The 72089-nt window shown below is 40.8% G+C and overlaps 1 protein-coding gene across 2 annotated transcripts; it reads left to right on the forward strand.

Annotated features, from left to right (window-relative positions):
• The first annotated feature begins 8940 nt into the window (after positions 1-8940).
• On the forward strand, positions 8941-38005 carry TSEN15 (tRNA splicing endonuclease subunit 15). 2 transcript variants are annotated; one of them, XM_068986182.1, is made up of 5 exons: positions 8941-9093; positions 12457-12538; positions 12810-12945; positions 36132-36285; positions 36809-38005. In XM_068986182.1, the coding sequence occupies exons 1-5, from the start codon at positions 8968-8970 to the stop codon at positions 36827-36829; spliced, it is 519 nt and encodes a 172-aa protein (XP_068842283.1). In that variant the 5' UTR covers positions 8941-8967; the 3' UTR covers positions 36830-38005. The 2 variants fall into 2 exon arrangements, with proteins under 2 accessions (XP_068842283.1, XP_068842282.1); XM_068986181.1 differs by having other exon boundaries at positions 36132-36273; positions 36809-38004.
• The last annotated feature ends 34084 nt before the right edge of the window (positions 38006-72089 follow it).

Below are 72089 nucleotides of genomic sequence, written 5' to 3' on the forward strand. Positions count from 1 at the left end.
AGTCCGGCGGAAAGTTCCTCTAGTTCAGGTTCAGCTTGTACTGAGGTCTGTGGCTTTCCTCAGGGCTGTGAGGTGTGGCTGTGTCTGCCAATGGGCGTGTGAATGCGTGTGTGTGTGTGTGTGCGCGCGCGCGCGCGCGAGCGAGCGTGTGTACATAACGGTACGACTCCAAGAAAATTTATTCTGCTTTTGCAAACCGCAGTCTAAAGTCTTCACAGTGATGCAATGTATCCAGTTTTTCATAATGCACCTATTGACTAAATGGGTAGAGTTCTAAAATGAAAAGTCGCCCAGTAATCCATTACTATGATAAACAGGTTTTGTTTTTTGTTTTTTTTTTTGACTTCCACGAAGGCAGAATATTTGTATTTCCTCACCCTCAAGCGCTCTTTAAATTTATTTTTGACTGAGTAGTCTCCCCAATAAGATCTAGTTGGAAGACCTGAAGAATTTTAGAGCCAGAGCGAACTCTTCAAACTAAAGGAAAGCTCTTCATGGGGCATGTCCTCTACCTGACAACGCAGGGTCCTGAACTTCCTGAAAGGGTGGCAGGTTAAGGACCAGATTCACTTCTGATGGTTTTCTTTTTCCTTAATGACCCAAACTGATAAATTGTAACAGACGGCAAATCTGTACATGCTGGAAGAGAAGGGAGAATAAGGAAGAAAGAAGGAAGGGTGGAAGAAGAACGCAATTAGCAGGCAAAGTGAAAATGCTAGGAAATATACCATCAAAGGATGTTTAATTTCGACCACAATGGAGGAAAGCGAGTAAGGAAGTTCTTTCAGTTCAGTTCAGTTCAGTTGCTCCGCGGTGTCTGACTCTTTGCGACCCCGTGAATCGCAGCACGCCAGGACTCCCTGTCCATCACAAGAGGTTCTTTACTAGATTTCTTTTTTGTGTGGAATTCGTTTCTGGAAGTTGTTTGTGTGTGGAAGTTGGGGCTAAATTTTTGTCTCATGTGTGTCACTTATTCTTTGTGTGAACTTGGAGACTTGACCTCTCTGGACAATTTCTTCCTATGTAAAAGCCTTTTAAGTTCCTGCCTTATTTTCTCATTCAACAACCATTTATGAAATTACTAAATGTCTATCATTCGGGTGTTGAGTGTTTGAATCCTTCTTCTCCAGAGAAAGGGGCAGAAGGTGTCCTGCCCTTTTTATCTGGCTGGGTCAGAGTTGGAGGAGGGAGTCTTGGCTGAATCAACAGGGCTAGTTTTTCCTGCGCCAAAATACCTTTTGGGGGGCTTCCCAGGTGGCTCAGTAGTTAAGAATCTACCTGCCAGTGTTTGCCAATTGCAGGAGGCATGGGTTCAATCCTGGGTTGAGAAGATCTCCTGGAGAAGGAGATGGCAACCCACTCCAGTATTCTTACCTGGGAAATCCCAAGGACAGAAGAGCTTGGTGGGCTACAAGCCATGGGGTTGCAAAGAGTAGGACATGACTGAGCACGCACACACATTTTTTTTTCACTACTTGGATTTTTTTATTCCCATGTCTTAGCCAGCCTAAAATCCTACAACATAAGCATTCATTCAAATTGACAAGTGTGCCAATTTTAACACTAAAACACTTGAGAGAAGAATAGTAGGCAATAGCTTTGGTATTCCTACATTTGTGTGAATTAAATCTGAGTTTCTAATCTCAATATCTAAACTGAGGCGCACTGTAAGAAGCTTTGAAGGGAATCCATATATGGAGCAAGGCACTGCTTTTGACAAAGCAAGTTCTGTGGATTTCTGATATCTGGGCTTGTGGACTCCAAGTCCAAGTAGGGAAAGGATATGGAGGGTAGCGTGAGAAAAAGAGCAGTGGCTGAAATGGGAAGGGATAAAATTAAACTGTGCCACTTTCAAAGTTTTGTCTAAACTCTGGCCTGTATCCAAGCACTATATAATAGTTACCATAGAAAAATGTTTTTCAATTCCAAACACATTTATACAAATTTAAAATACATTCTTTTTATCTCGTTTAAAAAAACTAGATATGTTTCTCAAATTGTCTTCACTTATTTGTTTCAACATTTTCTCAGTGCCTACTGTGCCAAGGCATGGGTGCTGGAAATGCATGGATAATTAAGATATATTGAATGAATGAATAAATACCATAAACTGGTAAGAAAAGAGGATAAGGAAGGGAAGTGGGGATGGTTAGGAAATGCCTCATTAAAGAAATGCCTTTGAACCGAGTATTGAAAAATGAGGGGCATATTTTAGGAAAATGTTAGAGGGTTGGGAGAGGTTGGGATTTCAGGCTGATGGAACTATAAAAGCAAAAGAATGAGAGAACACAGAGCATGAGGAATGGCAACGAGAAGAGCATGACTGGAGGGCAGGATCGGAAGGGGGAAGAGAGAAAGCTGGATTATTTTATGACTTTCATATAGTTATATATATAACCTTTTACAGAAAAGCTAAAAACTTTGTTAAAATGGAAAAAATGAGCTAAATATCTGATGTATAGTTGGCTTACACAGTGCTTTCAAATGTCATATCGAATATATGAATATATGATATTGAATGGTCACAACCATATGGCAGAGTTGCAGGCTCCAGGTGATTAAAGTCTCAAAAGCAAAATTTTAGTTTAAATATACAGATTGTCAAGCTCAGTAATTTTGAATTTATATGGTTAAATATCTTATTTTAAAGTGATAAAAACCATTCTACTTTATAATTAAGGGCATATAAAAGCATATAGTTCTTCCCAGGTGGCGCTAGTGGTAAAGAACCCACTTGCCTATGCAGGAGACATAAGAGACGTGGGTTTGATCCCTGTGTCAGGAAGATCCCCTGGAGGAGGAAATGGCAGCCCACTCCAGTATCTGCTTGGAGAGCTCCATGGACACAGGAGCCTGGTGGGCTACAGTCTGTGGGGTTGCAAAGAGTTGGACATGACTGAGTGACTAACACACACACACACGTACAACTTAATATCAAAGAAAAAAAACCAACCTATTTAAAAAATGGGCAGAAGACCTGAATAGACATTTTTCATAAAAAGACATACAAATGGCCAACAGGCATATGAAAAGGTACCCAACATTGCTAATTATCAGAAAAGTGCAAATCAAAATCGCAAAGAGATATCATCTCATACCTGTCAGCATGGCTATCAAAAAGTCTGCAAATTACAAATACTGGTGAGGATGTGGAGAAAAGGGAACCCCAGTACACTGTTTGTGGGAATGTAAATTGGTGTCGCCATTGTGGAAAACAGTATGGAGGTTTCTCAAAACACTAAGAACCACCAGACGATGAAGCAACCTGACTCCAGGGTATATATTTGAAGAAAATGAAAACACGAATTCAAAAACATACATTTACTCCAATGTTCACAGCAGCATTATTTACAATAGCCAAGATATGAAAGCAATATAAGCATGCATCCACAGATGAATGGATAAAGGAGATATGGTATGTATATATACAATGGAATATTACTCAGCCATAGAAGATATATAGAAGATAATAGTTTGCCATTTGCAACAACATGGATGGACCTGGAGAGTATTATGCTTAGTGAAATAAACCAGACAGAGAAAGACAAATATTGTATGTTATCACTTATATGTGGAATATAAATGAACATAACAAAATGGAAACAGACTCACAGATAAAGAAAACTAACTATAGATTACCAGTGGGGAGAGGGAAGGGGGGAGTGCAAAATAGGGATATGAGATTAAGAGTTTCAAACTACTATGTATAAAATAAATAAGATACAAGTATATATTGTACAGAACAAGGAATTATATCCATTATTTTATAATAATTTTAAATGAAGCATAATGTATAAAAATATTGAATCACTATATTGTACATCTGAAACTAATATAAAATTGTAAATCAGCTATAATATAAAAAGGGACTAAGAGAAGAAATTAGACTTTATGGTGCAATTAGCGATCCAATTTCTCTTTATACCTACGTGTGTATATGTGTACATACATATACATGTACACATACTCATTGCCTTAACTCTGCATTACATCTGTAATGTCATCTCTGTCCATATGTGTGTGACTTGCTACTTGATTCCATTGGTTTATTTATCTACCCTTGTAGAAATATCACATACTCTTAATTATAGACATTTATAGTAAGTTCTCTCAGTTTATTCATCAGAAGGGTCTTGGTTATTTTTGGCCCTTTGGGCTGCCATCTTTGGGGTCCCACAGAGTCAGACACGACTGAAGTGACTTAGCAGCAGCAGCAGCAGCATGCTAACATTTCGGAATCAGTTTATCAAGTATTAGGCAAACCCCTATTGAGACTGTGATTGAAATAGCTAGAACTTACAGATCAGTATTGTAAAGTTGGCAATTTCCTCCAAGCTGATCTATAAATGTTATCAAAGCTCATTAGAGAAGTCCTAAATTAACGGATAGACATACTTCTCTAATGAGCTTCAGTAACATTTATTATGTTCTCCATAAAGGGTTTGGTCATCTTTATTCTAGGTACCTTATTTTTGTTGTTGTTTTGTTCCAAATGTAAGCAGTATTTTTTAAAATTAAATATACTATAGCCTGATTCTTAAAATGGGGAATTTAGATTGCATTCTTAAATTTATGAGAAATGGAGAGAAGATATTTTGATTATTCTAAATTCTTTTCTATATGTATGAGGTTCTTCAAACATATTCATGCATATGAGTAGTAAAATATCATAGCATCCTAAATATTTTACTAAAAGTATAAACATCTTACCTATTCTCTGTGAAACACAGAGAATGGGAAATTACATGCTTTGTGTACAAAAAAGGAACAAGATACATATGAACATTCTTACAAGCAATGAATTAAAGCTGATCCAGAATGCTAGCCTACATTTTTCAGCTTGAGATCACTGTTGTATATAACACTGTGTAAAAACGTTTTCTTTTTAACACATTAAACATTCACATCACAATCCAAAGTTTGTTTTTTCCTCTGGAGACTCTAACTGAATTAATGTCTCGGCCTGGACTTCATAGACTTTTTTTGTGGGAATAAAATGGTCTGTCTCAGCTATCAAGATGGGAAATCAGTAGAGCAAGTGCCAGATTACTTGGAATTTGATATCACCCAGTATACTCAGGAAGAATTTTATTTGTTGTTACTTATCTAGCTTTTTTCCTAACCACTTTGGTTCTCTGATATATTAAACCATGGGAGCATTTATAAAAGGAGAAATTCTTCAGTCTATGAGAAGTTGAAACTCTAACCTGTTCTTGCGTGTATTTTACTCTGGATTACCACACTAGACATTGTTCACTTCAGTTCAGTTCAGTCACTCAGTCGTGTCTGACTCTTTGTGACCCCATGGACTGCAGCACGCCAGGCTTCTCTGTCCATCACCAACTCCCGGAGCCTACTCAAACTCATGTCCATCGTGTCGATGATGCCATCCAACCATCTCATTCTCTATCATCCCCTTCTCCTACCAGGCTGTTTAAGTAGTCCCAAATCTTTTGTTTTCTTTCTTAGCTACTCCAAATCACCAAGATTTACTTATAAATAAGTTTCCATTGCTTAGTATGGAAGCCAAGGGACAATCTATTTTCATTCTTCAACTTTCTGTAATAGACAATGACATTAAAAGTCAGAAACATTTAATATTCATGCTAAATAGATCACATTTTTTCTAGGCAATAGAACTTCATTTATTTGCCAAAGGCTAGCATTAGCCTGTTGCTTTTTTTTTCTTTTTTCAGTTGAAATATCTTTCTGTATACTTTTGGGATTCTCTAACCTCTCTGCCCCATACATCTTTTTTTTCTTCCCCTTAAGCTGAAAATCTTCCCCTGAAGATGTCTAGACCTGTTCACCTAGTACCTATTCCATTGGATCTCCTTATTTATAAAACTTCCCCTTTCCTCATATGAGCAACAGAATGCTCCTAAATGCTTCTAAATTCCATCACCTGAACTGATTGGGATCTTTAGACCTCTAATTACTTGAATTACTGTCAATGAACCTACTGCTGCTGCTGCTAAGTCATGTCAGTCGTGTCCGACTCTGCGCGACCACATAGACAACAGCTCACCAGGCTCCCCCATCCCTGGGATTCTCCAGGCAAGAACACTGGAGTAGATTGCCATTTCCTTCTCCAATGCAGGAAAGTGAAAAGTGAAAGTGAAGTCGCTCAGTCATGTCCGACTCTTAGTGACCCCATGGACTACAGCCTATCAGGCTCCTCTGTCCATGGGATTTTCCAGGCAAGAGTCCTGGAGTGGGGTGCCATTGCCTTCTCCCAAGGAACCTACTAATTTCAGAGTTATTTGCTTCTTTAGGGCTTAGCAGCTGTTTGAAGCAGAGAAGGCAATGGCACCCCACTCCAGTACTCTTGCCTGGAAAATCCCACGGACAGATGAGCCTGGTAGGCTAGAGTCCATGGGGTTTTGAAGAGTCGGACATGACTGAGCGACTTCACTTTCACTTTTCACTTTCATGCATTGGAGAAGGAAATGGCAACCCACTCCAGTGTTCTTGCCTGGAGAATCCCAGGGACGGGGGAGCCTGGTGGGCTGCCGTCTATGGGGTCGCACAGAGTCGGACAAGACTGACATGACTTAGCAGCAGCAGCAGCAGCAGCAGCTGTTTGAAGAGGTAAAAGTTAATAAGTTCATTCAAATTTAATACATTCTAGGGCAATTTATGAATCTTCATGTGTGGTTTTTACATCACAGGATACATTTCTCTCTATACATAATGCATTTTTTTAATGCATTCAAGCTTTTTATCTGGCTTTCAACACTTTGACGTCAGCATGGACTTCACTGTGTCTATTTTACCTGGTATTCATTTAGTATTTCATACCTGTAAATTTCTTTCATCAAACTTGGGGGATTATTAACTTCTTCATTTTTTTCTGTTCCATTCTCTTTCTTTCCTCCTTCTAGTATTTCATTTACATATATGTTGGATTGTCTGATATTATGTAGCAGTTCTCTGAGCTCTGTTTATTTTTTTTTAATCATCTTTTCTTTGTTGTTCACTTTGGATGATGTCTTGGATGACTTGCTGTACCTTCAATTCATTTATTTTTTTCTCTGTAATTTCCATCTGGCTGTTAAGTCCACCCAGTGAATTTTGTATCTCTGAAATTTTAATTTTTAGCTTCAGAATTTCTATTTGATCCTTTTTTTCATTTTCTCTGATGAAGTTTGTTTGTTTGTTTGTCTCCTGAGAGTTTTATTCACTGAAAACATGTTGTGTTTTACTTCATTGAGGATAGTTATAATAGTTGCTTTAAAGTTTTCCTCTGTCAATCTCAACATCTGATTCATCTCAGGGTCAGATTCCAGAAAATGTGATCCACTTTCTTGATTTTCGTATGTCACTAGTTTTGAATTGTATCTTGGACTTTTATGAATGATGAACTGTGGATGTTCTGGATTGCATTATTTTGCTAAGATGAGTATTATTTTCTTTGCATTAGCAGGTGATTCTCTGGACTACATTTAAACCATAAACTCTCTTTCTTGGGGGACAACTCTAGTCTCAGTTCAGATCTTTTGTTTTTAACCGAACTGCTGGGATTTTGTTTCAGGATCTGTTCAGAGATGAAAGCAGAGTTTGGGGATCCTCTCTCTCTGGCTCCTACCCTTTGGGGATTTCTTGATCTCTTCAGCTTTCAATGTTTTCTGGCTTCACTTTTTGCTTCTACAGATAAGAAAAACTGAGAGTTTTCCCACATGTGCCCCTGCTGCTGAAGAGCCTGCCTCCCAGACTGTACTTTATTTTTGTTGTTCAGTTGCTAAGTCCTGTCGGACCCTTTGCAACCCAGTGGACTGCAGCACACCGGATTTCTCTGTCCTCGACTGTCTTCCAGAGTTTGCTCAAACTCATGTCCATTGTGTTGGTGATGCTGTCTAACCAACTCATCCTCTGCAGTCCTCTTCTCCTTTTGCCTTCAATCCTTCCCAGCATCTGGGTCTTTTCCAATAACTTGGCTCTTCTGCATTTAGCTCAAGCTAACTCCAAGAAAAGGGAAACCTTCCTTGTGGGGCTTCATCGCCCTACAAGCAAGCTTGCCCTCCTGACTAGGCTCGGGTGCTTCTGTTCGCATTCCAGGGTATTCTGGAATACCTGTTTTTGTGTTATGTTCTTTTAGGTATGTGTCCTAATATCTAGTTTCTATTTTTGTATTATGTCCAGTTTTTATAGATGTTTTCTTCTGGGGTATAATCTCAGTCTGTCATATTTGGAAGCAGAAGTTCTATCCCTGTCTGGCACTTTGACTCTTGAGAGAGTCATTTCATGCCTTGGTTAACGCAATACCTCCTAAGCAGTCCTTGCTTCCACCCTTGACCCCTAAGATCTAGTCTCAGCACTTCAGGCAGAGGGACACAGAAAACATAATGGGAACTTCTAGCGTCCTCCTATTTCACTCACAGTAAATCCATAAATGCTTAAAATGTCCTACACTGCCTGTCTGAAACTGCTCAGCCTTCTTGACTTCCACGTCACATGCTTAAGCTGGTTTCCTCCTGCTTTTCTAACCACTAGTATTTACATTCAACAACTCGTGTTTACTCTTGCTCCTCTAATCCTAAGCGGTCGGTTCACCCTAAAAATATGTTTCTTGAAACTCCGGTCTCTCTCCTTTCCGCTTTCTTCTCTGGAGATCTCATCCACTTCCACACTTTGAGCTGACACGTCAGGGCAAAGAGGCCTTAAGGAGCCCCCATTTTCTCAATAGAGTTGTAAATGGCGCTGATGTAAGGAGAATTAAGAGCTTCTGATCCTTCTTCACGCTAGCACCCACCCAGATCTGAATAAGCTCAGCCGGAGACGGGAGGGCGTTCGCTCAGGTTAAAGTTCTGTTGGTCTGAAGGTGGGGCGGATCCTCCCAGCACCTGAGCTCTCCCGCGCCGGCGCAACACACGACGCGGAGGCGGAACCCAGACGCGCGAGTCTCTGCTTCTGGCCGGGCGCGGAGAGCACGGCGCGGTGCACCACGGGCGCGCCGCAAGGCCGGGTATGGAGGAGCATGGCGAGTCCCAGCAGACCGCTGGCTGCGGCGATGAGCGCCCGGGCGACGATCGCGGCGGCGGCAGCGCCCACCCGTGGGCCCCCGAGGACGCCTGGATGGGCACGCACCCTAAGGTCAGCAGGCGCGAGAGGAGCAGGGCGCCCTGCCCAGGCCTGTACCCAAGGCGGGACCCCCGGGCCGTGCTCCCCCTTGGGCCCTTGACTCCCCACCCAATGGGATCGCAGTTTTCCCGCGAACCTCACGGAAAGGGGATTCTTTTTGCTCACGGCCCGCTGCAGTCAACATTGTTTTTGTTTGTTTCAATGAGTTAAACTATTGTTCTGACACCGCCCCCTTCCGCCTCGCCTCCCTCGGACCGTTTTTAACTGGAGGGAACATCGCCAGATTACAGCCACACCATTAATCTGAGTTTTGCTGTTTAGGGTCGTTTTTGGGGATGGTCTCATTTAATCCTCATAGTAACCAAGCGGAACCCACGAACTTTTCCCAGTTCGTGGGCCTTGAGTGAGCTGTAGTAGTCTACTATGATCAAAGTTTTAGGCACAGTCCTCATTTGCCTCTTGGCAAATTGCTGCCTTTTACCAGCTATGGCCCAAGCAATGAATGAACAGTGAATGGATATGAGTTTTGCAGAAATCTCAGAGACTACGTACTTTGGTCTAGTTGTTTGAATATAATTGCAGTCTTCTGCTGGAGAGCAGTATTTCGTAGATAATGATCTACAAACATCCCAGAAAAGGAAAAAAATGGAAGATCTTTTCATCTTCTCTTGCTTGATTTTATCCTGCTCTGATCCCCTTACACCGTCTCAGGGTGAAAAAAACGAATGATAACATGGAGATATTATTCAGTGCCATCAAAGAACCAAAGTATGGAGAAGGAGCATGGTGGTCAGGAGCATACATTCAGACTGCCTGAGTTTGAATCCTGGTTCTGTAATCAGCTTTGTGATTTTTCTTTTTTTTGGGAGGTGGGGTCGGAAGAAAAATGTTTTATCTCATTGTTCCTCAGTTTTCTTTTCTGTAAAATGGAGATAAGAATAGTACTAACTTTATCGGGTTGTTAGAGGATTAAGTCAGTTAATATTAGTAAAGCACTCAACCTATGGTAGCCACTACCTAAATATTTAAAATAAAACACCAATAATAAGTTTTAAAAGCTATTTCTAGATATGATGTTACTATTTAATTTTCATACTTGCAGGGTTTTTTTTTTCTTTAAAGTCAAATGCTCTATAGGCTGGAACCATCAAATCTTTTCTTTCAGTCTTTTTTCTTGAAGGATCTAATTGAGCTTAAAAAAAGAAAAGATATTAGTTGTTTGATTTTCAGCTCTGCATTTGCATTATTCAGTTTGAAAATTACTTCAGTTCAGTTGCTCACTCGTGTCCGACTCTTTGCGACCCCATGAATCACAGCACGCCAGGCCTCCCTGTGCATCACCAACAGAGTTTACCCAAACTCGTGCATCGAGTCGGTGATGCCATCCAGCCTCATCCTCTGTTGTCCCCTTCTTCTCCTGCCCCCAATCCCTCCCAGCATCAGGCTCTTTTCCAATGAGTCAGCTCTTTGCATCAGGTGGCAAAAGTATTGGAGTTTCAGCTTCAGCATCAGTCCTTCCAATGAACACCCAGGACTGATCTCCTTTAGGATGGACTGGTTGGATCTCCTTGCAGTCCAAGGGACTCTCAAGAGTCTTCTCCAACACCACAGTTCAAAGCATCAATTCTTCAGCGCTCAGTTTTCTTCACAGTCCCAACTCTCACATCCATACATGACCACTGGAAAACCATAGCCTTGACTAGATGGACCTTAGTCGGCAAAGTAATGTCTCTGCTTTTGAATATGCTGTCTAGGTTGGTCATAACTTTTCTTCCAAGGAGTAAGCATCTTTTAATTTCATGGCTGCAATCACCATCTGCAGTGATTTTGGAGCCCCCCCAAAATAAAGTCTGACACTGTTTCCACTGTTTCCCCATCTATTTGCCATGAAATGATGGGACCGGATGCCATGATCTTCGTTTTCTGAATGTTGAGCTTTAAGCCAACTTTTTCACTCTCCACTTTCACTTTCATCAAGAAGCTTTTTAGTTCCTCTTCACTTTCTGCCATAAGGGTGGTGTCATCTGCATATCTGAGGTTATTGATATTTCTCCTGGCAATCTTGATTCCAGCTTGTGCTTCTTTCAGGCCAGCATTTCTCATGATGTACTCTGCATAGAAGTTAAATAAGCAGGGTGACAATATACAGCCTTGACGTACTCCTTTTCCTATTTGGAACCAGTCTGTTGTTCCATGTCCAGTTCTAACTGTTGCTTCCTGACCTGCATACAGGTTTCTCAAGAGGCAGGTCACGTGGTCTGGTATTCCCATCTCTCTTAGAATTTTCCACGGTTTATTGTGATCCACACAGTCAAAGGCTTAGGTCAATCCAATAACATAGGATTAGATTTATCATCCTTAAACAGCACTTTGGTTATGTAATTCTCATATTTAGAGAATTTCCTGAAGGGTAAAATTCATCCTTTTACCCTGGCCATCAAGACCTCACCCCCTGGTCCCCAGTTGCTTTTTTGGTGTCATTTCCAAACTCATGTGAGGTTGAGGAGGACAATTAGTAGCACTCCTCTTTTCCTGCATCTGTACACACTTTGGTGGATGCTGATGGAAACTGTGACTTTAGTACACCCAGGTGGGTCTGCAGATGCCTCACCTCTGCATTGACCCTGCTCCCCACCCACCTAGTCATTGACAGAGCTGCAATACCTCAGGACTCTCCTGCAGGGGCAGGCCCTGAGGAATGTTTGCTCTGTGCTGACCAACGAGTCTGAAAGCTGCAGCAGCTTCCTTGATCCTTTCTTTGAAACTCAACAGTTAACGAATTCCCTACTCTTGAGTGAGCAGGGGTGGGGAGAGGGGCCAGGAATGCTCTTCTAGCACAGCTTCTCCACCGGCAAATGAGACCAGGGAATCAGAGGCTCCCGCTAACCTGCCCCGACAAAAGTCCTATGAAGATGTCTCTACTCCTGGCAGGTAGGTTTCTTCCTAGGCCCTTGAATCCATGTTGCTTATTTCCACTTTCATGTGATTACTCACACTGTCACTCTTTCTCTGTTTACTCAATTCATACATGTCCTTCAGGGCCCAGTTTGCATCCCACTTCTGCCAGGAAACATTTACCAGCCAAGCCACCTGAGTGCAGCTCCTTTGACCTCTTGTGTCATTTTTTTTTTTTTCCATTCGCTTGGTTTTTAGCCACTTACTGTAACATATTATTATTTATCTGCAAGTGTGTATGTGTTTACCCTAGCAATCCATAAATTTTTTTAAGAGATAGGGGTCAGGGCTTAATTGCCAAGTAACTCCCACTATACCTTTAAGAGAGTCTTATACATTATCTATTGACTAGTTGTTAATTGAAAGAAAATGCTAAGAGATTCTTCCTTCTCTCTTTGACAATTGCATTTTGATTTTCAGTATTTAGAAATGATGGAATTAGATATAGGAGATGCCACCCAAGTTTATATAGCATTCTTGGTTTACCTGGACCTCATGGAGAGTAAGTAATTTGTTTATTATTGTTTTGTTATTGGGGCTGTCGTGGGGGAATGAGTTGGGTCGGGATATAGCATTTATGCATTTGCTGTTAATTTGTCAGTGTTGTGATTTCTTTATTCATTAACACTGGGAATTATGAGTAACAGAAAATACTAGAAAGATAAAGGGACATAGCATTATAAGTGATGTTTGCTCAGCTGAGTATTAGGTAGATGTTTAGACCTTTTATTATTTTGATAAATATTGTTGTCCATTCGATGATACACTTCCAGGTAAAAGCTGGCATGAAGTAAACTGTGTGGGACTACCAGATCTCCAGCTCATCTGCCTTCTTGGTACTGAGATAGAAGGAGAAGGGTTACAGACTGTGGTACCTACACCCATCAGTGCTTCCCTCAGCCATAACAGGTGGGCAGCTGATTTTGATTTTTGTTTAGCAGGTTAGTTCCTTTCCTGCATAAAGCGCTGCTGCTGCTGCTGCTAAGTCACTTCAGTCGTCCAATTCTGTGCAACCCCATAGACGGCAGCCCACCAGGCTCCCCCGTCCCTGGGATTCTCCAGGCAAGAACACTGGAGTGGGTTGCCATTTTCTTCTCCAATGCATGAAAGTGAAAAGTGAAAGTGAAGTCGCTCAGTCATGTCCGACTCTTCGCAACCCCATGGACTACAGCCTACCAGGCTCCTCTGTCCATGGGATTTTCCAGGCAAGAGTACTGGAGTGGGTTGCCATTGCCTTCTCCAGCATAAAGCGCTGCTGCTGCTGCTGCTGCTAAGTCGCTTCTGTCGTGTCCGGCTCTTTGCGACCCCATGGGCGGCAGCCGACCAAGCTCCCCCATCTCTGGGATTCTCCAGGCAAGAACACTGGAGTGGGTTGCCATTTCTTTCTCCAGCATAAAACACTAGGAATCCTTAAATTAGAGTTAGTAATATATTTTAAAGGCTTCCCTGGTAGATCAGGGGTAAAGTATCTGCCTGTAGTACAGGAGACACGGGTTCCATCCCTGGGTCAGGAAGATCCTCTGGAGGAAATGGCAACCCCCTCCATTATTCTTGCCTAGAAAATCCCATGGACAGAGAGAATCCTGGTAGGCTACAGACCATGGGATCACAAAGAGTCAGACATGACTTAGTGACTAAACAGCAGCAACAATATATTTTAAAAGGAGTTTGGGGTATAGGAATCATGGCTTTATTCTTGGTAATTTGAGAACTAAGTTAAATATGAGTGTTGAACAAGTGTTTATTTACTGTAAAATGTTACTGTATTTTTCATGCTCTTTGGGAGTGGCTTCATTTTAGATATTTTTAACTTTGTAAAAAGGCATGTAATCTTTTGAGGCTTGCTTTATATTGTTCAGGTTATATTATGGTGTCTTTTGGCCAGGAGAGTGGGCTGCTGTATAGCATTCCATCATGTGATTATACCATAGTTTTCACATCTCTCCTGAGGATGGAGTGTTGCTCATGTTTGACTTCAGGGGATAGTTTCAAACTATTTTCCAAAGTGGTTGCCTCAGTTTACTTTCCCCTGCACAGTAAATAAGATCTTTGGAAGCTGTATGGTCTCTGACATTTACTGTTCTCTGACTTTTCAGTTGTTGTCAGTTGAATGGCTCGTCTAATTGTGGTCTTAATTTGCAGGTCTCTGATATTGAACATTTATGTATATATGTATTATTTCCTCTCTTGAAAAATGCATTTTCACATCCTTTACCTATTGGATTATTTGTAGTTTCCTCATTGACTCCTGGGAGTTCTTTATATATTCTTGATAGTAACCCTTTTGGTTGTGCTTCCCAGCTCTAAAAATCTGTCTTTCAGGTATCTTTTGATGAATAGCAGTTTTTAGTTTGAACATAATCATATTTATTAATTTTAATAATCAATATCTTTATATCTAATATATAAAGATATCTAATATATAAAGATCTAATATATTCCCTGGTGGCTCAGAGGTTAAAGCATCTGTCTGCAACGCGGGAGACTTTGGTTCAATCCCTGGGTCGGGAAGCTTCCCCTGGAGAAGGAAATGGCAACCCACTCCAGTATTCTTGCCTGGAGAATCCCATGGACAGAGGAGCCTGGTGGGCTACAGGGTCGCAAAGAGTCGGACACGACTGAGCGACTTCACTTTCACTTTCACTTTATATCTAATATAAGAGCTATTTCCTAAGTAAAGATTTAAAAGAAGTTCACCTGTATTTTCACTAAGAGTTTTGAAGTTGCTCATTTTAATGTTATGAGAGGAAGGCTAGGGACCCTGTTTTCAGTTGGATGACCATTTTTCTCTGCCTCCAGTTACTGAATAGTCCCTCCTTTCCTTATTATCTGACATGCCATCTTTGTGGAGCTATGCTTTGATTTGTTTCTGGCCTCTCTTTATATTCTGTTAGTCACCATATTTATTCTTATGCCAGTACCAGGTTTTCCCAATTGCTTGCTTCGTAAGAAGACCTGGTATCCAGTTAAAAAGCCTCCTTTTCTGGTTTTCTTCCTTAGAAGCTGTGGCAGGCAGCTTCTAAGATGGCTTCTTGTAATCCAGCCTTCTGATGGTCACACTTGTGTAATTCCCTTCCCTGGAGTGTGGGCTGGAATTAGTGACTTGCTTTTTTGTTGGGGAGTGGGTGTTGTGCACTGAGCAGCTTGTGGGGTCTTAGTTCCCCAACCAGTGATCAAACCCGGGTCCTCGGCAGTGAAAGCATAGCATCCTAACCCTTGGAGCACCAGGGAGTCTCCATTCCATCGTGTGATTATACCATAGTTTTCACTATTTGACTTACTGTTAATACATAAAACTTGGCAAAAGTGATGAGATGTTACTTCTAAGATCAGATTATAGAAGATGTAGGGCTATTTGGGGTCTTTTGTGTTTCCATACAAAGGAAAATTTTTTGTTCTAGTTCTGTGAAAAATTGTTGCTCAGTTCCTGAGTCATTATCCAATTTTTTGTGACCCCCGTGGACTACAGCTTGCCAGGCTCCCCTGTCCTTCAGTATCCCCCAGAGTTTATTCAAACTCATTTCTCTTGAATTGGTGATGCTATCTAACCATCTCATCTTCTGCCGCCCCCTTCTTCTTTTGCTTTCACTCTTGGCCAGTGTCAGGGTCTTTTCCAATGTAAAAAATGCTCTTGATAATTTGATGGAGACTGCACTAAATCTATAAATTACCTTGGATCATATGGTCATTTTAACAGTATTGATTTTTCCTATCCAAGGACATGGTATATTTTTCTTTCTGTCTGTGTCATTTTCGATTTCTTTCATCAGTGTCCTATAGTTTTCAGAGTACAGGTCTTTTGCCTCCTTAGGTAGGTAGGTTTATCCCTTGGTATTCTATTCTTTTTGATGCAATGGTAATCTTGAGAAAGAAAAATGAAGCGATTCTTGAATAAATCTTGTGAAATGGAGTAAATCTTAAAAAAAGAAGAATGGAGCTGGAGGAATCATGTTCCATGACTTCAAAATATACTACAAAGCTATAGAAATCAAAACAGTATGGTAGTGGCACAAAAGCAGACGTATAGATTGATGGAACAGAGTAGGGAGTGTAGAAATAAACCCACACACTTATGGTCAATTAATCTGCCAAAAGAAGGCAAGAATATACAATGGAGGAAAGATAGTCTCTTTAATAAGTAATGTTGGGAAAATTGGACAGCTATATCTATTAATAAAAGAAAGAAATTAGAACATTCTCTAACACTGTATACAAAAATAAATTTGAAATGAATTAAAGACCTATGTGTGAGACAGAGTATTATAAAACTCCCAGAAGAAACTTAGGCAGGCCATAATAAATCACAGCACTATTTTTTGGATCTGTCTCATAGAGCAATGGAAACAAAGGCAAAAATAAGTAAATGGGACCTAATTAAACTTAACTTTTACATAGCAAAGGAAACCATAAACAAAATGAAAAGACAACCTATGGAATAAGAGAAAATATTTGTAAGCATTCAACTGACAAGAGCATATCTATCTATATGTGTGCGTGTGTATGTGTATATATACACACATATATACATGTGTTGGAGAAGGCAATGGCAACCCACTCCAGTACTCTGGCCTGGAAAATCCCATGGGCAGAGGAGCCTGGTGGGCTGCAGTCTGTGGGGTCGCACAGAGTCCGACACGACTGAAGTGACTTAGCATACATGTGTGCCCAGTCTCTTCAGTCATGTCTGACTCTTTGCAACCCAAAGACTGTAGCCTGCCAGGCTCATCTGTCCATGGGATTCTCCAGGCAAGAATACTGGAGTGAGTTGCCATGCCCTCGTCTAGGGGATCTTCCTGACCCAGGGACTCACACAGACACACACATACACACACACACGCTGTATACCGGAAACATTGTAAATCAATGATACTTTGGGGAAAAAAAACAGTGGCTTCTGTTGGTCACTCTCTTTCTGACTTGTTTGTTCTGAGGTAAGCCAGCTGTGCTGTGAACTGTCCTAGAGAAAGGCTGAACATTGAGAAGTGAAGGTAACGAGTAATGGAGCCAAGTTTCTTGCAAGATGGGGAGGGGAGGATTCAGGAGACTAGTTAAAGAGATTAATCCTGAGCTGGAAGAGGAGCACCTGAACCTCTGAGGCTATGGGGCAGGTAGAGAGGACAGATAAAGACATAGGTGTATTTGAGTGGGTGTATAAGTAGGGAAGAGGGCTTGGAGCTGTTGTTCAGTCACTAAGTCATGTCCGACTCTTTGTGACCCTATGAACTGCAGCATGCCAGGCTCCTCTGTCCTCTAGTATCTCCCAGAGTTTGCTCAGATTCATGTCCATTGAGACAGTGATGCTGTCTAACCATCTCATCCTCTGCTGCCCTCTTCTCCTTTGCCTTCAGTTTTTCCCAGCGACAGGGTCTTTTCTAGTAAGTCAGCTTTTTGCATCAAGTGGCCAAAGTACTGGCGCTTCAGCGTTAGCAGCAGTCCTTCCAATGAATATTCAGGGTTGATTTTCTTTAGGATTGATTGGTTTGATCTCCTTGCAGTCCAAGGGACTCTCAAGAGTCCAGAACCATAATTCAAAAGGGAAGAAGGCAGAGCACCTTAAATTCCAACATGAAGCATTTTGATGAATACCTGCTTTTTTCCTAATTCTCTAGAGAATTAATACATATTGATTTAGGAGAAGGACCGTGGACTAAAGCCAGAAGACCTGGATTCTGGTCTTGGTACAGATTTTTGTTTTATGACTGGAGACACACAATTCTTGAGTTTCACTTTGTCTTTTATTGAAGGTTACAGGTTATCAGTAGATAATATGTGAGATCCCTTCCAAATCAAAGCTACCATAATTGGTTATTTTTTCATTGTGCGTATTCCATAAAATTATATTAAGCTAATTTTTAGATTTCTATTAAATATTTCTGGTATGTATGATTTGTTATGAGAATTATCTTTTGATATTTCAGGCTATTTATACTATTCTTTGAGAGGCTTCTTACTGTGAGATTTTTCTGTGTGTTTTGAGAATCAATACACAACAATTTAACTAGCTTTATTTCCAATAATGCTTCTATCTAAGAGACATAATAATTCACTCCTTCAGACTCTCCCTTTGTGTCTTTAAATTGCTGTAACAATGTCATCCTAGCTAGTATTATTGTTATTTATTTGGACAAGGAACTCCCATGTAGAATTAACATATTTAATCCTAAAAACAAAATGAATATAGTCTGTTTGAATCAAAATCATTTCATAAATCTAGAACTATAAATTTGCCCAATTAATTTCTAGTTTTTCCCTAATTGTGATCATTGCTTTTCTAGCTTTTTGTTTTCTTCTTTAAGTAGAATTAGTTGGAAGTTTAACTTAGTAATCCGTTTTTGTACTCTTGTATTTAATAAAGCAGAGAGCTTAGTCTGTGTGTCTTATTTTTATATAAATATTCATGATTATATTAGGCAGTGGAATGAGAATATAGAAAATAGCACAAATGGGACCCAGTACACATTAGATTTATTATGCTTTCTATGGCATAAAACGTTCTCACCTCAAAGATTTGTGTGTTTGATTTCATTCCTCAGGTTCTAACAGGAGTGATATTTTTAGGTAATAGGCAAACTTTAATCTATTTTTACTCCCATGTGTACTTTCTATATAAAATGTTACATATATAACAGTAATAGTGCAATTTCAGACATTCATGGTTAATGTAGGAATTTTCCTTCATTAGTAACACAAAGAAAATTATTGACTTTGAATCTCTGGCCGTCTTGTATAGGGAGGAAGTTCATTAAGACAAGTCCTAAAAGTATTTGGGTAGGAATTCATGAAGGTAACTCACCTTAAAAAAATACATTTTTTTTAAATTTAAGAGAATAAACAGCTCTTTATTTGATAATAAACCATCTATAAAAAGAAATCCCTGGGTTCACTTTAAAAATTATTATTGTCAGACAATATTGCTTGGATTTTTTAGTCTTTACCTAGCAAATATTTATTGACTTATGTCAGGAGGTGGTCTGTGTTAGAGATACTGTGCTGATCAAGACAGCCTATTTCTTTTCTGAGGCATAATTGTTATGCACCATTGTATTAGGTTCAGGTGTACAACATAATGATTTGACATTTGCATATATTGCAAAATAATTACCACAATAAATCTAGTTAACATTGGTCACTGTATATAATTAGAGTTTTTTTTCTTGTGATATGAACCCTTAAGATCTACTTTCTTAGCCACTTTCAAATAATGCAATATAGTATTATTAACTATAGTCACCATGCTGTACACTACATACCCATGACTTATTTACTTTATAACTGGAAGTTTATACTTTTTAACTCTTTTCACCTGTTTTACCCTCTGCCTCTGGCAACCTCCTATCTGTTTTCTGTGTCTATGAACTTTCGTATGGGTGTGCGATTCTACATATGCCTGTGACCATATGGTATTTAAGACTTTCTCTTGAAAGTAATGTTCTAGCTCTAATTGTTGGCTTGGAAAATACATGTTATTTCATTTTTTGGTAATTGTTAGATGAGATCTAGGAACTAAAGTTGTCCTTTGTTCAGAAATTTAATTAACAGTAATTTGGGACCACCTCCACTTAGTTTACTATTAGGTAATTGAATAACAGGGCTTCCCTATTGGCTCAGTGTTAAAGAATCCACCTGCAATGCAAGAGATTTGGGTTTAATGCCTGGAGAAGGAAATAGCAACCCTCTGCAGTATTCTTGCCTGGGGAATCCCATCGACAGAGGAGCCTGGTGGCCTACAGTCCATGAGGTCACAAAAAAATCAGACACAACTTAGCGACTAAACAGCAACAACAAATTGAATAACAGGAGTAGTGGGGTATACTGACAAGCACTTTACTTAAGGTTGTATCAGGACCCAGAAGGATGGGAAAAGCCTCCTGAAAGTGCTAAGAAACCATGTATTAGCAAGACAAGTGGAAGTTGTGACTGCCTACCTATTATGGAATCTGATTCAGAGTAGGTGCTTTATGGCATGGGCTAAGGCCATTAATGAACAAATGAATAGAATGCATGGGGAAAGAGGGATGGGTGGGAAATGAGGGAGGAAGTGTTACATACATCTTCAAGGACATCACTGTTTATACTTTTTTGCTGTTACAAATTATACTGTAATGAATATCCCATGTAAGTATATCCTTGTTCTCATGTATGAGAGTCTCCCTAAGGGAGAAACCTGGAGGTGAAATGGCTGGGACATACAGCATTTACACCTGCATCTTTACTGCTTATTAGTAATCTGCTCTCCAGAAGGTTATCAGTTCATAGTCCCACTGACAATATAGAAGTTTCCCTAGACTAGGAGAAGAGATTTACTGATGTATAGCTGACAAAGATTCAATCAGAATATGTAAATAACTTCTGTGACTTGAGGGAAAAAGCAATCCAGATGAAAAATATGGGCAAAGAAAATGAACAGCAGTTCACAGAAGAGGAATTAACCAGGGAGGTACAGACGTAAGATGTGCTTGTTCATGTTTTAGCTTACTGATGCAGAATCCTTTCAGACAGTTTATGATGTTAAATTTGACAAAAGGTAGATCTGGGACGATGTTTGAACAGGCCTACAAGCAGTCCATTCTGAAGGAGATCAGCCCTGGGAAGGAAGGAAGGATGCTAAAGCTGAAACTCCAGTACTTTGGCCACCTCATGCGAAGAGTTGACTCACTGGAAAAGACTGATGCTGGGAGGGATTAGGGGCAGGAGGAGAAGGGGATGACAGAGGATGAGATGGCTGGATGGCATCACTGACTCGATGGATGTGAGTCTGAGTGAACTCCGGGAGTTGGTGATGGACAGGGAGGCCTGGCGTGCTGTGATTCATGGGGTCACAAAGAGTCGGACACGACTGAGCGACTGAACTGAACTGAACTGAACAGCTAGTTCATGACTTGCTTTGGAGCGAATTAGAAAAAAGGGACTCCCTTGGACATACAGAAAAAGTCTTCACCAGGATTCAGGTTTGGCAAGCTCCATCAAACAGATTTCAGACATCCTTTTACCTAGCACCTTTGTGCAAGGTCCAGTCTGTACAATATACATGATTCCCTACCCCTGAAGCATGTCTGTTGAGTCCTAGGTTTCTAGAAGGAGGTCTTAAAATGTACTGCTGCGTGGATGGTGTTGTGGAAGGACTTTCTGCAGGGGAATGACGCAGTAGCTTATTCCATGTGGTTATAAGAATATTTTGCATTGGTAGAGAATGTTACAGAATTGTAGAGCACCTTCACTTGTGTCATTAGACCTAGAACCCTTAGTGGTATACAGAGTTCTTGTTTTATCCAAATTTCATATATAAAAAGCTGAGCTTAAAAAGGTGTTTTTATTTATGCTGTACTATTTCCAAAAGATAATAAAGGATTCAATGAATTGCACCAGAATCTCCTTGTAGATAACAAAGTCTCATAGCTATCATTCTTCTTACTTTGCTGGTGACTTTTAAATCTCTTATTGGGGAATAAAAAGCAGAAAGCAGCACAGTATAAATGCATAGGCTACGTTACAAAGAGAACATTTTGAACACTTGTAACCACCACCTAGTCAAGAAAGGAAACCTTTCCAGCCATCTCAGAACTCCTTCAGTGTGCCCTGTGCTAAGCATAACCTTTTCCTTTCCCATTATTCTTACTTTTATGGTGATAACTTTTATTTTGGTATACTATTGGATGGTATACTCATGGTGCATTTTAATGTTTCCCTGTCCTCCGTATTTTCTGCAAATTGGCAGCTGGAATCAGGGCTTTGATTATTATCATATTAATAAGACTAGAGCTGGTGGTCTGTTCTTTTATCAGGAGGCATGTAATGCCCTTTTATTTTTTTCTGTACATTTAAAAATCAATTTAATTTCTACAAATAAAGCAGTTCCTTATTTGTATCTCATAAATTTTGCCATTAAAAAATGTTTGTGGTTATATCCTGTAAAACTCTGTTAATCTGCCGTAGAGATCAACAAGCTATCCATAAAGCTCTAGATAGTAACTATTTTGAGATTTGCTGGCCGTTTGTTTGGTCTCTGTTGCAACTCCTTAGCTCTGTCACATTAGGGGGAAAGCAGCCCTAGACAAATACATGAACAGATGGGTGTGGCTATGTCCCTATAGCTTCATTTACAAGAACAGAGGGCATCCAGATTGATCCATAGACTAGTGGCTTACCCACTCCTGATGTGTGGGTTCTGCCTCTATCCTTCTCTTTTCCTCACAATTTTTCTGTTAAAGAACCTAGGCTGTTTGACATACATACTCTCCCGTAGTATGGGTTTGTCGATTGCTCACTCATGGTGCATTTCAACATGTTTCCCTGTCCTCTGTATTTTCTGCAAATTGGCAGCTGAAACCATGAGCTTGGTTAGATGCAATTGCATCAGATTCTAGCTGGTAGTCCATTCTTTCATCAGGAGACATGTAATGTCTGGTTTCCTCTCTGTGTGATCTTAGTAGCTACTGATGCTTAATGCCCAGCTCTGACTGGTGGTTTTAACCTTTATTTTAACTTTTATTTCACCTTTATTGTTGTCCTGACCCATGATTCTAGTCCACTCTCCTTGAACTACAGTATAGATATCCTAGAGCTTGAGTTTGTATATTGTTCCCAGGACCTCTTTGTATTGACTCCCCACTCTGACTCTCACCCGAGAAAGCATAGTAGAATGTGAGTGGGTGAGAATGGTGATATATTATGGGGAATATTAATTTTATGTTAAAATATAGCCTGCCAACTTTGAAGCTTTGTTGTTAGAAATAAATTACCATACACTTGTACGATCAACCTGAGCACACCAGCTGTAAACCACTATCCTAGACTGTCTTGCTTAGCTGCTTGATTGTGGTGTTTTTCTTTATTGTAAATGTTCTATATTCTTCACAAACTTAAAATGACATTTTTATTACTAGGGAATTTGGGTAGTATACAAAGCCCAAGAGCCAGAGGAGTTGGCAGTTGCAGTGGGTGCAACTGCATGTTATCCACAAAGGGTACAGTGTACCTAAGGCTTGTTAGCTGTTACCTTTACTGAAGGCCCAAGTTTTAGAATCTTTTGTTTGTAATACTGGACCACACTCTGTCATTTTCATAGTTAATTAAACTTAGTTATGAACTATTTCCCCAGTGATAATAATCTCACCGTAGTCCTTAAAACTATGGTAGTAACTGTCTTGCAGCTTGACTACTGAGTGAGAGAGTGGCATATATATTTGAAAAGCTTATTCTTTCCATTATTTATATTATGGTGTATATGTTTTGGTTGGCCAAAAAGTTAATTCAGGTTTTTTTCAATAAAATTTAATGGAAAGCCTCCAATGAACTTTTTGGCCAACCCAATTATTTGGTGACTCCTTAAAAGGTAACAGTTCTAGGCAACATTTAATGTTATATCTATGTCAGTTTCTCAGAATGCCCAGACAGTTTTTGTATCCATTTCCTACTCATTTTCCCAGGGTTGGCCCCTGTTGGTTTTATGTATGTAGTTTTTGGCAAGAATACAGACAGATTCCATCACAGACCAAATGTGTTTGAATAGTGAAGTCGCTCACTCGTGTCCGACTCTTTGCGACCCCATGGACTGTAGCCTACCGGGCTTCTCTGTCCATGGGATTTTCCAAGCAATAGTACTGGAGTGGATTGCCCTTTCCTTCTCCAGGAGATCTTCCCAAACCAGGGATGGAGCCCGGGTCTCCCACATTGTAGACAGACACTTTACCGTCTGAGCCACCAGGGAAGTCCTGTGTGTTTGAATAGCAGTGAGTTAATGCAGTACTTTGAGCAAAAGTGCAGTCTGTGGTCGTTGTTTTCTCTAAAGCACTTTATACATGAAATTAGTGTGTGTGTGTCCTCTGTTGCCTTCCAGGCTCCTCTGTCCATGGAATTTTCCAGGCAAGAATACTGGAGTGGGTTGCCATTTCCTACTCTAGGGGATCTTCCCAACCCAGAGATAGAACATGTGTTTCTCTTTTTTTTTTTTTCAAACTTTAAGCTTTTTATTTTATATTGGAGTATAGCCGATTAACAATGCTGTGGTAGTTTCAGATGAACAGGAAAGGGACTCAGCCATACATATACATGTATCCATCCTCCCCCAGTCATGACTCTCATCCAGGCTGGCACATAACATTAAGTAGAGTTCCATGTGCTGTACAATATTGCGCTTCCCTGGTGGCTCAGATGGTAGAGAATCTGCCTGCAGTGTGGAAGACCTGGGTTCCCTCCTGGGTCAGGAGATCCCCTGGAGGGGGGGCATGGCAACCCTCTCCAGTATTCTTGCCATCCTAACATTGATATTTGTTGTCCCTAAATGGATGAAGTCTATTACAACAAAATTAAGGTAGTTTTATAGGCTTCTGTAATAGTACTAGTATTATGGGTAGTTGTATATGGGAAAATACCTTCCTTAAGAAACTTACACAAGGACCCATAGCAAATTGTGAGGGGAAAAAAAATATTTTTGTGTTTTTTAGCTGTCAGTTTTATTTTATTTTTCCTGGTAGAACTATGTCATCTTCCAATTTCCATATCAATTTAATTTCCTCAGTAAAACATGAGAGAGGTGCTGAAAATTCAAACCCCATTTGCCATATTTTAAGCTTATCTGTTTTTATATATAAGTTTTTTTAAAAAGCTGAGCAGATAATTGTTTTTAAACAGCTGAGCAGAGTATTTTTTACAATTATGAGATCCAGGGACAGTTAAGATACTGTTTTTTTTAATGCTCAATAAATCTCTTTTGTTACAAAGGGCTATAGTTCCTTGCTGAGTAATACCAATGCATCATTCATCCTTTTAAACCTGACTAAATTATAAATGACTCTCTTCTCTCAGTGCCAGAGAAGGATAGTGGACAGCTTATGTGAGGATGGAACCTCTCCGATGACCGTTTTATCCCTCCACTTCCACAAATTAGTGGCGTTTCTTTTGATGTATGGTGATTGATAACCTCTCTAAAATGGGTACCTTCTCCCAGTTTATCTGAAAGGCAGTTTTTCCAAATGTTCCCTTTCTTAGCATCTTCCTGTCTGAACATCACTCTGGAAATTAGGGGAAAAATAGCCTTTACCATTTCATATACCAGAGTGGTTATCTGCTAGTTGGGCAGCCATAAGGCTAAAAGTCTAATAACTTTTGCCATTTGATTTGATCAGAACTCTTTTGGTGAGATCTTTATATAATTTATGCTTTAAGAGAAGTGAAAAAATTCATTATACATAAAAATAGTGTCAGAGCCAAAGTTAGACTAGAAATCCTGTGAGTTTTTAATCTGATGCTTAGCTTATTAAACTGTATCAACCTGTTTCCTGCAATGTTGTTGTCAAGGTTTTTAGTGTTTCAAAAGAATGCATTCTTCCTGACTGCAGTTCTTTTTACTTTGTCGGAGTTAATGTAGCTTTTAAATATAGTTTTTAAGGCCCGTAAAGAGTAATTTTTCTTTTTTTAAAGGACATAATTATTTTAAAAATATTTTATTAGCTGTTTATGTGTTCTCACAGCAGTAACCCAAATAATAAAAATGGACCAGTTGTTTATTTTTAAATCCATTGTACCCAGTGTTTTTTTTTTTTTTTGAGGAAAGAGGAAAAAACCCATATTTTAAAACACAGATGTGTAGGAAAAATAAAAATTTTATTTATTCTTCTTATACTAAAATAGTATAACTTTCAGTAAAAAATTTTATGAATATCCATAATTATACTTTCTCTTGGAGCATTAAATATGAATAGAAATGAATATTAATAGAATTATAGACCATCTAGAGTCAAAGAAGCATCTTTTTGTTTGAGGGGAAAGATAAAAAAGTAAATTGCATATTGCTGCCTCATATTTTAGGTTGCTTATTCATTTATTAGGCGTCTGTTGTGTGCCGGGTTGCCTTTTCGGTTTGTTTATGATTTCCTTCGCTGTGCAAAAACTTTAGACAATTAACCTATGGTTACCAGTGGGGAAGTGTTGTGAGGCAGGATGGTCAGGGAGTTTGGGATTGACATGTACATACTGCTATGTACTTAGAATATAGCAATTGGATAACCAACAAGGACCTACTGTAAGCATGGGAAACTCTGCTCGATATTATGTAACAACCTAAATGGAAAAAGAATTTGAAAAAGAATAGATGCATGTTAAAAAAAAAAAAAAAAGCTCTTTATTTGCCTTCTTTCATAAATGGCAACACTATGCATTCTGAAGCTCAGGCCAGAAACCTTGCAGATAGTTATCACTTTGTATCTATCTATACTTTATCTTTTAGAACAATTTTAAATTTACAGAAAACGTGAGTGGATAGTACAGAGGCTTCCCACTTAAGTTTCAGTCCAGCACAGCGTTTATTAGTTATTATTGTCTTGCTTTAGTGTGGTACATTTGTTGTAATTAATGAACCAATATTGATATAGTATTATTAAGTAAGGTCCATAGTTTTACGTTAAGGTTCAGTTTTTATTGTACAGGTCTACTGGTTTTAACACATGCATAATGTCACATATCCACCATTATACACAATAGTTTTATTGCCCTAAAAATCCCGTGTGCTGCATATAGTCATCCCTTTGCCCCCACTCTGAACTGCTGGCTGCCACGGAACTTTTACCTCTCTCAGTAGCTTTGCCTTTTTTAGAATGGTGTATAGTTGAGAGTTTTGATTAGGATTGTGCTTAATTTATAGATCGCAATGGGAAGAATTGGCGTCTTAATAATATTGAGTCTTCCTATCCAAGGATATGGACTGTTTCTCCATTTATTTAGATCTCTTGTGATTTCTTTCATCAGAGTTTTATAGTTTTCTTTAAACAGATCCTGTGTGTATTTTTCTTAGTTTATACCTAAAGTATTTAACTTTTTGGATGCTAACGTAAATGGTGTTGTGTTTTTCATTTGAAATTCCAATTGTTCATTGCTGGTATATAGGAAAGCGACTGACTTTCATATATTAACCTTCCTAGGATAATCTGATTAGTTTTAATCCACCTGTTCTCAGACCTCCAAATTAATTTGTTAACAAATTCTGTCACTTCTCCCTTAAAAGTTTACCTAAAATCTGACCATCTCTCACCTCTTTTGCTATACCATATCATGCTGGTATAAGCTACTATCGTCTCACCCTCTGTACTATTGCAACCTACAAAGTGGCCCTCTTTTATTACCACATTTATTGCTACCCAGTGTATTATATATTATTTACTTTCTTCTTCCTCCCACTTCCTTGATGGAAACAGGCACTCTGTTCTGTTCATTGCTATTAATACTTCCCCTGTGCCTAGCCTAGTACCTGATATCTGGTGTCAAATAGGTATTTGTTGGATGAGTGAGGGAGATGACTCAATTTCTGCAAAAGAAAGTTGCTGAATAATATCTTAAAGAACATACGGTTGCTCCAAGCAACCTTACAAGAGTTTCTAAAAAACTAGAGTGTCTACAAAATTCATCTGTTTGCAAGATTTTCCCACACTTTACATGGTAACTGAAACTGTCTACATCTGAGGAGAGAACAGTCACAGATCTGGAGAGTCCCTCTGCTGATGCTATGAATAGACTCCTTACCTTTTAGTTAAATTGTTTTTCATCCATATCTTCACCGCTCAACACGCCCTTCTTTTGCCTAAGTGCCTTGGAAGAAGGACTTACAGTAATGGTGGAGTAAAGGGTTAATAGAACTAACAGATCCTCCTTTAGAACATTTTTAAAGATGTTAGTTATAAGATTTAATTCTGAAGTGCTACATATTTTTTGAAGGATACTCCATTATTATTTCCCTGTAAAAAATATTCCTTCTCTCCAAAAGTACATATTCTTTATTACAAATTCATTAAGTGATCATTAATTTATATGAGGCCTAAAGTCTAATAACTCATGAAGTGACTTCTGGCGTTTGTCTGCCTGCATATCAGGATGCGTGTCCTCATTCGACCTCTGCTAGAAATCTGCCTCTGGTGAAACCACCCATTCTGGCAGCTTCTTTCAACTAGCATAGCATTTTTTTTTTTCCTTACCCTCAAGAAAAAAACAAAAAACAAACTTGCAGTTTATTTTAGCAGAATGACTTCCCACTGGGGCAAATAGCCACACAGGCACTTAATTGTTGAGTAAACCCCCCTGAGACTGTAGCCGCCTTGATTTTTTATGAGGAAGGCATTGGCATGATCCCTTAGCGGGTGGTCTGTTATTCTTGAAACTTTGAGGGTTGAGCCTGTGGATGAGTAAGGCCCCGTGGGCACCAATTTAATCTTGCATTGTGTTTCAGAGTTGCATTATGGTGTGTCCTTTCAATATATCATAATGAGGCAGATCAGGGAGTTAATGTCTTTTATCAATACTAAAGCATGTATCAATTTGGCCACATTGAAGAGGACAGAAGAACTTATTGCCTTCTGTGGGGTGAAATTAATAATAATTTTAACCCATGATGCATTAAGATTGAAGTTAAAATTAATGTTGTCTTCAACTTTTTTGCCTTTTGTGCAAATTTCCAGAGATTACTTAGTCTCTATTGTAGGGTTCTTACCAAAAAAAACTATATATATATATATATATATATATATATATATATGCTAAGATTTATCGAAAGAATTTAAATAGCTTGGAGAAATGGCAGTAGCCAAATAATGTTCTCTGTGTGTTTGCCTCAGATACGTTCTCAAGTTAGCTTTGTTAAACTTCAGAATCACTGTTTTCAGTATGCTGAGCTCCTCTCTAAACACTTATAAGAAAGAAAAACCTGTTATAAACATCAAATTCTGTTACTGTTGATCAACAACTATGATACTGATTTATCTCTTTCTTAGGTGGGATTTTTCCCTTAAAATGTAATGAACTCAAAAATCTGAAGATCTTATTGTTAATACATAGGTTATATTTTACATATGTGAATTTCTATCAGATATGAACTATAAAGAGTTTTATTATCTAAATTATTATTTGAGATCTGTCTGATGTAACATCTCTACAATATCTTTCCAAAGAACTGAGCTTTTAAAAAATATGCATATAAGGAAACTTCGTTCTGTGGTTTCTAAATTAAGATTTCAAACTATGAGCTTGTTAGAGGTTAAATGAGACTATAGTATTTTAGTGATGCTTCATTATCCTCAGCATCTCTACAATCATGTGTGATTTTTAAAATAGAACTTTGAAACCTGTTGTTGTTATATTGAGAAAGCACAGTCTATTGACTCAAACGCAAAGTAAACATCTTTAGGAGTTTATTAGTACCCCATAAGGGAACAAATAAGACAATTCTCAAATAGACAAAGATGATGTGTTACAAATTGCCATTGACTATAAGAGATCCTGAACAAGAATCTTTGTGAGACTTCCCAAGAGTGCTTTGAATAACAGAGGCAGAGAAATGATTTAATTCTGTTATTACTGAGAAAATTCATTGGTAATTTCCCACCCTCCCCCCCCACACTTCCACGGAGGATAAACAGAGCTGTGAGATGGGAACTTCCATTTCATTTTTGACAGTGATTTCCCTCAACTCTGAAGACAATACCCCATTTACAACTCTGAGCTAATTTTCAAATGTGAGGGTTTCCCACATGGGTGTTTCGAGTAAGTCTGAAAATGTTTTGCTATTTATATCAAAGAACTCTGGAAACAAATATGAATGAGATGGAAATTTCTATCCTAAACTTCAGTATTTGAGCTAGAATTCCCACGCAGTTTACATTAGGGGAAAAAACCACATTCATGCACACACACATACACATACACATTTCTGATTTAAATCATGTTATATTGGGAGAAAAAGGAAATAGGTAAAAGTTGTCTTAAGTTGTTTTTCTCCCCTTCCATCTGTGTCCCATCTTCATCATACCCTGCCAGTTAGGGATATTTAAAGAAATTTATTTGTAAGTTTATGTACATTGCAGTAGCTTCAGAATGTTACTTTCCATTAGTGCTGTGTAATAACACTTCTGATTAATATTTATGGTTGCTTCATCCAAATATCTCTTTATAAAGTAAACCTCTGATATGAGCAGTAAGCTAGCTAATTATCATACCATTCAATATAGGTGGATATTGTTTTTTAAGAGCAAGGTAAGGTAAGGTAAGGTAAGGTAAGGTGAAGTCGCTCAGTCGTGTCTGACTCTTTGCGACCCCGTGGACTGTAACCTACTAGGCTTCTCCATCCATGGGATTTTCCAGGCAAGAATACTGGAGTGGATTGCCATTTCTTTCTCCAGGGGATCTTCCCGACCCAGGGATCGAACCCCGGTCTCCTGCATTGGAGGCAGACGCTTTAACCTCTGAGCCGTCCCAATTTTCAAAGAAGGAAATCTGGTGTAGATAGTTGATAAAAATACTGTATTCAGTGACTACCAGTCAGTTTGTAAAGCCTTTTCATGTACGCCACCCCACTGATTATTATAGTAATCCTATTTGTACACATCGAAGTATACTATCTTCAGATTATAGCATCATTTGTTAAAAAGATTTTCTTCATTGAATTGCCTTTGTACCTTTGTCAAAAACCAACAGATCAGACTTATAGGGTATTAAGAAGTAATACAGATGATAATATTAACACAAAGGATGGGGCTGTAAAGAAGCAAGAAATGACATCAGAGAGTAACTTGAAGAAATATTAATACTGGAAATATTAAATATGTAGGTTAATGTATTTTGTATCCTTTTTCCTCTTAACTTTTTTAAAGATACAAGATTGTATAAAGTAATAATGTAACACTGTACTGAATTTATAGTATATAGTCATAATATATATGACAATAATAGCACAAAGGAGGGAGAAAGGAATGAAATTATATTGGAGTTTCTCTATTTGTTTTAAAATTGGATTAGAATTATTCTAAGTAAATTGTGATAAATTAAGGTGCATATGGTGTGATCTCTAGAACCACCACTAAGAAACTCAAAAAAGTACAGCTGACCCTTGAACAATGCAGGGGTTAGGGATGCCAGTCCTCTGCATAGTTGAAAATCTGAGTATGACTTTATAGATGACCCTCTGTGTCTGCACTTCTGTATCCACAGATTCAATAAACCAGGGATCATAGTACTATAGTATTGAATACATATTTATTGAAAAAAAATCTATAGATAAATAGACCTGCACAGTTCAAATCTGTGTTGTTCAGAGATCAACTGTATAGTTAAAAAAAAAAGCACAAAGTAATCAGAATAGTATTCTAGAAAATATCAAAACAAAAGAAGGAGGTAAGGAGGAACAGAGGGACAAAAAAAGACGTGATATACAGAATGTGGAAGTGAAAATCACTCAGTCGTGTCCAACTCTTTGCGACCCCACGAACTATACAGTCCGTGGAATTCTCCAGGCCAGAATACTGGAGTGGCTAGCTGTTCCTTTCTCCAGGGGATCTTCCCAACCCAGGGATCGAACCCAGGTCTTCCTCACTGCAGGCGGATTCTTTACCAGCTGAGCCACCCAAAACAAATAGCAAAATGGCATACGTAAATCCAACAATATTAATACTATTTTAAATGTGAATGGATTAAACTTTCCAATCAAAGGACAAATTATAAGACTGAATATAAGAACAAGATCCAACTATATGCTGTCTGTAAGAGAGACACTTTACATTCAGAGACAACAATTTTGGGAAAGTCTGAACTATTTCTTCTACACTGCTGTAGTCTAAATGTGTCCCCTATGTTTCATATGGTGAAATCTTTAGCTCAGAAGATGATGGTATTAGGAGGTGAGATCTTTGGAGGTGCTTAAGCAATCAATGATGGTAGAACCCTCATAAATGGAATTAGTGCCTTTAAAGAAGACCTCACAGAGGTCTCTTACCCCTTTCACCGTGTGAAGATGCAGTAAGAGGGTTCTGGCTGTGAACCAGGAAGAGGACCTCCACCAGAAAGACACCATGCTGGTGCCTTGATCTTGGACTTTTCAGCTTTCAGAACCCTGAGAAATAGACTTCTGATGTTTATAAGCTGTGGTATTTTGTTATAGCAGCCTGAACAGACTAAGATACACACTATTCTCTCCTCATTTTCTTTCTGTAATTTACACGTATATTAGACTGATATTGCACTAAAGGCCTCTGATGTTTTATTTAAAGAAAAAAAAAATGTTCTCCTTGTATTATACTTCAATTAAGTTTTTTGTGACCTGTGTTTAGGTTCACTGAATTCTTTCTTCTGTTGTGTCTAATCTGTCATTGAGCCTAGTCAGTAATTTTGAAAATATATTTTTAGATTCTAGAATGTTCATTTTCTTTAGAATTTTCATTCTTTTGCCTAAATTTTTCATCTTATCACTCATTTTGTCTGTGTTTTTTTATCAATACCATAGTATTTATTGTAGTTATTTTAGAATCTTAACTCCAGCATCTAAGTTTTTCAACAGCCTTAGTTTTCTGATGGTCTTCTTATATTGATTTTTTGCTGTTGATTATTAGATATATTTTCCACCTTCTTCACATAGCTTTGAGTTTTTCATGGGATGCTGGCCATTGTGTATGAGGAAGAGACTGAGGTTCATAGACTGATGTGGATGCTACCTATCTGCCCCCGACTCTGCCCCCCAAAGAGCTCATCCTTTCCTCTATCTGGCAGGTAGAGGCAGGGTCTTTATTTAGTCATTCAGATCAGAAGTCAAGAGGAATCACAGCTGAGTTGCAGCTTTATAGTGATCAGTTCTGTTCTGGTTTCAAATGTGTTGAGAATGGAATCAGGCCTCTCTCTTCAGCAGGGCCTAGTGATTAGGGCTTGCCTGCCATTTTCTAGTCCCTTCCCCAGCTTTTCATGCTGCTGCTTAAGCACAGCAGAAGTCCCATGAGTAAGAATTGGTGAACTGGAGGGACTCATGTCCCTCAAGATTCCAGTCCCCCACACCAGTTCAAGTGTGGCTTTTGGATGCTGTGCTGTTTTCTCCTGGTCCCAGGGAAGTCACTTTCCTATGACTGGCTCACTCCTCCAGCCACAGTGACCAGGCTTAGCAGTTGCCCTTGAGGGTTAGAAGTGGCTGTGTCTTGGTCTCTAGTTTACCCAGGAAGGGCTTATTTCTCATTGGAATTTAGCTCCTTTATACCTCTTTGTGTTTACCTCTCTTTTATGGCATTAAAGAAAAATGGTATATTTTTAAGCAAATGAGGTATTTTCTCTTTATTATCATAGGAATGGTGGTCTTTTGAGATCTTCTATATCCTACTTAGAAGTGAAATCTCCGGCTCTGACTTTTGAATATGTAATATTGAAAAAGAGGAACACTGACTTGGTGATCATATCTTACAATTTTTATTCTTAACTTTTTTCATAGTGTAGAGTAGGGGTCAACAAACTTTTCTTAAAGGACCAGGTAGTATGTTGGGCTTCATGGGCAGGGTGGCAAAATCAAGGCTATTTTGTAGGTACTTATATGACCATTCAAAATGTACCATTTGAAGATATAAAGATCATTCTTAGCTCATGGGCTATAGAAAAACAGGTGTGCAGAGTTTGGCAGGTGTAGAGACAAATGATAGAGCAATTTGAATGTTGTGATGACATGTAAGAGATGCAGGTTTGAACCCTGGGTTGGAAGATCCCCTGGAGGTGGGCATGGCAACCCACTCCAGTATTCTTGCCTGGAGAATCCCATGGACAGAGGTGCTTGACAGGCTACAGTCCATAGGGTCGCAGAGTCAGGCACAACTGAAGCAACTTAGCATGCATGCCGGGTAAAGAAAAAGCAAGCAACTGTCAGATATTTTGAAGAAATTACTACAGATACTGGGCAGCATTCTACTACATATTATTAACAATTTTTTTTCTTAGAAAGCTTTGACACTCAAAATTGGTACAAGCCAGTGGAAGCAGACACAGGTGTGTAAATACAAGGTAGTGATTACAATAATGTAGGTTTGCACAAGGTGTCTCTATAGGATTGGGGAAAGAAGATGATGCTTTGCTGACTCTTGAAAAGGAATTAAGATTTTTTTTCAGGCAAAAATTTTATTTATCCAATATTACCATGCTGTTGAATTGACTCTCTCAAGGTCATCTTAGAAATGGTTTGACTATGAGGTTTGACAAACTTAGAAACTCATTCTCTCCTTATGTGATTATATACTTGTGAATATTAAATGACAGGTAGTAGGTAAGCAGCCTTTTGTGACTGTTTTAAGAAACCAGTTATCACTCTGTAACATATTATGCAGTGACTAAATGGTAGTTTAGCAAGAACAATTCAGTTTCAGCTTTCCCAGAGGTTTATTGCTGCTTTAAATCACTTTTAAAATCTTGTCTTCTCCACAGGTTTTTAAAAAAGTATTATAATTACTGTAGGAAGACTATTTCAAAGCAGAGACTTCTTTTTAGGTGGTTTATAAATTAAAGAGCTAGTAGGATGGGTGAAGAGTCACCACAAGAATTTTTACTTCGAGTTGGGAGTAGAATTTAAGGGGACAAATCAGGCTTTTGCTAAAGAGAGTATAGTGTTATTGATGTATTCAGTTGTAGCATGTTATATGCTAGTAAATCTTTTTCCAATTCCAGAAAATTGGTTAGTGTAATGAAAAAAGCAGCTGATCATTTTTTATTTCCCTTTTAAGAAGGCTCCCCTGGAGTTTACATTTTCCTCAATTACTGAACACAGGTTTTGTTAGGTAGGTAATAAGGATTTTTAGTTCATGGTAAGCAAAAGCTAACAGTGCTGTGAAGATCTTGCTACTGGATTTACTAGATTATTTTCCACAGCAAGCAAACCAAAATCCTTCATAACATTGATACTTGACATTTAATTTTATAAAAAAATTTTTTCTCTCTGTATTTTTCTTTTTGCTTTTATTGAGTATCAGAATACATGAGAGCCACAGAAATATCTGTATTCATATCCAATAATTCTGATACTTGGAAAGATCCAGCAGAATTATTTAAAAAGAAACTACTACCTGCAGAAAGATGATTATCACAGTTTATCTTTCTTAGCACCATCCTCCTCACAAAAAAGAAACCCTGAAAGAACATTACAGCAATAGGGGAATGATTGGATAAATTGTGAATCAATAGAATATTATATAACCTTATAAAGACTGTAATTTTGAGCACCATGTAGAAATAAGGGGAAATATTTATTATAGTCTATTGAAAAAAAAACAAAACCCTGAATACCAATTGTTTTGCTGTAAGACACCAAATTGGAAACTTGGAAGATGAGTAACGGAAATTTTTAGCTAATTTAGATGCACTAAAAACTGTTAGTATTAGTAAATACTATTAGGGAAATAGACGGGGAAACAGTGGAAACAGTGTCAGACTTTATTTTGGGGGGCTCCAAAATCACTGCAGATGGTGACTGCAGCCATGAAATTAAAAGACACTTACTCCTTGGAAGAAAAGTTATGACCAACCTAGATAGCATATTCAAAAGCAGAGACATTACTTTGCTGACTAAGGTCCATCTAGTCAAGGCTATGGTTTTTCCAGTGGTCATGTATGGATGTGAGAGTTGGACTGTGAAGAAAGCTGAGCGCCAAAGAATTGATGCTTTTGAACTGTGGTGTTGGAGAAGACTCTTGAGAGTCCCTTGGACTGCAAGGAGATCCAGCCTGTCCATTCTGAAGGAGATCAACCCTGGGATTTCTTTGGAGGGAATGATGCTAAAGCTGAAACTCCAGTACTTTGGCCACCTCAAGCAAAGAGTTGACTCATTGGAAAAACCTTTGATGCTGGAAGGGACTGGGGGCAGGAGGAGAAGGCAACGACAGAGGATGAGATGGCTGGATGGCATCACTGACTCAATGGACGTGAATCTGGGTGAACTCCGGGAGATGGTGATGGACAGGGAGGCCTGGCGTGCTGCGATTCATGGCGTCGCAAAGAGTCGGACACGACTGAGCGACTGAACTGAAATACTGTTAGTGTCCCTTTCTGAAGGTTCCCTAGATACAGTTTGATTCTCTTAGGTATGATGATCGGGAGAGATGAGTGAATACAAAAAAGGAGGACTGAAAGACAGTAGATAATGCTTATTTGTGGGATTTTCTGTATAAAAAGGTAACTTAAATGTTTATATTTGAGCCTTCAGACATTTCCTGAGTCAGCGTTATGGATATAATGTTATTGTGTACCTTGTCTCCAAGATTTTACAGTATTTCACCTTGTTATTAACTGAGTGACTGTGAATCCTAAATGTGTTATGACTCTATTTTCAGGATAAGGGAAATCTTGAAGGCATCGCGAAAATTGCAAGGTGATCCCGACTTGCCCATGTCGTTTACTTTGGCTATAGTGGAGTCTGACTCTACAATAGTCTACTACAAACTCACTGACGGATTTATGCTGCCGGATCCTCAGGTCAGTTTGGAGGTGACTATCAGTAAAACAGTGAAAAAAGAAGAAAATTATGACATGATTTTAAGTGTGAATCAATGCATTCACAGAACCATCGCTTCTTTTGCAATATGAAAATTCAAGGGAAAAAGGAATTGATGTCTCATACCTCAGAAAACTAGCTATGTTCTGTTCAAAGTAACATGTTCCTAGTTGTTTTCACAAAAAATTATTTGACTTCCTCACTCTACAGAAAATTTTATAGTTTCCAAGAGTCCTTCACCAAGTCATGATGCATTTAATTATTTGATGAGTAACTGGGGTGGAATATAAAGGCTTATAATAGTTTTAACCAAAAGAACATTTAAGGAAATGTTAAATTGGTTGGCATTTTGACAGGAACAATTTAATACATAAATGTGTTTCATATGATTTCTTTACATACATTGTTAGCATAATTGAGATAATCACAATAAATATCTTTCGAGTTTTGCTTTAAATTACATTATCTTTTGGGGAAAAGGTCCATCCTGATCTTTTTCTTTTTTTTATGTTGCAGAATATTTCGCTTAGAAGATGACACCTATCCTTCCCGATGCTTACTTTGTTCACACAAGACTGGATTAAGAACCATCAACCTGGTTCATCTTTTATCTCAGACATAGTCAGGGCTGACTTAGCTGGTCCCATTCCAGAAGTTTTCTTTTTTGAAGAATAAAATTTTCCCATATAGAAGAATTTATTTTGTTAAAAAAAAAAAAGATAGTTGCTCTAGAACTTTCTCACCTGGAGACAGTTTGATTATAGTCATATGCAAGTTTATGCCTATGATATGTTCAGAAGGATAGGACATTCTTGAGACCACCATCTCTTTCCCTTACTGAACTCTCTCTGTGCCTTTTGGTCCCTACAGCTAGTCTGCAGAAATGGAGAATTTACTTTAGTCTGCTTTTTCATCCCCAGTAGAAAGTGTTCTTTTGATTGGTTTTCATGGTACAATTAGTGTTACTTCCTTCTTTGGTTAACTTTAAATCAAAATTAAAAATATGCTCATCCAAAGTATAAAATTGCATATCTAGATTAATAGGGACCAGAGAAGTGTTAACCTACAAGAGCACTGGGCCTTTTTTTTCCCCATTCTTACTACTACCACCATACTGTATCATAGCTAGACTGTTGTAGGAGAGATATTAATGGTAGCGGACAGTGTGAACCTAAAAAACATCTTTCTTCAGTAGACCTAGTTTTTCTACTTTTTCTTAATTAATTGTTGCAAAGAAAGGTATTTGAAAAGTTAAAGCAAGAGTCAGAAAAATTTTTCTGAAAAGTGCCAGAAAGGAACTATTTTAGGTTTTTCAGGCCATATAGATTTTTTTACAACTTCTCAGCTATGCTGTTTGTAGAATAAAAATAGTTGTAGACAGTATGTAAATGAACGGATATGCCTGTATTCCAATAAAACTTTATTTACAAACACATGGCGATAGTTTGCCAACACCTGGTCTGGGAAAATAGTCAATAAACATACAAAGGTAATGAATTGTGTGTTATGTACCCATTAAAAATTAGAAATGAGTATACTGTAAAACATGAGAAAATGCTTAGTAAAAAGAAAAAAGCAAGATACAAAAGTGTATCAATGGGTATGATTATGGCTGTAAATAACACACCAAGTGTATAATAAAAAAGAGGACAAAATAAATTCCTAACTGTGGTTATAATAGGAGGGCAGGGCAGTAAATGGACGGCTTTGTCTTTCTTTCAGATTTTAGTTTTTCTCTGTTGCTATTACTTTTATAATAAAAGTGTTTTAAAGTAAAAAAATGTATCCTGAGATCTATATTTGTGATTTATTTTTGTATATTACCACAAACTTTGCAGCTTAAAAATACAACACGTTTAATATCTCGACACTGGGTCCTTTGTATTGTAAGGCTGTCACGGCTGTAGTCTCAACCTGAGGCTGTATTGGGGAAAGGTCTCCTTCCTCACTCCTGTGGTTGGGAGCAGCCTTCTGTTCTCTGCGGGCCCTTGTACTGAGGACCTCGGTTTAGTGGGCTGTCAGCAAGAGGCCGCCCTCTTGGTCGCATGAGCCTTGCCAGCGTAACTGGTTGTTTGCTCGAAGCCAGTGACAGAGTCAGCAAGGTGGACCTTGTAATCTCACATGATTACATCATGGATCCTGTCACCTTTGCCATTTTCTGTTGGTTAGAAGCAAACCAGGGCTTATTACGCTGGAAAACAGCAGTAACAAGAATGGGAACTTGGCCAAAAGAAGGAAAATTGTTTAAAGCATCATTCTTGAGCCACAGTAGTTCCTGACTCCTTTCCTTTGGTGTTATTTGAATTTGACTTTTCTTTTTGATGGAAGGTCTTGGTCTTTCCTTCAGGCTCCTCTGCTTCCCCAGAAGGCCTGAAGATCCGCCAATTCAGAACAAAGTGTGTTTCTGTGACCCCAGGTGGAAATGTGCAGACTTATCGATTCGTAGGGTCTTTGCCATTTGACTCCTTTTGAGGCTTTTCATTGCAGTGTTAGGAAACAGTCTGTATTTTCAGAAAGATATGTAAGACTAAATGAACATTAAATTTATGTGTCAGGCCTGGTGACCGGTGGGCCCCTAGGTAGCTACAAGGTCAGAAGTGCCTTGGAGTTGACTGTGAAAGGAGCTTTCTGTGAGAAAGCTCCAAAACTAGGTTTCAGTCTCCATGTGTGTTCTGGAACGTTTACTCTTTTTTTGCAATGTTCCCTATGTACTTGACAGAAGTCGCCCTGTCCCAGGACAGCCAGATACCTGCTCATGTGAAGAATGGTCCAGAACAGGTTGAAAATGGAGACAACTCAGCTCTGTTGGTCTCATTTTAGTGAAAAGTAGGTAAACTGATTTCTATAGTATGATCAAGTAATTAACCTTTTGTTAGATAGTTGCATTTACATCTACTTCTCTTGTTAGACAATGGGCTCTTTAAGAACAGAACAAAGAACTGTGTCCTTAAAATTTTTTAAATTAAATTGTAGTTGATTTGCAATATTAGTTTCAGGTATATAACCTAATGATTCAGTATTTTTATGGATTCTACCCCGTTTAAAGTTACTGCAGCATAATGGTATATTTCCCTTTCTGTGCAGTGTATCCTTGTTGCTTTTTATTTTGCACATAGTAGTTTGTGTCTCTTAATCCCCTACCCCGGTTTTGCCCCTCCCTCCTCCCTCCTCCCTACTGGTAACCTCTTATTTGTTCTCTGTATCTCTGAGTCTGTTTCTGTTTTGTTAATATTCACTAGTTTGTTTTATTTTTAGATTCCACATATAAGTGATAACAAACTATGTCTTTTAAAATACATCTGTGTAGCTCATCACCTTTCACAAACTGGCATATACTGAGCACTCAATGAATATTTCGTGAAAAAATGAATGCTAATTGTAGACTTGTTTAGTTGTATAATGGTTTACTTTTTGCCCGAAGGCAAACTAAAATGATCAATTTGGACACCAGAGGGCACTGCTAAATAAGCACAAAATTTTCAGACTTTAGAAATGAATTAACTTGAGAAGTGGTACTCCTGAAAATTTATTTTCAATCGGTGGAAAATAAATAAAAATATAAATAAGTTTTATGTGCTTACCTCCCCCTGCCCCTTTTTCTTCCTGGTATGACTCCAAAATTACACTCTCTACTGACATTAAATATGTGACTTGATTCATGCATTACTGGAAATATAAATCTATATTTAAAAATAAAAGCTTGTTTGGGGCAAGAGTGGGTGGGTGGCTGTTTTTTTTTTTCCTCGAATATGGTTTTGTTCATATTCGTTTGCCATGATGCATTTCATTTTTTCCATTAGAAGCCTAATACATTAAATAAAATTTTCAAGAGCAGATCAGGTAGCAAAAGACACCAGCTCTAAAACACTCACTGAACTGGCTAACTCCTGGTGGTGAGATATGTAAATTGCTACTGTTACACCTATAAACTTGTCCACTAAAGGGACGCCCTCTCTAGATGGGAGCAGGATGGAGGAAAGGGTGTGCGGTGGTTTCCCTCTAGTACTGTCTTTGTATTTTGGGGTTCCTCCTCAGTGCACCTTCTGTGCTGGGACGGCTCAGAACACTGAGTGATCTAGGTCCTGTGACTCCAGACTGAACTTACTTTGCTTCCTTACCTGGGCTGTCTAGGAGAATGCGGTCTTAAACACTGCATATCTCTCATGAAGAACAGAGGGTGGAGGCACTTAGGAATTCTAAGCTACAACTAGAATAGAATAGTCATCCACAAAGTTCATGGAATCTGCAGTTTGAAAAAAAGCTGAAACAGCTTTACACTTTTATATGCCTGGAACCAAGTGACTTAATCAAAACTTCATGGTGTTTCATCTTCTCTCTCCGAGCGTTTCAGTTCTGAATTCCTCGCTGAGGTCACTTTTTCCATTGCAGCCCCAGCAGGAGGGCTTTCACTGCGGCAGCACTGTGGTTCCTGCCAAAGTTTATAGTTCTTCTAGACAGAAGCTCTTTATCCATCTGCAGTATGTTACCTTGACTGTTTACATGTGCGGAATAATGTCGTATTCTCTGAACAATTAGTACAATTTTCCCTCCTCCCAGACCAAGAGCTGTCCGTTCCTTACCACCCCGACTCCTGCAGCTAATCCCCTTAATGATCTTTGAATAAGAGCTTACTTAGGTTCACAAAGGAAGAAGATGGGAAAATCACATAACTTATTGGATGGGTCTACTTTTAAAATGTTTAGATGATTCTGGAAGATAAACCATTTTAACGAAAATCAAACAAAGATTGGCTTTTTAGATTTCAGGATACTAATTGGAGGTAGTAGTAGGTATTTAATTAAAGTTTATTAATTTATTAACATTTAATTTATCTTCAGACATTAACTGGACTTCTCTGTGCTTAGATTAGTGAGATATGACCTGTGCTCTTAAGGAGCGCAGATAGCATATTACGACTCTCCTGGCCAAAACTCTAAAGAGTGTTGCTGGTATGAGTGAGGAATACCTATCACACAGCATATGAAGTATGAAGTTTATACTGTTTACTTAATGGTGAAGGGGTTCCACAACTGAACAGTTTTCAGAAAATCATTGCATATTTATTATTTGTCCCAAACGACTGAACATTGGACAAGATACAGAGAAATATTGCCTAGGGCACCTCTCAAAGACTTTTGTCTGACTTACAAGGAGAAAAATCTCTGTGTACAGGTAATCTGAGAATGTTACAAGGCAGTATTACATATAAATGCTAAACAATAATTGTAGTCTTTTATTCACTACCAAGAGCTTCAGTACTGTTTATTTTGATTCTCACAGCAGAGCTGATATTATTTACTTGCTGTGCTGTGCTAAGTCGCTTCAGTCGTGTCTGACTCTTTGAGACCTTACAGACTCTGGCGCTCTAGACTCCGCTGTCCATGAGATCCTCCAGACAAGAATACTGGAGTGGGTTGCCATGCCCTCCTCCAGGGGATCTTCCCGACCCAGGGATCGAACCCATGTCTCTTATGTCTCCTGCTTTGGCAGGTGGGTTCTTTAGCACTAGTGCCACCTGGGAAGCCCCGTTTACTTGCTTTTATTACTTTATGTGTAAAAGTATATGCATGTATATGTATAAAGTAATAAAAGTTAGATGACGCTTTCATTGTTGGATGGTATCACTGACTCGATAAACATGAGTTTGAGCAAGCTCCAGGAGTTGGTGATGGACAGGGAGGCCTGGCATGCTGCAGTCCATGGGGTTGCAAAGAGTTGGACACAACTGAGCCACTGAACTAAACAGATGCATTGGCAATGTATTGATAAAGTTTTATCCCAAAGAATAAATACATCCATGTCCATGCTTTTATGTAAGCAAACCTAAAACAATATTTAAGGTTAAATGAGAAAGAAATCAGAAAGGTTCTTTGCTTATTGGAGCTAAATTTTGTGCTGGGACAAAGAGTAGACTCGGGGAACTTCTAAATGATGTTTTCACCCTCAATGAGAAGGGTCTGGCACCCTAGATGTCCCCCAGATATGCTTGCTACTGCTTGAAATCCTACCATAATTCTATTCTTGATCATGAAGCTTTGATCCAATTTGACAAGCATTTTTGCAGGACCCCATGGCAAGGCACAATGGTAAGATTCTGGGGAACTATAAGCCCAATTATTTTATTATTAGAATCAACAGATAAAGTTAATCAATTGAACTGTTGTATGAATTTCTAAATGTTTAATTTCTATACTTACCTCATTACAGACCAGAGATATTTTGTGGATAGATTTCTGTATTTGGAACACACTTTGAGTAGCATGTGTTAGAACTCCTGGTGGTTCAGCTGGCAAAGAATCTGCCTGCAATGCAGGAGACCCTGGTTTGATTTCTGGGTTGGGAAGAGACCTTGGTGAAGGGGTAGGCTACCCACTCCAGTATTCTTGTCTGGAGAATCCCCATGGCCAGAGGAGTCTGGCAGGCTACAGTCCATCGGGTCACAATGAGTTGAACACGACTGAGCGACTAATATTCATTGCAGACCGGAGCTGTTTTGTGAATTGATTTCTGTTTATGGACCACACTTTGAGTAGCATGTGTTAGAACTCAGATGAGAAGTGATGAGAGCCAGAAAACCAACAGTAGCCCAGGTATGTCCGGATAGACAAGATTCTGATGCTGCTGATTCACAACCTTGGAAATTTCCCAGGTGAAATATGAAACTAGCTCTTGTAGCGAGGGCAAGGAGAGACTGAGGAAACAAGCAAGCCACTTAGATGGGTAGGTGGCAGTTTCAATAAGCAAGGAAACTGACATACAAGGCTGATCTTGGGCAGCTAGAAGAAAGGCAGATCTCTGCACCCACCTTCCAGAATGTTAAAAGTTTATATTCCAGTCCTTAACTGGATTCAGCCATGTATTCAGTGTAAATGGTCTCAGCAACACATTACTATCTCAAGGCTGCATCCTTGAAACTGCTCACACTGTGGGAATGGTGGGCAGAACATACCTTTGAAGGACAGGGAAGGGGTCAGGAGCCTTCAATTGCCCTGGTCCAGCTTGTGGGTCAACTGGGGGTCACATGCTCTTGATAACCACTTCCAACAGATTCAGTTACAACCAGTGAGTTAGTTAAACCAATGTTTATTTCTTGCTCACATTACAAGCCTCCTGTATGTAGATGCGGCATCCTCACTCTGGGAATCAGGTCCACAGGGCCTCCCACAGCTGAAATGTTGGTTTCAATGACAGGAAGAAGGAAGCACTATAGTGTCTCGTGTTGCAATGAATACTTCCAGGAGACCTTCCCTGACGGTCCAGTGGTTAAGAATCCTCTTTCCAATGCAAAGGACGCAGGTTCAATCCCTGGTCCAGCAAGATTCCACATGCCAAGGAACTATTTAGCCCATGTGCCTTAGAGCCTGTGCTCCCCAACAAGAGAAGCCACTGCAGTGAGAAACCAGTGAACCACAACTGGAGAAACCCCGAGTGCAACAACGAAGACAGCACAGCCAAAAATAAATAAATAAAAATTAAAAAGCAAAAACAAAACTTCCAGGAGTAAACATGTGTCATCCCTGCCCACATTTTATTGGCCAAAGCAAGTCATGTGGTTGACCGTGATCAAGCTCAAGAAGGAGAAGGAAGTGCATGTCCACCGTGTTCCTGTACTGAGGACAGGGGATAATCAGAGAAGAGCACTCCCAGGTAATGAAAAGGAGAGGCAAGATAGCAAGGAGACAAATATAACAACTGGTTAGCTGTCAGAGCGGAGAAGGAAAAGAAGTTGAGCCTCAAGCTATTCTGAGTCACTTTCCTTGAATGTGACTATTTCAGATTGCAATGGAGAGACAGTGAGAGGACTTTACAGGAGGGACACAGAGGTGGGAAAAGGGCTGATCTACGGGCTTTGGGGGAGAGGAGAGTTTGGAAGACAAATTTTCCCCTACTTTTGTACTCAGGTTCTAGATTTAACATCTGAGCTCAGAAGGGAGATCTTTTATGTAGCAGGAACCCAGGATCGCTGTAGACCTTACTCTTCTGTCGTCTGGTGTACTGTGGGCTATTACACAGACTATGTTGTCTGGTCTTTACTTCCTAATGGTGTGGGGGTGAGGGGAAGTGTTTGTGCCTGCAGTTTAGGGGAATGAGTTGAAACCTGCAAGAGTATTTCTGAAGGACGCTGGTTAAATATGGATGCCTAGGTAAGGCTGGGTTTGTGAGGAAACTGAGGGCTTTCTTTTGGGGGGTGGATCATTATCTAATGGGATCACAAACCTAGAGTATTCACGTAGGTCTAGGAAGCTTTCCGAGGGTAGTATTAGCTTGGGCTAGGGAGAGAAAGTTGGGGGTAGACACCAGTCCTCAGGGAGTCCCATCAGTCCCCATTGGATTGGCTGAGCTGAGCATAGCCCTGCAGCGCCCCTGTTCCACCTGTCAGCACTGTGTCCGCCTAACTCCTGGACACGAGATCTCTCAGTACTCTCTCAGAACTCTTGGGCACTTGGAAAAATACGTGATTCTGACCCTGGACTCCATGGTGTGTGGGGACATGTGCAGGCCATGTTGGGTCCCCTCCATCTAGATACACTTTCCTGCTGGACTTTCTTCTCTGCTGCTCAGTAGAATTCTGGACAATTAGAATACAAAAGTTCTTCAGATTTGTGGTTGCCAAGGGAGAGGTGGGGGGTGGGGAATGGATTGGGAGTTTGGGATTAGCAGATGCAAACTACTATACAGAGCATGGATAAATGACTAGGCCGTGCTGTGTAGCACAAGGAGCTATATCCAATATCCTGTGATAAGCCACAATGGAATGGCATGTGTATGTAGAATGGAATCACATTGCTGTACAGTAGAAATGAACACATTGTAAATCAACTGTATTTCAACAAAATCTTTTGAAAAAAGATAATAAATAAAATGCTGGGGGCATGACCATAAGGGTCTGGGGTCTGTGAGGTTTCACCTGAGCCTGGAGGCAGCAGCAGGTGGTTGGCGGAGGGTTGAGGGGATGCAGCGCTGCTGTCCGCAGATTCTCATCGTGGAGAGAGGACTCCCCCTCGGGTGCCTGTTGTCTCTCCTCTGCAGCAGGATTGCAGCCAGAGGAGCTCAGGGCAGGGGGGCCCATTCAAGCGTCTACCTCTTCTGCTTTGCCCTCACCTCTCTCCATCACCAGTTGTGTTTCCCCTAGTTTTATCTTACTTAAGGCATACTGCTGCTGCTAAGTCACTTCAGTCGTGTCCGACTCTGTGCGACCCCAGAGACGGCAGCCCACCAGGCTCCCCCGTCCCTGGGATTCTCCAGGCAAGAACACTGGAGTGGGTTGCCATTTCCTTCTCCAATGCATAAAAGTGAAAAGTGAAAGGGAAGTCGCTCAGTTGTGTCCGACTCTTCGCGACCCCATGGACTGCAGCCTACCAGGCTCCTTTGTCCATGGGATTTTCCAGGCAAGAGTACTGGAGTGGGGTGCCATCGCCTTCTCCAACTTTAGGCATAGGAAAATACTATCTATTTTTCTTCCAAATATATTGTTTTTGCCAAGATTTCAGGTTTTGAAAAACTCAAAAGGCAAGAAGTTGCCTCCTTTGTTTTGTAGTATAATCCCATCCCCCGGACACTGTGCCAGGAAAGCCTGTTTGGGGAAAGGTTCACAGGTAACAGGAACTACAGAGAAGGGAAAACATTTCACTTAATACATCAAAATATTCTCCTGCTACAAACGTAAACAGAAAGTGTTAATTATCATTAACGCATATTTATGCTCACAAGAACTATATGATTTCTTAGTGTATATCATATCTTACCAATCAGACTCTAACCTACCTATTGGTAAAACAGTACTTGACACAGAATAAGAGCTCAGTAAATGCTTCATTTGATTACCTTCAAACGTTCATAAATGGACTACTCCTTACTCAGTCCTGTCCCTGCCACTCTAAGGGACAAAGCTGCCTCTCTACCCTGTCAGCCCTGTGTGGAAAGGGGAGCCCTATGATCCTTGGACCACATGAGAGATGCCACATGCTCTTCTAAATGTGCTCATGCTATAACATCCATTATATTTTGATCTTTTGCCTCAGTGGTTTTAAGGAATCAAGACAGGTTTCTAAACAAAATTTATCCACTTAATATTTTATTACACGTTCTTTTCTATACTAAACCAACAGTTTTGTGGGGGGATGTAGACATGTAAATATTGCTAAATTTGGAAACTCTACTTAGAAATGGCAATTCCCTACTCAAAATTATTAAATTATGGTGATTATACTTCTGTTGATGATCGCAGATGGGACAGTGTGGTTTTATAAATGCGAGAAAAATTGTTCACCTCTTCTTCCATCTCAAGTAAGACCATTAGAAAACTCGGTTGCTGTAAATGTAACCACATAGGAGTGAGTACTTTTCTTGAATTATAGGTTCTCACCCCAATCCTTTAGGTTTAAATGAATGTAATTCACCCACGTTGGTAATTACTGTTCCACTTCTGTAAAGTGAAGGAGTTGGTGCAGACAATCTGAACTCCATTATATCTTAAATGTTGGTCCATCTGTAACTGAGAGATCTTGCTGGGACTTCCCTTGGCAGTCCAGTGGTTAGCACTCTGAGCTTCCACTGCAGGGGGCACAGGTTTGATCCCTGGTCAGGGAACTAAGATCCCACAAGCTGTGTGGTGCAGGAAAAAAGATCTTGCTGTATAGATCTTCCTTCTCAACAAAACTTTCATTTCTCTCTTCCCATGTTCATCGTCATATGAAAGAAAAAAATTTTTCCAATCGTGAGTTTTGATAATCAATCGTTTGAAATGCACTCATGTACTCTTCTGAATTTTTGAAGCTCAGGAGGCCTGAAAGACAGAGTTTTGACTTCTGAAGTGACATGGGAGAGGCAGGTAATCTCTTGGAGCCTCAGTTTCACATCTGTAAAATGATGGACTAAATATGTTCTTCTAGGTTGTATTTTCCTTGCAAGATGAAATGATTGTGTGGGGAAAAGCAAAGCCTGGCACATGATAAGCTACCAGTGTCTCCTTCTTTTGCAGCCTCTAAGCCCTTCTCATTGATGTGCAAGTTGCCACCTTGAGAGGGAATACATTATAATCAGCTGAGAGCCAGGCCTCCAAGTGGGCCCTAGATGCACACTCAGGTAGGAAGAGGACACAGGAGGACACTAAAGATAAACTTGGCCCCTTGACAATTTTATCAGGCCTAACCCTGAGGCTGCTGTTGCTGCTGCTACTGCTGGTGGTGTTGATGATGATAATGATAAAATGTTTTGGTCTCATTTGGAGGAACCCTTCGAACTCAGATAAATTGCACAGGAATGAGACAACTACCAGCCATGTAGTTGGCAGCTCACATCAAGTAAGGGAAATTTCCACTGCAGAGAAGCTGTACTGGGATAATTCACTGGGATTGAAAACAGCCCGGTTAAACTTAGCTCAGCACAGCATAAAAGCACATTGAAAAATTCCCTCTAAATAGAAGCTGGAATGTTCAGGGTGGGTTTAAGTCATGGGACCTGGCATGCAGCCTTCTGTTGATGGTAGGGATTGGGTCTCTTCTTGAAAAAATGAAAAAGTAAAGAAACATGATATAATGACTAACAAATTGTATTTGCAGAGCCTGCTTACATTAGTGTGGGGGACGTAGGGACTTTATTTTGTTTTTCTTTGTGTCCCCAGAGCTTAGAACAGTGCCTGAAACATAGTGGGTGTTGCCTAAATATTTGTGAAAGGAGGTAAACGAATACATATAATGTTGAGTGGTGATAAATGTTCTGAGGAAAGTAAAGCAGGGTGCGAGGATAGAGTGCCACAGGGATACAACTCTAGTAAGAGCGGTCAGGAATGCTTTTCTCTGCAGATAACATTGGAGCGGAGACCAGAAGACAGTGAGGGAATGAGCCTTGCAAGGATTAGTCATACAAGGATTAGCCTTGTGAACAAAGGAAGCTGCAAGTGCAAATGTCTTGAGAACATTATGGGATCTTAGATTCTACATTTTCAACAAGGTTTCAAGCAGTGCTGATGCAACTGGTCCACAGACCACACTTTGAGTAGCAAAGGTTTGGTCTAGAACCTAAACATGGAGTCTGTAGTTGATATGAGGAGGTCAAGGAGCTGAGAGGCAAGATCACTGCATGAGAAAAAGATGAAAAGCTGCCTATGCAAAATAATATTATTATGTAAAGTGGATATTAAAAATATCAGTAGTATTTTCCTCAGTGACATCCCATTTCAGCTAATTTAAATCCCTTTCTTTTTATTTAGATTGTTCCAAAATTTCCATTGTGTGTATCAGAAAAAAACTTCATTTTAAAAAGTTAATTTTAAAACAGAATATGTTTTTACTTAAGACACTGAGTTCAAAATGTATGAAAACATTTCTAATTAAAAATTTTTTACAGACATATGGAAATCGACTGGGGTTTGTTAGAAAAAGCTTCATAGAGGGGATGGTTTTGAAGTGAATCTTGATGTCTAAGTAGGTGAAATCAAGTTGGAGCTCTTAGCAACTTCTTTTTTATGTTCCTGTCCTCAGGTGGCAGTGGGGAGGCACGGAGGGCATGAGTGGAGTGCTAGTTATCTATTGCTATATAACAGATTATCCCAAAACTCAGTTGCTGAAAACAACATTGTCTCACAGTTTCTGTGGTTCAGAAACTTGGGAGCAGCTCAGCTGGGTGACTCTGACTCATCTTTCTGCTGTATTCTATTTATTTAGTCTCTAAGTGCAGTCCATACTCCAGGAGAGGGGAATTAGAGTCTACCTTTTAAAAGGAGGAGTGTCAATGGATTTGTTCATATATTTTAAAGCCATCATAGGAGGAATGGTGTGTGATAGTTCATGGACATTCTAATTTTCACTTAAAGTGGGCTGTTAACATTATAAAATAAACACAGCTTGCTCTGTTAGACACTGAGCATACCTGATGTTTAGCAGAGTGTGAGAGGGAAAAGATGAAGGGTAAGAAGACGTGATAAGTAAAATAGGGACCTTGGGTGGAATCTACAATGCAAACAGTAAGTCCCATAAAGGATTGAAGCTGAAGAGTAATAGGATCATGCCTCTGTTTAAGAAATCACTCTGACTGCCAGTGGTGAGAACCTAGAGGGATAGAGTGGGTAAGACTGCACTTAGAGAGACATCTGGAATAGTCTGTGTAAGAGATTGAACTAGGTTGGTTACACAAATGATGCAGAAGAAGGAATGTGAGAAACATAACGTTGGGGTATGCTGCACAGGCCTAGACTGTGCAGGCCTGCAAACCTGATGCTTGCCCAGCCTTATGACCAAAGAGAGAACCCAGAGTCAATGACAGAGCCCTCAGTGGTGTCATGGATGGGGAGCTTATCTATCTGAAGCCAGGTCCTGGAGCAGCCCTCTCCCCCAGCTCCACAGCAGAGGGTAGGCAGACCATGACACCAGTCTTCACTGATGGTGGGGGAGGGGAGATTACCAGCTAAAGGGGAACTGAGTTCGGTTCTTCATTGTCCGCGAAACCTGAAGAGGGGTGTCCTCCTGACTGCTCCTTCAATAAACTATCAGAGTGGAGATAGCTCTGATCTAAAGATTTGAACAGCTGGGGCCAGGGGCAAGTACTCAGGCATTTACTGATTAGGCTCTGTGATGTAGAGGGAAGGTCAGTCAGGTGAGTATGGTGTAGGGGAGGCAGGGACTGGTTGGGCAGGGGATGTACAAAGAGCAGCCATCTTGGAAACAGCCATTGAGCGGCTTCATCTTACACACGGTGAGGAGGCGCTTTGTTCTTGGTTCAGTAATTGCTTGGATGTGGAAAAGCAGTCAGAAGACATGAGATCAGAAGAGAGGGAAGCTAGAATGAGTCCAAGGTTTCTGGCTTAGGTGATTGAAAGGATATAAAAAGGAAATACTGGACACAGAACATATTTTATCCCGGGAGGATGGTAAGGGAAGATTACAGGTGTAGATTTGGAGAAGCTTTGACTGAGGTGATTGTGGAGACAGAGGTGGAGAGAGCTGTGGACGGCTGGATGGGTGGATCTGGAGCTTAGCAGAGAAAACTAACAGCAAGCAGAATCGTCACAGAGCTTCTTCCATGTAACACCACCGGGAAACACTGTGGAAAGTTCCAGGCTTCTCGGTTGCTTACTCTGGAAGCATAATAAGCTGAAGAGGAAGGAGCAGAGAGCCTCTTCAGAAACAGGCCTGGGGGTGCCTGCCTTCCTGGCTCAATGACCTGGTCACTTGAGAACAAGAGAGATGCCACAGGAGCCACACCGAGTGGGCACCTTAGAGGGGCAGGAACCCCTCGGCCTGAATATTGTACTGTCTCTTTGAGGGGGAGGAGGAGAAGGAAAGTGTTGGATAAGATATCAAGTTAACAGTCCCTGTCTGGAGTGTGGTGGTTATCTCGGACATCGTCTCCACCTCTGACGGCACGTATCCTGACAGTGCACTGTGTTCAGCCGCTTCTTTCCATCACTAGATGTGATGCCTTGATGCCAGGGTTGAAACACAAAACACTTACAAGGTAGCCAATGAGCGGGAGCCAAGCCAGTGCAGAGAGTGATACATTTGGCCAAAGGAAGCAGTTGCCTCTCACCTCCCAGACCTTTTTGTGAGGTGGCAACGTGGGCCTGGTTGCCAGATATTCTTATTTTGTGTGTGTGTGTGTGTGTGTGTGTGTGTGTGAATTTTTTGGTGAGGTTTTCACACTTTTAAATGTTGGGTAAATTATATTTAAAAAACAAACACCAAATAAAACATGTCTGCAGGCTTTAACCAACCCCTAGTCCGCCAGCACTTGTCATTCGTCTGAATGCCTTATTTGTGTCCTTCTATATCATGCTTAATTGTTCTTTCTATTTATCTTTCCTACTGTGACCACTAGCTTTGTGTGAGTAGCTTTTATGTGTTTGCTTTTTTGTTTTTATTTTCTAAGAAAAGGATAACGGGTCAGACCCTATATATTTATGAATCTTATTTCTGGAAACTGAACAGAACGGTGTGAGGTACTGAAACGCTTCAGGCTTTCAGGGACCTAAAACAACAGACCACACAGAAAACAGCATATTCCTCTGGCAGGTTCGGGCCTCACAGTTGAGGTGGGAGAGAAATAGCCAAGATGCACTTGGCCACATCTTGGTGATGACTCTTCTAATAACCTCACAGATTATTTAAAGTAGACCCTGTATTAACAGCAGAATAAAACATCAAAGTCATTTTGTGAAGGTAGTAATTCTCATGATGAAAAAACACTCTTTCCAGTGCTCAAGGCTCTAAATATATATAAGTTTAAATTGAATGAGGAATGAGGTAAGAGAAAATACAGGAAGAAAACTAATGAGGGAAAATAGAGAAATACATGGGATAAAATGAGTGTAATATGCATTACCCATGGATATTATGGAGCCATATGTCTTAGATTTATAGAAGAGAAGCACAGTCTCTCTCATCATATTCTGCATTCCTCTTCTTTCTTCCTTATCCTATGGGGCAGAGTTGCTACAGATTCTAGGACACTGGACCATGTTTGCCAGTAGGTGCATTAAAAGATCATGGACTGTTCATTAAAGGATTATGGACAAGGTCCATATGAGGAATTGCATATAAATGTTCATAGCAGCTTTATTCATAATAGCCAAAACTGGAAACAGTTTAAAAAGTCCATCAGTAGGTGATTGGATGGATACTCAGCATCAAAAAGGCATAAACTGCTGATATACATATACACAGGTAGGCTTCCCTGGTGGCTCAAATGGTACCGATTTTGTCTGCCAATTCAGAAGACCCAGATTTAATCCTTGTGTCAGGAAGGTCACCTGGAGAAGGGCATGGCAACCCACTCCAGTATTCTTTCCTGGAGAATTCCATGGACAGAGGAGCCTGATGGGTTATGGTTCATGGGATCGCAAAAGAATCAGATATGACTGAGCAACTAACACTTTCATGATTCATAAAACATTCTGTTAAACAAGAGAAGTCAGAGTCCAAAGAGTTCATACTATATGATTCAATTCCTGTGAAACTCTAGAGGAGGAGAATCTAATGTATAGGGACAGAAACCAACCAGTGCTTGCTTGCGGCTTCTGGTAGTGAAAAGTGAAAGTGAAAGTCGCTCAGTCATGTCCGACTCTTTGCAACTCCATGAACTGTAGACTGCCAGGCTCCTCCGTCTGTGGAATTCTCCAGTCCATAATACTGGAGTGGGTAGCCATTCCCTTCTTCAGGGGATCTTCCCAACCCAGGGACCAAACCCAGGTCTCCCATATTGCAGGTGGATTCTTTACCGTCTGAGCCACCAGGGAAGCCCCGTGCTTCTGATAGGGGGCATGGAATGCAAAAGAGCATGAAGGAATTTTCAAGAGGGATGGGTTATATCTTGATATTTGCAGTGGTTACCTGTGTGATTATAATTTCAAAACTCACCACACTTACACTTCAAATAGGTATGTATTATTTTATGTAAATTACACCTCCATACAGTTGACTTGAAGCAAAGGTCTTGAATAATGATTGCATCTCTGGTGCTCTCCTGTACCTCTTCACCTGTGCTGCAGAAGCGGTTGTTAAATCTAGCTCTCCTTTCTGCTTCCGTGTGGCCTGAAGGAGGGGAAACTCAGGGCCTTCCAGCTTAGGACACATCCAGCTAACCTTTTGCTCATACCCTGCATCTTGAAGCTCCATCTGTTTGGGTTTTTGTCTTCATTTATGGCAGGTGCGTGCCTGCATGTTCAGTTGCTTCAATCATGTCTGACTTTACGACCCCATGTACTGTAGCCTGCCAGGCTCCTCTGTCCAAGGAATTTTCCAGGCAAGAATACTGGACTGAGTTGCCATTTTTCTCCTCCAGAAGATCTTCCTGACTCAGGGGTTGAACCCACATCCCTTGCATCTCCTGCATTGGCAGGTGGGTTCTTCACCACTAGCACCTCCTGGGAAGCCGTTATGACAGGTGAGGTGTGGTGAAATCTTGAAGTTGACTTTGGACTTTTGGCGAGAAAAAGCGTTCCCTTTCTAAGCCTTCAGACTCACGCAGGTGCCCCAGCCCAGCTTACAGAGGCCCTGCATTGGGGTAAGAGCCTAGATTTAGCTGAGACTAGAACCCTTTCTTTGCTTTCTTTTACCATTGTTCAGTAGGTACACAGCTCCTTCAGGGATGTTTTGGAGAAAGACAGCTGAGGTTTAGGACTTGATTTTGGTAATCCTAAAACTCTTGGATAAATACTATCTAAACATCATAATTATTTCTAAAATAAGTCTTTCTTAGGCTTCCTGTGCTCATTCAGGCCTCAATGCCTTTGTACATATCATTGCTACAAGCAGGAACATCATTCTCCAGCCTGAATACATCTCTGACTTGTCAGATGCTTATTTTTCAAGAATATAGTTTGAGTCATTGTCCTTAATCTTTCCCACCCACCAGTCTGAAAGCAGGTTATTTCTTACTCCATGGTACAAAAGAGAAAGCTTGAGTGTCATACAAATCTGAGCTCAAATCTTGACCTGCCACTTAGGTTAAAGTTATTTAACATCTCTGAGTCCCAGTATGTGTGTACATACATATACATATATATATATATTTACATATATGTAGCCACTGAGGTTTACAGATTGGTATACATATTTATGGTTTCAGTGTGTCTGCTCTCTGATGCCCTCTTGCAACACCTACCGTCTTACTTGGGTTTCTTTTACCTTGGACGAGGGGTATCTCCTCACGGCCGCCCCTCCTGACCTTGAACGTGGAATAGCTCCTCTCGGCCCTCCTGCACCCTTGCAGCCACCACTCCTTGGACGTGGGTTTGCTCCTCTCGGCCTTTGACTGTGTGAATCACAATAAACTGTGGAAAATTCTGAAAGAGAAGAAATACCAGACCACCTTATCTGCCTCTTGGGAAACCTGTATGCAGGTCAGGAAGCAACAGTTAGAACTGGACATGGAACAACAGACTGGTTCCAAATAGAAAAAGGAGTGCGTCAAGGCTATATATTGTCACCCTGTTTATTTGACTTATATGCAGAGTACATCATGAGAAATGCTGGGCTGGAAGAACCACAAGCTGGGATCAAGATTGCCAGGAGAAATATCAATAACCTCAGATATGCAGATGACACCACCCTTATGGCAGAAAGTGAAGAGGAACTAAAAAGCCTCTTGATGAAAGTGAAAGAGGAGAGTGAAAAAGTTGGCTTAAAGCTCAACATTCAGAAAACGAAGATCATGGCATCTGGTCCCATCACTTCATGGGAATAGATGGGGAAACAGTGGAAACAGTGTCAGACTTTATTTTTTGGGGCTCCAAAATCACTGCAGATGGTGACTGCAGCCATGAAATTAAAAGACGCTTACTCCTTGGAAGAAAAGTTATGACCAACCTAGATAGCATATTCAAAAGCAGAGACATTACTTTGCCGACTAAGGTCTGTCTAGTCAAGGCTATGGTTTTTCCAGTGGTCATGTATGGATGTGAGAGTTGGACTGTGAAGAAGGCTGAGTGCCGAAGAATTGATGCTTTTGAACTGTGGTGTTGGAGAACACTCTTGAGAGTCCCTTGGACTGCAAGGAGATCCAGCCAGTCCATCCTAAAGGAGATCGGTCCTGGGTGTTCCTCGGAAGGAATGATGCTAAAGCTAAAACTCCAGTGCTTTGGCCACCTCATGTGAAGAGTTGACTCATTGGAAAAGACTGATGCTGGGAGGGATTGAGGGCAGGAGGAGCAGGGGATGACAGAGGATGAGATGGCTGGATGGCATCACCGACTCGATGGACGTGAGTTTGAGTGAACTCCGGGAGTTGGTGATGGACAGGGAGGCCTGATGTGCTGCGATTCGTGGGGTCACAAAGAGTCAGACATGACTGAGCGACTGAAATGAACTGAACTGATACATATTTATGCGTTTTTTTCATTTCTAAAATGGCAATAATTCCTACATTTTAGGCTGTTGTTTAGATCAATAAATTGATTGATAGATTAGATAGATGATATGAAATAAAGTACATGATTTGCCAAATGAAGATGCATAAAATATTCTAGCTATTATTATTAGACAACGGTGGCAGAAACACCAGGCTGTTCCTGCCTCTGGGTGTGGACATATGGCCTGGAAACAATGAAATGTGAGTGCTGTGTGTCACTCCTGGGACAAGAATTTTAGAAGAGCGCGTCTCTTCTCCATCTCTTTTTCCCCTTCCGCTGGCTGGAGGCAGAAGATAAAGGGACTCTAGGAGATGGTGGGACCACAAGCTAGATGGAGCCACAAATTCTTAAATCACTACCTGGAGGAAAGCCATCTCTCACTCAGCAACATCTGCATTGGATTATATAAGGAAGAAACAAGCTTAATGTGTACTGGGTCCCTGAGACTCTGGGGATTATATATTATGGCAGCGTGTGTTAATTACTCTTGTGAATTTAGGAATGGGCACTTTGAAGTGAAGCTGAATGTAAGACAAAACTAAAATATGTTGCCTCAACTCAGCAGTTGGAGGGTGGGTGGCACAGGCACTGGTGTGGAAGTCTGGGAAGCTGGATACCAGGGAGGTGATGGCAAAGCATTTGGTAAATCTGCTGCTACTAATGATTTAAAAGGCAGGCCAAGTGCCTGATAAGCCTTTGTCTCCAAGGGAGAGATTGGTTATCACTTACTGCATTTAACAAGGTATAACAAGAGAGATCTCAGATAAGAACTGGTTTGTGTATGGGAGCAGAAATGAAAGGGAGCAGATGGGGTCCAGAAATCTGTTGCTTAATAGGGCTGGAAGAGAGAAAGCTACTCTTTGGCTCCAATGAGTAGAAGATACAACTGAAAAAAGACTTTGAGCAAGAGATGCATTTAAAAATCTCAATTTAATAGATGCCATGCTAGCTTCTATCAGTTCAGTTCAGTCGCTCAGTATTGTTCGACTCTTTGCGACCCCATGAACTGCAGCACGCCAGGCCTCCCTGCCCATCACCTACACCCGGAGTCCACCCAAACCCATATCCATTGAGTTGGTGATGCCATCCAACCATCTCATCCTCTGTCGTCCCCTGCTCCTCCTGCCCTCAATCTTTCCAAGCATCAGGGTCTTTTCAAATGAGTCAGCTCTTCCCATCAGGTGGCCAAATTATTGGAGTTTCAACTTCAACATCAGTCCTTCCAATGAACACCCAGGACTGATCTCCTTTAGGATGGACTGGTTGGATCTCCATGCAGTCCAAGGGACTCTCAAGAGTCTTCTCCAACACCACAGTTCAAAAGCATCAATTCTTTGGCACTCAGCTTTCTTTATAGTCCAACTCTCACATCTCATACATGACCACTGGAAAAACCATAGCCTTGACTAGACGGACCTTAGTCGGCAAAGTAATGTCTCTGCTTTTGAATATGCTGTCTAGGTGGATCATAACTTTCCTTCCGGAGTAAGTGTCTTTTAATTTCATGGCTGCAGTCACCATCTGCAGTGATTTTGGAGCCCCAAAAAATAAAGTCTGACACTGTTTCCACTGTTTCCCCATCTATTCCCATGAAGTGATGGGACTGGATGCCATGATCTGAATGTTGAGCTTTAAGCCAACTTTTTCACTCTCCTCTTTCACTTTCATCAAGAGGCTTTTTAGTTCCTCTTCACTTTCTGCCATAAGGGTGGTGTCATCTGCATATCTGAGGTTATTGAAATTTCTCCCAGCAATCTTGATCCCAGCTTGTGCTTCCTCCAGCCCAGCGTTTCTCATGATGTATTCTGCATATAAGTTAAAAAGCAGGGTGACAATATACAGCCTTGATGTACTCCTTTTCCTATTTGGAACCAGTCTGTTGTTCCATGTACAGTTCTAACTGTTGCTTCCTGACCTGCATACAGATATCGCAAGAGGCAGGTCAGGAGGTCTGGTATTCCCATCTCCTTCAGAATTTTCCATAGTTTATTGTGATCCACACAGTCAAGGCTTTGGTATAATCAATAAAGCAGAAATAGATGTTTTTCTGGAACTCTCTTGCTTTTTCCATGATCCAGTGGGTGTTGGCAATTTGATCTCTGGTTCCTCTGACTTTTCTAAAACCATCTTGAACATCTGGAAGTGCACGGTTCACCTATTGCTAAAGCCTGGCTTGAAAAATTTTGAGCATTACTTTACTAGCATGTGAGATGAGTGCAATTGTGTGGTAGTTGGAGCACTCTTTTGCATTTCCTTTCTTTGGAATTGGAGTGAAAACTGACCTTTTCCAGTCCTGTGGCCACTGCTGAGTTTTCCAAATTTGCTGACATATTGAGTGCAGCACTTTCACAGCATCGTCTTTTAGGATTTGAAATGGCTCCACTGGAATTCCATCACCTCCACTAGCTTTGTTCGTAGTGATGCTTTGTAAGGCCCACTTGACTTCACATTCCAGGATTTCTGGCTCTAGGTGAGTGAATCACACCATCATGATTATCTGGGTCATGAAGATCTTTTTTGTACACTTCTTCTGTGTATTCTTGTCACCTCTTCTTAATATCATCTGCTTCTGTTAGGTCCCTACCATTTCTGTCCTTTATTGAGCCCATCTTTGCATGAAATGTTCCCTTGGCATCTCTAATTTTCTTGAAGAGATCTCTAGTCTTTCCCATTCTATTGTTTTCCTCCATTTCTTTGTATTGATCACTGATGAAGGCTTTCTTATCTCTCCTTGCTTTTCTTTGGAACTCTGCATTCAATTGGGTATATCTTTCCTTTTCTCCTTTGCTTTTCACTTCTCTTCTTTTCACAGCTATTTGTAAGGGCTCCCCAGACAGCCATTTTGCTTCTTTGCATTTCTTTTTCTTGGGGATGGTCTTGATCATTGTCTCCTGTACAATGTCACATACCTCCATCCATAGTTCATCAGGCACTCTGTCTATCAGATCTAGGCCCTTAAATCTATTTCTCACTACCACTGTATAGTCATAAGGGATTTGATTTAGGTCATACCTGAATGGTCTAGTGGTTTCCCCCACTTTCTTCAATTTCAGTCTTAATTTGATAATATGGAGTTCATGTTCTGAGCCACAGTCAGCTCCTGGTCTTGTTTTTGCTGGCTGTTTAGAGCTTCTCCATCTTTGACTGCAAAGAATATAATCAATCTGATTTATAGATTTATAGATGGTATCAACCATCTGGTGATGTCCATGTGTAGAGTCTTCTCTTGTGTTGTTGGAAGAAGGTGTTTGCTATGACCAATGTGTTCTCTTGGCAGAACTCTATTAGCCTTTGTCCTGCTTCATTCTGTACTCTAAGGCCAAATTTGCCTGTTACTCCAGGTGTTTCTTGACTTCCTACTTTTGCATTCCAGTCCCCTATAATGAAAAGGACATCTTTTTTGGGTGTTAGTTCTAGAAGGTCTTGTAGGTCTTCATAGAACTGTTCAACTTCAGCTTCTTCAGCGTTACTGGTCAGGGCATAGACTTGGATCACTGTGATATTGAATGGTTTGGCCTTGGAAATGAACAGAGATCATTCTGTTGTTTTTGAGATGGCATCCAAGTACTGCATTTCAGACTGTTTTGTTGACCATGATGGCTACTACATTTCTTCTAAGGGATTCCTGCCCACAGCAGTAGATATATTGGTCGTATGAGTTAGATTCACCCATTCCAGTCCATCTTAGTTCACTGATTCCTAGAATGTCAACGTTCACTCTTGCCATCTCCTTTTTGACCGCTTCCAATTTGCCTTGATTCATGGATCTAAGATTCCAGGTTCCTATGCAATACTGCTCTTTACAGCATCGAACCTTGTTTCTATCACCAGTCCAATTCACAGCTGGGTGTTGTTTTTACTTTGGCTCCATCCCTTCATTCTTTCTGGAGTTATTTCTCCACTGATCCCCAGTAGCATACTGGGCACCTACCGACCTGGGGAGTTCCTCTTTCAGTATCCTATCATTTTGCCTTTTCATACTGTTCATAGGGTTCTCAAGGCAAGAATACTGAAGTCGTTTGCCATTCCCTTCTCCAGTGGACCACATTCTGTCAGACCTCTCCACCATGCTCGCTTCTATAGAGGCTACAAAATAAATGCTGCTAAGTCACTTCAGTCATGTCCAACTCTGTGCAACCCCATAGACGGCAGCCCACCAGGCTCCCCCGTCCCTGGGATTCTCCAGGCAAGAACACTGGAGTGGGTTGCCATTTCCTTCTCCAACAAAATAACTAGGAACTGTTATTTACCCTCAAAGAGTGTGCAGCTTACTAAAAAGGATAAAGCATACATAAATAACTGTAGTGGACACAGTTAATCATGGGAATATCTGTGGCTATGAATAATGGGGCTTCCCACATGATGCTAGTGATAAAGAACCCCCCTGCCAATGAAGGAGACATGAGAGATGTGGGTTCAATCCATGGATTGGGAAGATTCCTTGGAGAAGAGTATGGCAGACCACTCCAGTGTTCTGGCCTGGAGATTGCCATGGACAGAGAAGCCTGGTGGGCTACACCATCCGTGGCATTGTAAAGAGATATGACTGAAGCAATTTAGCATGCATGCATAAATAATGGAGGAATTACAACCTTCTGGGGGAAGGGGTTCTCTGAGAGAAGGGGCTCTCAAGGGGGCTGGGAAGCTTGGACCTTGGTTACCCTTCAAGCCCTCAGACCCATTAATGAATGAACTTCAGTCGTCTTATTTCCCTTTTTGAAATACCAGAGTTCAGGTTTGGTCTGTGGAGTTGCAGCTGATACCCAGGGCCCTGAGGGACCCGCCGCCCCCCAGCCCCACCCCCATCCAGCTCATGACTTCCCTATTGAATTTTTCCCTGACTTCACAAGTAGTTCAGGCTGAGACCTGCTGAGGTTCTCTCCTTAGGGACTCAATTCTGTAAAGAGAGATGAAGACCCTGCTTACCCTCCTGAGTCCTCAACTGCCCTGGGTCCATGAGGCATTCCAGACTGTAAAGCACTCTGTGTTTGCAGAGGTTGCTTGTTTTTATTGTCTCTTTTTTTTTTTTAAATAATCATCTTTGGGCAAAGAATAAGACCTTGCAAGTTCTCAGCATTTCCTGGCATGAGCCTAGCACCCTTTTAACTTGTTTTTCTTGCCTCTTTGGCTGCCTGCGCAGAGCACTTATCTAAATATAGAGTGGTACAGTGCTATGGACAGGACTGGAATAAGATAACATTTTCTTTCCAATCAATTTCCTTACATCTTCTAGTGAATGCTGGGTACTGTTCTCTGCTCAGAGTGGCAAGAGTGGGCAGCAGAAAAGAAATGATATTGAGTCGTGGAGCTTTCCAAAGTAGAAGTTACTTGCTGCAAGGCCTTCTGAAGTAGCAAGGTCATGGTAATTGGTGCTCCGGGCTATCTCTCCGTGACCTTGGGTGAACCATACAACGCTGGTGGGTGGCACCCCCATGTCCTTTGGCAGCAGGGTGGTGTAGTGGAAGGGGCGCAGGCCGCAGCAGACCCAGACTGGATCTGCTGCTAGCCCCTTATTTTAAGGGTGACCTTGGGTAAGTTACTTAATCTCATCTACAGAATAGGTGGTACTAATAAAATCTGTCTCTCAGGGCTCTTATAGGGGTTAAATGAGATGAATATATGTAAACTACCCCATACATTTTCAAGAAATGGCAGCTATTATTTTTTGTAGGCTGCTATTTTATAGCATCATTGTTTCAAATGTGACCACATTTTCAATTTTGTTTCTGGAGAAATTATGTTAATTTATTTTTAATGAAAACAAAAAGCAGCTCTCACCCACCATATCTGTATATGAATCAGATACAAGCCTCTTAACTCGCTTCATTCATTCTGGTGAAAGTGTTTCATTGCTGGGGCAGAACTGTGTTGTGGTTAGAGCAGAGGCTTTGGCATGAGTCTTTGGGGCTCACATCCTGGGCTGTAATCTTGAGCAAGTTGCTTGATTTCTCTGGGATGCAATCCTTTATCTGCAGTTCCAAAATGAGGCTTTTTATGAACTTTATCCCACTTAGTATAAATCTTCCTAATTTTGATATAGAAATATTGTGACTGAGTCCAGGAGACTCCCCCAGGTCCTGAGAGGAGTTCTAAGATATATGTTCATATGCTGAATTCTGAATTTCAAAGCGTATCTGGCTCCAAGAGTTTTGGTAAGGGAGCCTTGACACACTCTCATAAGGCTGTTTTGAGCCACATTAAAGCTGAAACTCTGGCCACCAACTTTGGCAGTACTTTGGCCACCTCATGTGAAGAGTTGATTCATTGGAAAAGACCCTGATGCTGGGAGGGATTAGGGGCAGGAGGAAAAGGGGATGACAGAGGATGAGATGGCTGGATGGCATCACCGACTCGATGGACGTGAGTTTGAGTGAACTCCGGAAGTTGGTGATGGACAGGGAGGCCTGGCATGCTGTGATTCATGGGGTCGCAAAGAGTCGGACACAACTGAGCGACTGAACTGAACTGAACTAACTTCATGTAAGCCTCTTAGCCAGATCAAACCAGTCAATCCTAAAGGAAATCAACCCTGAATATTCACTGGAAGGATTGATGCTGAAGCTCTAATACTTTGACCACCTGATGCAAAGAGCTGACTCATTGGAAAACACCCTGGTGCTGGGAAAGATTGAGGCCAGGAGGAGAAGGGGATGACAGAGGGTGAGGTATTTGGATGGCATCACTGACTTGATAGATAAAGTTGGAGCAAGCTCTGGAAGATGGTGAAGGAAGCCTTGTGTGCTGCCATCCATGGGGTCTCAAAGAGTCAGACACAACTTAGCTATTGAACAATAAGCCTCTTGGAATGCTATTGGCTATTATTGTCATCTTTGGAAACAATACTTTGAGGCAGTTATTATCTCATTTATAGATGAGGAAAATAGGGCACAAAAACATTAAGTAGCTAGCTAGCTCACACGTGGTAGACTTAGAATCAATCCAGATAAGACATTTCCAACATCAGATCCCATGCATCCTTCTGAAACAGATTTATTCCATGTCTTGGGCTTCACTGATAGCTCAGTTGGTAAAGAATCTGCCTGTAATGCAAGAGACCTGGGTTTGATTCCTGGGTTGGGAAGATCTTCTGGAGAAGGGAAAGGCTACCCACTCCAGGATTCTGGCCTGGAGAATTACATGAACTGTATAAGTTCATGGGGTTGCAAAGAGTTGGACATGACTGAGTGACTTTCACTTTCACTCCACTTTCTTGTACTGGCCTTGGCAGAATTATTTCCAAATAAGATTCTACTCAGAGAAGTTAGAAAACACCATCAGCTGGGGCTACCCTTTACAAACATCTCCCCAGGGAGGCTGGCTCTGATGTGGGCTCCCCAACCTCTTCCCATGGCCGTGCAGAGGAGGGAAGAGTGGGGTGCTGGCAAGGCTCCCTAAACTTCAGTTCAGTCTCTCAGTCGTGTCCGACTCTTTGCGACCCCACGAATTGCAGCACGCCAGCCCTCCCTGTCCATCACCAACTCTCAGAGTTCACTCAAACTCACGTCCATCGAGTCAGTGATGCCATCCAGCCATCTCATCTTCTGTTGTCCCCATTTCCTCCTGCCCCCAATCCTTTCCAGCATCAGAGTCTTTTCCAATGAGTCAACTCTTCACATGAGGTGGCCAAAGTACTGGAGTTTCAGCTTTAGCATCATTCCTTCCAAAGAAATCCCAGGACTGATCTCCTTTAGAATGGACTGGTTGGATCTCCATGCAGTCCAAGGGACTCTCAAGAGTCTTCTCCAACACCACAGTTCAAAAGCATCAATTCTTCGGCACTCTGCCTTCTTCACAGTCCAACTCTCACATCCATACATGACCACTGGAAAAACCATAGCCTTGACTGGACGGACCTTAGTCGGCAAAGTAATGTCTCTGCTATCTAGGTTGGTCATAATTTTTCTTCCAAGGAGTAAGTGTCTTTTAACTTCATGGCTGCAGTCACCATCTGCAGTGATTTTGGAGCCCAAAAAATAAAGTCTGACACTGTGTCCACTGTTTCCCCATCTATTTCCCATGAAGTGATGGGACTGGATGCCATGATCTTCATTTTCTGCATATTGAGCTTTAAGCCAACTTTTTCACCCGCCTCTTTCACTTTCATCAAGAGGCTTTTTAGTTCCTCTTCACTTTCTGCCATAAGGGTGGTGTCATCTGCATATCTGAGGTTATTGATATTTCTCCCAGCAATCTTGATTCCAGCTTGTGTTTCTTCCAGTCCAGCATTTCTCATGATGTACTCTGCATGGAAGTTAAATAAGCAGGGTGACAATATATAGCCTTGACGCACTCCTTTTTCTATTTGGAACCAGTCTGTTGTTCCATGTCCAGTTCTAACTGTTGCTTCCTGACCTGCATACAGGTTTCTCAAGAGGCAGGTCAGGTGGTCTGGTATTCCCATCTCTTTCAGAATTTTCCAGTTTATTGTGATCCACACAGTCAAAGCTTTGGCATAGTCAATAAAGCAGAAATAGATGTTTTTCTGGAACTCTCTTGCTTTTTCCATGATCCAGCGGATGTTGGCAATTTGATCTCTGGTTCCTCTGCCTTTTCTAAAACCAGCTTGAACATCAGGAAGTTCACGGTTCACATATTGTTGAAGCCTGACTTGGAGAATTTTGAGCATTACTTTACTAGCATGTGAGATGAGTGCAATTGTTCGGTAGTTTGAGCATTCTTTGGCATTGCCTTTCTTTGGAATTGGAATGAAAACTGACCTTTTCCAGTCCTGTTGCCACTGCTGAGTTTTCCAAATTTGCTGACATATTGAGTGCAGCACTTTCACAGCATCATCTTTTAGGATTTGAAACAGGTCAACTGGAATTCCATCACGTCCACTAGCTTTGTTCGTAGTGATGCTTTGTAAGGCCCACTTGACTTCACATTCCAGGATTTCTGGCTCTAGGTGAGTGATCACACCATCGTGATTATCTTGGTCATGAAGCTCTTTTTTGTACACTTCTTCTGTGTATTCTTGCCATTTCTTCTTAATATCGTCTGCTTCTGTTAGGTCCCTACCATTTCTGTCCTTTATCGAGACCATCTTTGCATGAAATGTTCCCTTGGTATCTCTAATTTTCTTGAAGAGATCTCTAGTCTTTCCCATTCTATTCTTTTCCTCTATTTCTTTGCATTGATCACTGAAGAAGGCTTTCTTATCTCTTCTTGCTATTCTTTGGAACTCTGCATTCAGATGCTTACATCTTTCCTTTTCTCCTTTGCTTTTCGCCTCTCTTCTTTTCACAGCTATTTGTAAAGCCTCCCCAGACAGCCATTTTGCTTTTTTGCATTTCTTTTTCATGGGGATGGTCTTGATCCCTGTCTCCTGTACAGTGTCATGAACTTCATTCCATAGTTCATCAGGCACTGTATCTATCAGTTCTAGGCCCTTAAATCTATTTCTCACTTCCACTGTGTAATCATAAGGGATTTGATTTAGGTCATACCTGAATGGTCTAGCAGTTTTCCCTACTTTCTTCAATTTGAGTCTGAATTTGGCAATAAGGAGTTCATGATCTGAGCCACAGTCAGCTCCCAGTCTTGTTTTTGCTGACTGTATAGAGCTTCTCCATCTTTGGCTGCGAAGAATATAATCAATCTGATTTCGGTGTTGACCATCTGGTGATGTCCATGTGTAGAGTCTTCTCTTGTGTTGTTGGAAGAGGGTGTTTGCTATGACCAGTGCATTTAAAGACGTGGCATGGTCAGAGAGTGCAGCCCACATGCTGTCCGGCCATTTCATGATGGGACACCCTGTCTCCTTTTGGGTCCTCCAGAAGCTGACACTGAGAAAAGGATTTCAGTGCAAGTGGTTGATTTGTGAAACACAGGAAACATCATGTGCCATTTGGTAGTGAAGAAGGGAAGGGGAAGCAGCCAATAAGAGGTACATTATTATCCATTTTCCACTGTGAGTCACTGAAAATCCACAGGGAAATGTGAGGTCACAGGATAAAACCCATGCGTCAGACTGATCCTGCCCAAGGGCTGAGGGAGCTGAGGTATTTATACTCCATCCCTGGAGAGTCATTGGTGGAGGGTGACTCCCAGGGATGTCCTTGGCCCACAGCCAGAAGCAGCATGGCCTTCCGCATTCTGGAACATGAGGTCCAGGAGATAGGAGTGGAGCACTGACAGGGGCTGGCACACACCCTTTCGCCCAGTTCTGCGTAGGAGCAGGAATAGCCTCATTTGTGAAAAGCCCAGGATGGATGATGTCTTACTCACTGTGAGTCTGATATCCATTGACAGACTCACCCAACCTCATGAACATTCCCACCATACTGCCTGCTGCAGTGCCTGAAATCTGTGCCGTAGTCACCAGTCTCCAGAGACCACCAATAATATGTCAGGACATTACTCAGGAGAAGGAAAAAATGCGCTATGACCTTTCTTTTCCTAGCCAGAACCCAAGGGAAAGGGATTTGGAACAGAGATGTTTTAATGGAAGAAATATCAAGAAGTTTCTGGATTAGGTGAGGATCAGGGAAGAATAATGATGACTGAGTCAACGCCACTGAAGACCCTGGAAATTCTGGGGTGCCAGCTGCTGGAATGGAGGTGGACATGGAGGAGGCGGACGTGGAGGAGGCAGGCTCTGGGGAGAGAGGCACCAATGGGGACTCACAAGGGTGTCTTAGAGAAGAAAAGGGTCCAGTGTTTAAGACTTCACCTTCCAATGCAGGGGGTATAGGTTTGATCCCTGGTCAGGGAACCAAGATCCCACAGGCCTCATGGCCAAAAAATAAATAAATAAATAAAACATAAAATAACAGAAGCAATATTGTAACTAATTCAATAAAGACTTTAAAAATGGTCCTCACACACACAAAAAAGTCTTTTTTTATTTAAAAATAAAAAAAGAGAAAGAATTTGACCCAAAGAGACATTTCCTGTTTCTCAGTTTTATCCAGATCAGTGTTGGGAAAAGAAGACTTCCTTCACTGCTGCTGGACTCTGAGCTCTTGGATGATAGCGACCACGTCTTCTGGTCTTTATATTCAGAGCTCAGCACAACGACCAGTGGCTCATCTAAATGAACTCATCTTTCTTTTTTCAAGAAATGTTTTATTTTGAAATATATTTTCTTCTTATCCTCTCTGTACCTGGACTTATGACACCCCCATGAGTGAAGGGGAAAGCAGTGCTTTGGAGTATACCCCAGTGTGGACTCTCCAGGTCTTTTGTGTTCATGTAGTTGAACCACCAGACTTTTCACATACTTTATATTCTCCTTTCAGGCAGCAATCTGCTGGACACAAAACTCTAACCTCTTCTTCAGGCTCTGCAGCACAGGAGGGCATGTCTGGTCTTGCCTTTGGCCTAGCTTCTTGCTCTCCCTATATTCAGTGAATTCAGTGCTCTTGTTGCCAGCTGCCAGTTCCTCTCTGACCTTTCTACTAGCTACCCCATGTTCATACCCACGAGCTCCCTGTGTTTCCACTTCTCCTTCTGTTAAAATAGCAATACCAACAACTTGCTGGCAGTGAAATTTTGGACAAATTATTTTACCCTCAGTTTATTCAGCAGCAAAATGTAGAGACTGCCCTGAACTTGTTGTGGCAACTCAGGGAGGTTGCTATGAACTGAATTGTGTTCTAGCAAAGTTCACGTGTTGAAGCTCTAGTCCCCAGTGTGTCTGTATTTGGAGTTGGAGGCCCCATAAAGAAGTAATCAGGTTAAAGTGAGGTCATGGGGGAGGCCTTAATTCAATAGGACTAATGTCCTTATCAGAGGAGGAGGGGACACCAAAGATCTTTCACTCTCTCTCTCTCTCTCATCTTGTGTGCCTGGAAGAAAAGGTATGCGAGAACACAGTGAAAAAGTACCCTCTGCGAGCCAGGAGGAGAGGCCTCAGCAAAAGCCAAATTTTCTGGCATCTTGATCTTGGGCTTCTAGCTTTCAGAACTGTGAGAAGATTAATTTCTGTTGTGTAAGATCCCCAGGCTTTAGATTTTGTTATGAATGCTCTAGAAAACAAATACAGAGGTGATTCATATCAAGGGCTTTGCTACAGTAGCTGACACAAGGTGGAGATTCATTAAGTGTAGCAATTTCTATTATTATTGCTTGTAATAAAACACCCACCTTTCTAGGAGACAAAGATAATTCTAGAAACCCTGTACAAAACAGTCGCAAATTCACTTTAAGCTTCTGATGAGAGATTGAGGACATCAGAAAGAAGGCAAACCATGCTCGCTGAAATTTTCCAATCCTATTTTTGTGTCTCAGTCATAATGATTTGTGTCAAATAACATGACTGCATCTTTCCTCTGAGGAACTTAATGTGCTGATGCCAATTACTTATCCATCAGGCCAATGTTTGCATCGAGGATGAGCGAGTAGGATGTCTTAGATGGCTGGGTGCCTGAGGCCAGGACTGTGCGCAGGGGAGCCCTAATGAAATATGATAATTGCATTTGTTCCCCTTTATCTGTAGTTTAGATTGTGCAGTCTGGGAGCGGGCCAGAGTGGCCCATTTTAGGAATTGCAAGGTTGAGCTTACAGTACAAGACAGATTTTCCCTTCCGTTGGCTTTGACTAATGGCTGTTCCAGCTCTTTTAGAAGAAATACAGTTAACTCTGACTCATGGACACATCTGGGAGAGGGACCTCCCAAAACTCCATTCTCTCCCCAGATTCCGAGGTTCTGGTTTCATGAAGCTGTTTACATTCCTCAGGACGCCTCCATCAGACCCTTTCAAGTAGACTTCTGGGCTTCGGACCTCCACTGGACAGAATGCTGAGGGGGCAGAAGAGGCCTCTTGCGTGCGTGTGTGCTAACTCGCTTCAGTCATGTCCAACTCTGTGCGACCCTGTGGGCTGCAGCCCACCAGGATCCTCTCTCCATGGGATTCTCCAGGCAAGAATACTGGATTGTGTTGCCATGCCCTCCTCTGCAGCCATGTGTTAGTGACTATTTCTCTGCTCTCCCACTAAACTGGAGCCCTTTGAAGGCAGAGTCTATATCTCTTTTCCCTTAGCATCCCCACTGACTTCAAGAGGGCCTACGGACAGGCTCCTCTGTCCACCAGATTCTCCAGGCAAGAATACTAGAGTGGGTTGCCATGACCTCCTCCAGGGGATCTTCCATACCCAGGGATCAAACCTGCATCTCCTGCATTGTCAGGCGGGTTCTTTACCACTAGCACCCCCTGGGAATCCCCTAAGAAGTTTCTTAAGAAACTGCAGTTCTTTTTGTCTTCATTTTTAACCCAAATGAATGCATTAGAGATGGTACTAACATCTATGTGGGAAAAAAGAACCATCTGCGATCAGAGTCATTGGTCAGAGTTCTAAGTGGTGTGGAAAGAGAAGAAAATGTGCTGAGTCCTGGTAAGTGGGAAGGGGATTACACTGGCTTAATTGAAACCAGTTAAAGAAGCTCTTTTTTTCTGTTCCTTTCTAAAATTTGTTTTTACATCAGAATTGCCCGGTGTTCCCCAAGCCTACATAAGGCACAGCTCAAATTTCTATTCTTTCCTGTTGCTGCCTCTCCACTGATCCTGGCTTCACAGGGAAGGATGCTGTAGCCTCTAGGATCCCTTTATTCCTCTGTCACAGATGGATGAAATGTTCCAACATGAATCACTAAGCTTATCTCTTGTTGTATCTCCCATACGCTAAGGATTTGTTCTCTGATTCAATATCATTAAATACAAACATTTACTCAATACTCACTCATGCACCAGGCCCTCTTGAAGTCAATGGGGATGCTAAGGCAAATGAGATACAGACCCTGCCTTCAAAGGGCTCCAGTTTAGTGGGAGAGCAGAGAAACAGTCACTAACACATGGCTGTGGAGGAGGACAGAGCATGGAGAAAGGCTTTGAAGGGAGAACCAAGGGATACAGAGGTGACCTTCCAGGAGGGAAAAGAGAAGAGAAGCCCCTTAGCAAGAAGGAGAATGTAATGGGGAAAAAGAAGCAGCCAGCTGATTGTTTCTGAAAGAATCAGTCTTTTTGATGTATGGCCAAAGGCAGCTAAAGATGTTGGTGTAGGTTGCAGACAGCTTAAGCTTGGGTACCAGGAAGTAGCCTCACTTGGTGAAAGCCTGACTGGAGGAAACTTTCTCACACGGAGCAGCACTGTGTAATCATCTGGCACTGAATGGAAGGAAGGAAAGAAGGGAGGGAGGACAGGAATCACCTTATATACTTGGGAAAAAATTATATATAAATGTGTCTATCTGTCTCCATTCGATAATCCCAACTCCTCTTCCCAGGAGAAGCTGAGATTGGTCCATCAGAATCTTTGTTGAGATTTCATAAGATACAGTGAATAACCAACCAATTCACTGATTCCCTTATTTCTCAGAATATGAAGGAATGAATTTGCCCTGTACAAAACCTGTGAAATTTTGTTGATTTTAAGAAAAGCAATGATAATATGATGTCTTTTACTACATAGGGTGGTATTAAGGTGGATAAAATTAAGTATGAATTATTATATAGTTTGAACACGATAGTTAATTAAACATGTTGGTGGCCAAAATCTGTTATGTGCTGTGCTTAGTTGCCCAGGTGTATCGGACTGTTTGTGACCCTGTGGACCGTAGCCCATCAGGCTCCTCTGTCTATGGGATTCTCCAGGCAAGAATACTGGAGTGAGTTGCCATGCCCTCCTCCAGGGGATCTTCCCAACCCAGGGAGTGAACCCATGTCTCCCACATTGCAGGCAGATTCTTTACCATTTGAGCCACCAGGGAAGCCCCCAAATCTGTTATAAATGAGTTGGAATTCTATTCAGGTTGTATCGTTCTAAAAAAAGGTATCCAGAAAGGTGCCCTAGCATATACCTGTACGCAAGTCTAAAGCACAATTTAAGGACTGCTGTAAGCTTTTCACATGAATTGAGGCCAGTGGTGAAACCTGTACAATGGCCATTTGGAGCAGAAGGAGAGGCAGGGGCAGCAGGAGGTCTTCCTGAGAACACCCACAACCCCTCTGGAGTTTTCTAGCTACATTCTCTCATTTACTAGCTACATCCCCTAATTTTCTCCCATTAACTCATTGGGCTTAACTAATAACGTTTGATTTTGACTTTATCTGCTTACCTTTTTTAAAAACACATCTATAGACCTAGATTGTGGTGGTAAGGAAATTGACTCACACTCGCTCAGACCAGACATCAGATGACTGAAGTCATGTCTTACTCATCTCTGAACCCTGAGTACCCAGAGTAGATGCTCAGTATGTTCAGTGTATACATTATCAGGCTTCCTTGATCCACCTATCTTTACCACGAGGAAGCCTAGGTCTTCAACAAATATGTATTAATTACCTACTCCTTGCCAGGTGATGCGTCAGGCACTAGATTTATAAGAGTCAGCAAGAGGGATATGACCCTGTCTTCATGGAGCTTGTGGCCCTTAAAGAGAGACAGCAGTTAAATCAAGAATTACAAGAAATTAAGATAACATCACAGTATGGGAAGTTGGGTGCTAAACGGGTCAATACCAGTGGGACCACATCTGTTGGGGAGGTGGATCAGACGATGTTTCCTGGTAAAAGTGACTCAGAGCAAGTTAGTCAGAGTTCTCAGTTCTCCTAGGATTTATAGTCTATTTAGAGAAAGAAAACTCTCATGCGTACAAAAGTAAGAAACAGAATGATGTAAGATACTCTAGACTCAGTATTAGATCATGGGTTATAGATGATAGAAAGGATGAGATCAGGGGGCAAAAGTAGGCATGAATATATCCAGGAGAAAGGTGCTCTTGCCTGTCCTTGAAAGAGGGGTAGCACAGTAGACAGGAATTAGGGGCAAAAAGGCTGAGATGAGAATTGCCCACAATTGGGCAGGTGAGGCCTAGATGAAAAAGAGAGGCTGAATTAGGCAAGGCCTGGAAAGTCAGGAAGAAACAGAAGTACAGTAAGCACAGTTGTACTGTAGTTAGGATTTTTCATAACGTGATAAAAGCTTCTGTCAAGTCCTAGTCTGGGTTAGGTACTAGGACAGAAATGTTTAACAACAGGCCTACAAACCATCCTCTTTCTCTACGAGGGAGAAGCACATGGGAAAGGTAACTCAATCAAATCTTCATGTGAACATGTTAATGATAGACATCTGAGTAAACAAAGTTAATCATATTAGCTAGCTGCAGGGTCCTTGTCTACGACATGCTCTTATAAGGAGAAACCTGATCTGTCTGGGTTGCTCATTTGTTACAAATCTAGAATCTAAGGATGCTTTGAGCATGGCTTCTGGGAAAAAGTAAGTTAGGTAACTATCTGAGTATAAATATGAAGGTACTTCCCAATGACTCTTTTCTGTATAGGTAATGTGGCCACACATATAGCTCAAAGGTCTTCTGTGTTCATCTGGGTAAGAGAATATCTTGATGTGTCAAAAAGGGCCCGGAGGACTACTTTAGCCTTCAGATCACTCACTGCTTTACCTGAATCTTGCAATGACTCGTTTCACCGATGTTATTAGGAAAGCTTGAGATGCGGTAAGATCTATTTTTCACGAGTCTGTTTTAACAACCTGATCCTTTGTGTTTTCTTAGGTACTTAACATATACTGGCTCACATCAACCCTCTAAAGTAGATGCTCAGAGAAATTAATGTGTCCGGTATCACACAGTGAGGGAGCAGCAGGCTTAAAATTTAATCACAGATCTGACTCCTTGAACCATACTCTTCCCACTGCTCTGTATTTTTCTACCTTTTAAACTTGAATAAAACAGACCAGGTTGTAGGGGCAGAAGTGGGGCAGTCAGGCCCTAGAGGACCACTGGGAAGTCCCACAAGCCCTTTGAGAGCCACTTCCACAAATGAGTATCGTCTTAATGAGAAACGTCTTTCTGGTATAAAACCTGATTCATCTGAGACCCTAAAGGTAGCATTGGTGTCACATTTTCCATGGACATTCATTTTCACCAGAGGCAAAACACTTACATCTCCGATGGGACTCATGGAGAGCTTGTGTGCTATCAGGGGAATAATACCA

This window comes from Capricornis sumatraensis, chromosome 14 (genome assembly GCF_032405125.1).
Source record: "Capricornis sumatraensis isolate serow.1 chromosome 14, serow.2, whole genome shotgun sequence".
Lineage (NCBI taxonomy): Eukaryota > Metazoa > Chordata > Mammalia > Artiodactyla > Bovidae > Capricornis > Capricornis sumatraensis.

Excerpts from the sequence above, each read along its gene's own strand:
- TSEN15 (XM_068986182.1), top strand. The coding sequence starts at position 8,968 with ATGGAGGAGCATGGCGAGTCCCAGCAGACCGCTGGCTGCGGCGATGAG. Across the intron at positions 12,539-12,809 it reads TTACCTGGACCTCATGGAGA|GTAAAAGCTGGCATGAAGTA; the intron begins GTAAGTAATTTG and ends ATACACTTCCAG. Across the intron at positions 36,286-36,808 it reads ATCCTCAGGTCAGTTTGGAG|AATATTTCGCTTAGAAGATG; the intron begins GTGACTATCAGT and ends TTTATGTTGCAG.